Source organism: Hyperolius riggenbachi, chromosome 5, assembly GCF_040937935.1.
Source record: "Hyperolius riggenbachi isolate aHypRig1 chromosome 5, aHypRig1.pri, whole genome shotgun sequence".
NCBI lineage: Eukaryota > Metazoa > Chordata > Amphibia > Anura > Hyperoliidae > Hyperolius > Hyperolius riggenbachi.
In genome coordinates, this window is record NC_090650.1 from 90349407 (window position 1) to 90421495 (window position 72089).

The following is a 72089-nucleotide window of genomic DNA, read 5'->3' on the forward strand; positions in this document are numbered from 1 at the left end:
GGCTGTGAAGGTGCAAGGGAGAAAGTGGATGAAGACGATGCACCTGAAGGAGGAAGAGGAGAAGGAGTTTGGCTTGTCTTTTGAGGAGTGCTGCTTTTACTCAGGTGTTCTTGCCATAGCTGTTTGTGCCTTCTCTCCAGGTGCCTTCGTAAGGCACTTGTCCCTACGTGAGAGTTGGCCTTTCCACGGCTCAATTTTTGCTGGCAGAGACAACAGATGGCTTTGCTCCGATCTGAGACACACACGTGAAAAAATTTCCAAACCGCTGAGCCCCCCTGGGGTGATGGCGCTACGGTGGCATCAGCAGCAGCTGACGTTGAAGGGCATGTGTGCTCCCTGGCCATAGCTGGCGATACATGGCACCGGACACTGCCCCCAGCTGTTTCTGAGGACGAGCTCCCTCTGCTTCTATCATGGAGTCGTCTCCTCCTACTCCTCTCTGACTCCTCCTCTGAACTGTCCCCCTGGTCATCTCCTCTACCGGGAACATATGTGGTATCCGTATAATCGTCATCATAATCCTCCTGGCCAGCTGCGCTTTCCTCAGACACCTCCTCAAGTGCACCAACTTCAGGTGGTGCACCATCATCCCCATCCACACACGTTACGTCCATACTATCGCCACCTAACTCAGACGTATGAGGTGGTGTACCTGCGCCTTCTTGTTGTTGTTGCAGTAGTGGCTGGGAATCAGTGATTTCACCACCACCACCAAATAACTCCTGCGAAGTGTCAAATGCAGCGGATGTGGTGCTTGCTGTAGCGCTGGTGGCTGCGGGAGATGAGGTGTTCTGTGTTAAATACTCAATCACCTCCTCACGATTTTGGAAAGTGATGGCACGTGCCTTCTTCTGAGCACTGTATTTTGGGGCAGGTCCGCATGAAATCACAGCAACACCACCTCGCACAGCCACAGACCTGCCGGTGCCTGGTGGCCTTCCTCTGGGTCTGCCTCTACCTCTTCCTCTACCTGGTTTGTCCATTTTGTCCATCTCGGGGGTATGCTAGCTATATGCAGTGAGGTGGGTTCTCACTCAACACAAAAGGTAGTTAGATGCAGTGAGGTGGCCAGGTGGGTTCACACTCAACACAACAGGTAGTTAGATGCAGTGAGCTGGGTTCACTCAACAGTAAAGGTACTTAAGATGCAGTGAGGTGGGTTCTCACTCAACACAACAGGTAGTTAGATGCAGTGAGGTGGCCAGGTGGGTTCACACTCAACACAACAGGTAGTTAGATGCAGTGAGCTGGGTTCACTCAACAGTAAAGGTACTTAAGATGCAGTGAGGTGGGTTCTCACTCAACACAACAGGTAGTTAGATGCAGTGAGGTGGCCAGGTGGGTTCACACTCAACACAACAGGTAATTAGATGCAGTGAGCTGGGTTCACTCAACAGTAAAGGTACTTAAGATGCAGTGAGGTGGGTTCTCACTCAACACAACAGGTAGTTAGATGCAGTGAGGTGGCCAGGTGGGTTCACACTCAACACAACAGGTAATTAGATGCAGTGAGCTGGGTTCACTCAACACAAGGCTAGGTATATGCAGTGATGAGGTGGGTTAAGTAAACACAACAGGTACTTGGTAGTTAGATGCAGTGAGCTGGGTTCACTCAACAGTAAAGGTACTTAAGATGCAGTGAGGTGGGTTCTCACTCAACACAACAGGTAGTTAGATGCAGTGAGGTGGCCAGGTGGGTTCACAGTCAACACAACAGGTAGTTAGATGCAGTGAGCTGGGTTCACTCAACAGTAAAGGTACTTAAGATGCAGTGAGATGGGTTCTCACTCAACACAACAGGTAGTTAGATGCAGTGAGGTGGCCAGGTGGGTTCACACTCAACACAACAGGTAGTTAGATGCAGTGAGCTGGGTTCACTCAACACAACGCTAGGTATATGCAGTGATGATGTGGGTTAAGTAAACACAACAGGTACTGGGTAGTTAGATGCAGTGAGCTGGGTTCACTGAACAGTATACAGTAAAGGTACTTAAGATGCAGTGAGGTGGGTTCTCACTCAACACAACAGGTAGTTAGACTTAGATGCAGTGAGCTGGGTTCACTCAACACAACGCTAGGTATATGCAGTGATGAGGTGGGTTAAGTAAACACAACAGGTACTGGGTAGTTAGATGCAGTGAGCTGGGTTTACTCAACACAAAGCTAGGTATATGCAGTGATGAGGTGGGTTAAGTAAACACAACAGGTACTGGGGTATATGCAGTACTGGGTAGTAAAATGTGCAGCTCCCTGTCACACACACAGGCAGTCAGTCACTGAATGTGCTGGGCTGCTGGCAGTGGCACACACACTATCAATTAGCAAGGCTGTGCATGCAACAAAAGTGTCAGAAAAAAAAATGTACAGGTTGAGCTCTGAAAAGAGCTGTTGCTAGGTGCTTTAAAAGCAATAATAATCAGTCAGGAACAAGCAAAGCAGCCTAGAACCTAACTAATCTGTCCCTAAGAGAAAAAGTCTGCAGCAGCTGTCCCTTTCCTGTCTCTAGCAGGCACACGAGTGACTGTAATGGCCGCCGGAGGCTGCCTTATATAAGGGGGGGTGGGGCTCCAGGGCTTACTGTAGCCTGAATGGCTACAATGTGCCTGCTGACTGTGATGCAGAGGGTCAAAGTTGACCCTCATAGTGCATTATGGGGCGAATCGAACTTCCGGAAAAGTTCGCCTGGCGCAGGCGAACGCGAACCCCCAATGTTCGCCTGGAACCGTTCGCCGGCGAACCGTTCGGTACACCTCTACTGGTGGTGCCTAACCCTAAGACTCCCCCCTGGTGGTGCCTATGCCTAACCCTAAATCTCCCCTGGTGGTGCCTAACCCTAACCTTGACAGTGTTACATTAAATCCTTTTACCGTTTTGCAGTTAAATAATGTGTGCAGTTTGGCTTATGTAGGGCGCTATTGATAAATAACGTTGCTGTGCGCAATAACGTCTGCTGTTTGGCATATGAACGGCGCTATTGATAAATAACGTTACTGTGTGCTGTTTTTCTTCTTTTTTTCAATATGCGCCATTATTATGCAGTACTAACGATAAATTGCGATAAGAGTATCTTTTTAAAGCAGTAGGATCAGCCATACTATGCCAGGGGAAAAAAACACATATATAAGTAGATAAATATTTGATCTACTTACATAACACATGTATTATACTGTCCATGTTTTGATTTCAGTGAATGTTATATAGTAAATTACGAGAATTCTGTTCCTGGCGGGGTCTTTTGCCCACAGTTGCTAACTCGTGATGTCATTTCTGCCCTTTACTTTTTTTCTTGTCTCCTCCAATCGCTGGGTCGCCTCAGCCTTGCTTGTAAACACAAGTGAGTAGGGGATTAGGTTTCAGATAAGAAGCTGGCAGGGAAATAAAGGGAAGAGGAGGAATAGATTATAGATAAAAAGAACCCCCAGCATGCAATTCTTTGGTACGACTACTAAAGGGCCAGTGTTCCTTAAGGATAACTCCAAATCATAACAGCAGAAAAAGTTTTGAATGCATGCTTAGCATCTTTATCACTTAATACACTCAGACCAGTTGCTGTTGAAATTTGATTTTTTTATGGTGAAGATACCGCTTTAATGCGGCGCCATTTTTTAGCATAGGCGCTGTGCACCATTATTCACTGATCCGGCAGAAAATTAGCATGGGGCTGAACCAGAATTTTTCAGTTTCAAACGCTAATGACTGATTGGCTGTTGAATAACGTCCTCGGGTTATATGTTTTGAACGTCACTTCTCTATTTCTAGAAAAACAAAAGTTTGCTTTCCTAAAACAGAAAGAATTTGCGATAATTCAGGTTGGAGTGAGCTTGAGATGTCTCCCAGAGCTACGGTGACCAGACGTCCCGCATTTGGTGGGACACGTCCCGCTTTTGGGGTCCCCTGTCCCGGGCACCATTGTGTCCCGGGAAACGTCCCGCTTTTGCTCGCGGGACGTCCCAGCTGCAGGACTCTGGCCACCGTCGGAAGGACTCTGGTAGGCACGGCCACCCAGCTACATTTGCCTCGCCCCCAACTTGCTCATTGCCTACCCTCCAATCAGCGCTGATATCGGGCTGCATCAGCCCTGTCCCTCAGCGTGCTGTTCCTGCCTGTCAGCTCCGCCCCTAGAGCTCCTCTACTCGGAGCGGCCGCCTGGCCGCATCAGGCACGCCCCCAACCTGCGCACACCCACGGCAACCACATGGAGAGTGGAGACCAGGCAGCTAAACGAAGAGAAGAAGAAATGGGTGAGAGCGCCCTGTCAGTGTCTTCTCCGCTCCTGGTGTCACCCTCCCCCACCCAGTCCTTGTCACCCTTCTCCCCCAGTGTCACCCTCCCCCACCCAGTCCTTGTCACCCTCCTCCCCTAGTGTCACCCTCCCCCACCCAGTCCTTGTCACCCTTCTCCCCCAGTGTCACCCTCCCCCACCCAGTCCTTGTCACCCTCCTCACCTAGTGTCACCCTCCTCACCGAGTGTCACCCTCCCCCACCCAGTCATTGTCACCCTCACCCACACAGTCAGTGTCCGCCTAGCGTTTATTTTGTGCTGACATGTTGCGCACATTGCGTTTATTTTGTGCTGACATGTTTCTCCAATTGCTTTTATTTTGTGCTGACATGTTTGCCCGCATTGCGTTTATTTTGTGCTGACATGTTTGCCCGCAGTGCGTTTATTTTGTACTGACATGTTTGCCCCCATTGCGTTTATGTTGTACTGACATGTTTGCCCCCATTGCGTTTATGTTGTACTGACATGTTTGCCCCCATTGCGTTTATTTTGTACTGACATGTTTGCCCCCATTGCGTTTATTTTGTGCTGAAATGTTGCCCACAATGCGTTTATTTTGTGCTGAAATGTTGCCCACAAATGCGTTTATTTTGTGCTGACATGTTGCCCATTGCGTTTATTTTGTGGTGTCTGGGGTAACTGTTGCTGCATTTATTATTTAATGGTCATAGTTGGCTGTGTTTGCTGCTTTGGAGTTATGGTATACTATTAAATAGCATCACACAGTTTCTGCACACCCATGATGCGAATCCTCGTTTAACCACATCACAGCATAAACACTGCTTTCTTATGAATCGCTGTTGCACCAGTACGTTAGCTCCGCCGATAGAATGTTATGGCCACGCCCATTTACCGGCGCGGCAGGCACCACATTTTTCGGTGCGGCGCGATGCGCGTGCCGCACCACCCTATTTCCCCCCCCCCCCCGTCCCTGTCCCAGGTTGAGCCGACAAAAATCTGGTCACTCTACCCAGAGCAACACTGCTGAATATATGCAAATGAACCATTGTACCCTTAGAAGCTAAACACACCTCCAGAACCGCTGGAATGCAATGATGTGTCAGCTTGTTAATTTGTAATTTGTACAGAGCCATAATAATCCAACATGCATGCAGACTGTTTCGGATTGTTTGATCCTCATCAGTGCATGGCATGGATTAATTTGGCTCTATGGAGTAGGGCTTGTGAATTCGAGAGGCACAGACTAACCAGCATACTCATGGTGACCCAGAACTCATTGGAGTGTGTAAGGGACTACAATGGTCCTAAAAGACCCCTAAGATGTTAAGATAAACAAAAGTTTGCTTTCCTAAAACAGAAAGAATTTGCGATAATTAAGGTTGGAGTGAGCTTGAGATGTCTCCCAGAGCAACACTGCTGAATTTATGCAAATTAACCATTTCTAAATAGTGCTGTCGTGCTAAAAGTTTATACAATACTATGCAGGTCGGGCTCCAACAAAATGGCTGCCGCCCGTCTGGCTGCTAAGACAGAAAAGTTTCCCTCTAGCGTGCAGGACCAGACAGTGCATGACGTAATCACAGGCGGCCTTGTGTAGCTTTAGACATGTGGTTGGCACAGCATGGCTGATCCTGATAAATCTGCGGAATCCGCTCCGGTAGAAGAGGGGAAGCCGGCTGAGTCGCCTGCTACTGGGGTCAGGCCGGGGGACGGAGCGCTGTCCTGTGTGGAGCCGCCGTCGTTCTCTTCGGCCCGCAGCCTGGTGAGCAGCGCGCACTCCTGCCTGGTGGTGAACACACGGCGCAGGCACCTGGCTCTGCCTCCCAAATACCTGCACAGGAAGCGCAGCGGCATCCAGGAGCAGCTCAATGCGGAGCTCCTCAAGTACAACGTCAGGTCCGGACACGTTATCCCCTCTCTGTTCACAGCACATGATAAAGTTCTGCCTTAGTCCAGCTCTGTCTATAGAGCTTATCTGATTCTGTTTCTGTTCTTTCTCTAGGTTGGGAGGCGTTCCAGTCGCTTATGATAATATAAAGATAGTTGGTGAGTTTGGTGACATACATGATGATGTGGGATACATTCATCTCACTGTAGAAGCAGACTATGTCATATTCCTGCCACAACAGGGTCAAAAACTTGTGGTAAGTAATAACATGGTACACTTCACCTATAGGGATGAGACGTATTTTGGAAGATGTTATTGTAAAGGTGGCCACTAACTTGCCGAATGATCATTTACGAGCGATTCTTCTTATGAATGAGCGGAAATTATCATTTGGGTCTGCTAATGGACAAAAATCTCCTAACCAATTCAATAACACTAAGGGCCCTTTTCCACTAGCAATCGCTAGCATTTGCGCTAAACGCTAGCGATTGCTGAATCGCAAGTGCAGGAAACTTCCCGGCGATTGCGTTCACGATTTTGTTATGCAATGCACTGCATAGCAAAATCGCGGCAAATCCGCGGTGCGATTGCGTTTGAGTCAAAAACGAATCGCGGTAGTGTAAATTACCTACCGCTGTTCCTGTGTTAAAAAGCAAACCGTAGCGATTTCAAAATCACTAGCGGTTTGCGATTCAGCATCGCAAACACCGCTAGTGGAAAAGGGCCCTCAGTGCATGCCACCATACAGTTTTTCTTTGCAGCTGAAAAGGTCTGACCAGCGTGGCATACAAATTGTCATTTTGGCTCTGACAGCTGTGTGAGTTTTTAGCATGCTTTGACTCTGGTGCCCCACCCCCACCACCACAACCGCCTTGATGGAATCTTTGTGTTGCTCCCACATTGCTATGTCCCCCACTTTGTCCCATTACTGCATTTGTGCCCTCTGTCTCTAACAGCATCACCTCCAATCTCTACTTACCGGGGGTGTTTGAATGAATTAGTATGGCTTCAGAAAAGGATAGGGACCTGGATGGAAGCAGAGTGCCAGTGTGAAACTATTGCTGGAACTTTTGGGAGTCCTAGTGAACTTAAAGTGGATCCGAGATGGAAAACGAACTATAACAAGTAACTTGTGTATGTATCTTATCCAAAGTTTAGATAGTTTATACAGCAAATCTAGCTGCAAACAGCTTCAACAGAATATGATTATTTCTTCCTGTGATACAATGATAGTGCAATTACCAAAAAGAACAAAGCTAATCCAGGCCTCGCTTACCAGTAATCAAAACCTCCTTTATTGTGGACAGACGACCATAGAATTGTATCAAAATCACATTAAAACATTAAAACCGCTACAAAAAGCCCTAGGAATGTCACAGCACTTCCCCGCTACCCCACACGCTCCACTCATCCAAACATTAATTCCAGCCACTATAGAGTGTATATCTGCTTGCAGCTATATAGTGCGATATTTGGTAGTTCCTAAATTCCTGTAATAGCTATTACTTGGATGTCCTCCTGCAATCAATTTGTTTCTTCTATCCCAGTCTATTGCAACCAGTGCAGTCCATCTGATAGATCTCTATTGCTTCAAATATTCCAGTTTCAGCAAAGCACTGATTGCAAGCCAGTTCAATTCAGGTCCAAGCATCAGCAGTTCAATATTGCAAGCACATGCATCATCAGCCAAAGCAGCATCTTCACTTTGCAAAGCTTCAAGAATGCAATTGTAGTCAGCGGTGCACAAGGTGTAATATTGAATCAGAATCAGAATCGTTTATTTCGCCAAGCATGATTGCTCATGCCCGGAATTATTTTTGGCACATACATATAGCTCGGGAGAAAGACATATAAAGGGGACATATAATAGAGACATGGATCGATGTCAGCAACAGCAGAAGCAATCAATTGCATTACATTACATTATATAACATTCTAGTCCGTTAATTGACCCCGAGATGACCAGTGGTTAATCTTGTGGGCTGGGTGGTTCGGTCGACTGTTCGGCCATGGCCCGGCTTGTTCCACCGCTCGTTAGGGCTTGCACCGATGGAAGTATGTGGAGGGAGTTTAAGTAGCTGACCGCCGATGGGAAAAAAGAGTTCCTGTGTCTAACAGTCTTTGCGGGGATGGCTCGAAGTCTCCGGCCTAGCGGAAGCAAGCTGAAGTATCGGTGGCCTGGGTGTGAGGGGTCGTTAGCGATCCTCAGTGAACAAGTCTTATATGCGCAGGAATTGCCAGCACAATGTGGCAATGCTGCCTTTAAGAAAGGGTTCAAGAGATTTATTTAAGAGGCAAAAGATAGGCACCATCCACTGCAGTAGTCCATTCATTGTGCTTCGATACAACCAAATGATATGCCAAACACGACAGCCCAGTAAAGGGTGTTATGCAACCTTTATCATGCAGACGATACGGGTAAGGAGGTAGGTGTGGGGGCACAAGCAGACAGAATGGCTTGGTCACATTGTTGACCTGGCCAAGCATCTTTGAGAGATGCAAAATGGGAGTTGTTCCATCCCCTAGTGCCCCAGCACCCACCTTCACTTTCATGTCCTCTGCATTATACAGGTTGCAATGAACTTTACTGTACTTGCCATATTTGGCTGTCATTTGGGTGTCCCGACGCACAATAAATGGACTACTGCAGTGGATGGTGCTTATTCTTGTGCCTCTTGGATAAGACTCAACTATTTATGTATTTGTATTGCTGGATGTCCCGATTGTAATGCGTTTTGAACCTCTTATGTATCTGTTCCCTACTATTTGATTTTGCACTATGTATTGCACTACGGAAGATGTTGGTGCTATAAAAAATATTAATAGCAGGGTGATGCTGTGCAGGGCTGTGGAGTCTGTACCTGAAGTCGGGGTTGGAGTTGGTGGTTTCATAAACTGAGGAGTTGGAGTCGGATGGTTTTTGTACCGATTCACTCCACAGCCCTCCTGTGCCAGACTAGATACGGAAACAGCTCTCCCAGTGATCATCCCAAATGTGTCCACGTAATGTTTATATTACATGGGACCAGTGGTGATCAACATGTTGGACTTAGGGGAGGGTAGAGCATACCAGCTGTGCAGTCATGAATGGGAAGGTGGTGATCTAGGATAGCATTACATTATGGTGGCAACTAGGGATGATCAATGAGATGCAAATCATTTCTCCATTCAAATTTTATGTAAATGATATGCAGCTTGAACTTGGACCAATAAAAATTGTCAGCAAGTTATTCTGATTGGTCCAGTTTCTCTAGTGGCCACCTCCCCATCGCCAACACTGAACTAGGGAAAGGAGCCACAAAAAGCAAGTAAGCAGGGTGACTTTAGATCAGGCATGGGCAAACTTGGCCCTCCATCTGTTAAGGAACTACAAATCCCACAATGCATTTGCCTCTGAATCATGACTGTGGCTGTCAGACTCCTGCAATGCATTGTGGGACTTGTAGTTCCTCAACAGCTGGAGGGCCAAGTTTGCCCATGTCTACTTTAGGTACTCACAGGTGTCTAAAGGCCCTCAGGCCTCTTAGTCTTTTTTTTATGTGGTTCGAGAGCTTCAAATGTCTATCATTGGAAGCAGTAAAAGAAAGAAGGTTCTCCAGGGTCGCTATAGTTATGTTAAACCTTAAACAATTTGGCCCGTGACTTGGACTATGTTTTAGATGTTGGCCCCTTATGTGATTGAGTTTAACACCCTTGCTTTAAGTATACCTGTGAGGATTTAAGAGTCTGTCTGGAATTGAAATAAAGTCGATGCTGTAGGCTGTGATACTAACACCTTTCAGTTGTTTTGAATGGGCAGATTTTCACTGTGTGCGAAACTGCAGCCGCATAACATTATATAGGCCTGTACACACGCTTGACTAAAGTCGCTTGAGGCGGCCGATAACAACCGCCTCAGACGATAATCAAGCGTGTGTCCAGCAGCCTCCAACTTGCGAGTTGCCCGCCCAGCAGATCAACTCGCCCAACCAACAGCGAACTTCATTTGTACTGTATTTTTTTTATTTTTTTTGCAATAGTTGTTCTTTGAGTCCCACATTATGTATTATGCTTTCATCACTGGTTTTAGTCCTGTTTTATAAATCTGTACGTCACCTTGAGTATTTTTTATTTTGTGCTGTCCTCTTCCACATCACCTTATAGAATAAATAGTACTCTAATCCCTAACATAGTCATATGTCCAGCATAGTCTAAAGCCTTTTACACATGCCAGATGGTTCTCGCCCAAAGCAGGGCTGTGGAGTCGGTCCAAAAATCCACCGACTCCTCAGTTTAGGATTCCACCGACTCCGACTCCTCGACTCCGACTCCTCTAATTTGCATATTACAATTTTGTTGATTAAAAGTATGTAACATGAAATTCGTCTCTTAACTGCCAACGCTTAGGAATTTTACAAGACAACTGAAGTGAGAAGGATATGTAGACTACTATATTTATTCCCTTTAGACTAAAACTAGTCCTTGGTAAGAGTACTTGTAAAAGGTACAAACCAGAACAAAGAACATCTATCAGGCCCTAGGCAATGTAAGTCTGGGTACATGTAAGAATGATGTGCAGGTACTCTGCAGGGGAATGAGGAGATTGTAAACAGACAACGCCTCTGTGTTCAATGTGCACAGCATTCTCAGTGGATTCCCTGCAGCTCTGTGGGGAGTGCATATGTAGAGTATAGTACTACTGTGTAACAAAGTAAACCTGAGACAGATGAAATTAAAGTTTTATACATACCTGGGGCTTCCTCCAGCCGCCTTCAGGATAATCCGTCCCTCGTTATCCTCCTCCGCCACCTGGATCTTCTGCTATGAGTCCTGGTACTTGAGCCAGTCGGGCGTAGCGCGTATGCACACACTCCGCCACCAGGAGCATACTACACCTGTGCAGCACTATTGCGCAGGTGCAGAATGTTCCTGGCTGTGGGAGCGGCATGCGGCCGGACAGCGCTGACTGGCTGAAGTACCAGGACTCATAGCAGAAGATCCGGGTGGTGAAGGACAGCGAGGGACTGATTAGCCTGAAGGGGGCTGGAGGAAGCCCCAGGTATGTATAAAACTTTACTTTTCATCCGTCTCAGTTACCCTTTAATTTGTAGTCACCAAACCAAATTTTAACAACATATCAAATTATTTGATTTCATGAGCAAAGAGAGTGCATACATTTGCATAAATCAGCATCAATGCAGAATTATTTTCATCTCGTTGACCATCTCTATTAGTGACACGGCTACACATCAGGCTTTATTCTTACAGCATAGATGTTATTTAGTATATATGAGATTCCTGTGTACACATCATATATACAGTCACAATCAGATATGTATATCTGACCTTAAAAATACGGGGACTGCTTTATTGAAGCAGCACAAGTAACTAATTTTGATTGGTTTATTTCATTTTTGTGGACTAAGCACAGCTATTACTGTATATATACATTATTTTTAATGACTATTATCTGAGAAATAGAACATTTTATCATATTTTCTATTTTAATTACAGTTACAAATTCATTAGGAGTCGGAGTCGGTGCATTTTTTTTCCGACTCCAGGCACCCAAAATTGCCCGACTCCACGACTCCGATTCCACGACTCCGACTCCACAGCCCTGGCCCAAAGTGGCCACTTTGAGCCAAGGTCTAAGCAGAGTGGGTACTATAGGTTTCAGTGTTTGTCTCATCATGCTACATGTCACTTCAGGTACTATTTAAATTATGGCAAAGTAAATACTATGCATTACTCTGAAAATATCAAAGCAACATGTTTTTATTTTTTTAGGGTGTAGTCAACAAAGTGGCTCCAAGTCACATTGGCTGTCTGGTTCATGGCTGCTTCAATGCTTCTATACCGAAGCCCTTGAAAATGCCCATTGAAGCCTGGCAGCATGTTGGTGTGAAGGTCGGAGATCAGATGGAGTTTGAAGTATTCCGATTAGATTCAGATGCAGTTGGCGTCTTCTGTATTCGTGGAAGGCTGGAGAGGAAGTAAGTTGATTGTTACTACTAATTTGTACTTGCAAGCTTTTACGAAAACTTGAAGCATCATAATTTTAAAGCTTTCAAAGCTCAACTTTTATTTGATGGAAGCCTAGCTTCCCCGTCCTCTAGTATATTAAGATGAGATTAAATCTTTAACCTCCTTAGCGGTAACCATGAGTTAGGCTTAGGCCCGAAATCTGCAGTTTAGAACGGTAACCCCGAGCTTGACTAGTGGTAGCTGCTTATGCAGTATCTTTGTGCAGTGGGCGTTTGCAACTTGCCTCTCCCGGGATTCAGATGCTGGCAGCTATTCTTCTGGTCCTCGAAGGCTCTCGAGCTCTCTGGTGAGATCGCCGGCTGTCGACATAATGCCAGACGGCAACCTCACTATAGGGGTAGAGTGCCAGCGGTGGACGGAGAGAGAATTGCAGCGCAGATCTATCAAGCACCGCTTTGCAACACATTCAGCCACATTAATTTATTCTACTGTAAGTCTGGGAGATTTTAGTCTGGCCTCTTTTCCTTCAATTTTGGGAGTATAATGGTCACTCTTCATTGACCCGCTTAAAGGTTATTCTACAGAGGGCAGCAGTCATAACTGCAGTATGCTGGCAAGCATAGTTCACTCATGGTAGAGGTCATTTAGTTCACCTTTTTATTTCTATAGACTATTCCTACTCAAGTATCAACTGGATTGCTATTGTAATTTGCCTGGAGCAAGTCTTTTTATAAACATCTCCAACAAGTGAAGCCAAATGTACATGTCAGTGGAAAATTTAGTAAAGGTACATACACACGTCAGATTTTTCCAAACGACCGGTCGTTTGGAAAAATCCGACGTGTGTATGAACCTCATCAGTACAAAATATTCAAGTACAATCATCCAGTATAGTATTCAAGTATATCTCCAGGTGCAATCCAAAATCATGGCAAATGTTTAAATACACAACGCTAAAATCATGATCAGAGGAATAAACCACATCTTATAAATGCACATCAGCCACAGCCATATTAACCACTTGAGGACTGCAGTGTTAAACCCCCCTAAAGACCAGGTCATTTTTACAAAATAGGCCGCTGCAACTCAGCACACAAGGGATCCCCCCCCCCCCCCCCCTTTTCCACAACAGAGCTTTCTGTTGGTGGGGTCTGATCGGGGTGATCATTGTTTAATTATTTTTTATAAATATTTATTTAATTTTTTTCTTAACTTTCCTCCCTTTTTTATTTATTTTTATTTTTTCATGCATTATTTCCCCAGCCTTCCCTCGTCCCCCCCCCCCCCCCAACCCCACCAGCCAATCAGCGCATTCTGCTGTGATAGGCTTCAGCCTATCACAGTGGATCGCTTTTGTGCCTCTGGAGGGGACACCCGAGTGACACGGCTCTCCCCTGTGCTGCGCTGCCTTAGATCGCAGCACTGTACCTAGTACATAGACAACGGTTTTGCCATCTAACAGTCTCCTTGCGGCAATCGTCGCTGGGAGGCTGATGGCGGGGCAGAGCTCTGCCATTCAAGTGGAGATGCGCATGCGATCCACTGCAAACTTCGCCCCCAGGACTGCACGCCGATCGCCATTAGGCGGTCCTGGGGCTGCCGCCGCGTCCACACCACTTGGCGTGGAGCGGTCTTTAAGTGTTTAATGTCTAAATTAGGTATTGTTGTTGAGGAAGCGTCAACCCACACACCCCATATTTTCTCAAAAACCGTTGTCCCCTTGCTTGGTACGTCAATTTATATGGAGGCAGATTGGTGTTTTATCAGCCTTCCTTGTTTGGCTTTCCTCGTCGCCATGGCGACGAGCGGAGTGACGTCATGACGTCAGCCGCCTCCGATCCAGCCCTTAGCGCTGGCCGGAACTATTTGTTCCGGCTGCGCAGGGCTCGGGCGGCTGGGGGGACCCTCTTTCGCCGCTGCTCGCGGCGGATCGCCGCAGAGCGCCGGCGATCAGGCAGCACACGCGGCTGGCAAAGTGCCGGCTGCGTGTGCTGCTTTTTATTTGATCCAAATCGGCCCAACAGGGCCTGAGCGGCACCCTCTGGCGCTAATGGACGAGCTGAGCTCGTCCATACCGCTAAGGTGGTTAAGGACCAGAGCAGTTTTTGGTTTTGAGGTGTTCGCGCTATAGATAGCCAGACGGAGGTATTACCAGTATAGACAGATAGGCATTGGTGTTCCAAGTATAGATAGGTGTCTCCAGTATAGGTAGCAGCCATTACTCACCTTCCCAGATCCAGCAAGGAGCAGCTCTCCCCGCCTCCTTTCTTCCCGGCATCCAGCATCGCACTGCCGCTAAGTTCTGGGATGCGGCTTGATGACGTCATCAAGCTGGGACCCAACACTAGAGGCAGACCAAGGCTGGATGCTAGGCAGAGCGGAGGACGATCATCGGAGGAACATCAGGAGAGGTAAGTCCTCCTCTTCTGCCGCCTCTGATTCAGTGATCATGTGATCAGGAGCCAATCTCCATGGTTCCTGATCATTAAGGGGACATGTCAGCTGTCATGTGACAGCTGAATCTCCCCGTTCGGGTGCGAGCGAGAGCGGTGGGACTAAAAGGACATTACAGTTACGTCCAGTCAGCAGTAGACAGTCAAACAGAGGACATAACCGTAATGTCCTTGGTCCTTAAGTGGTTAAAATATCCCACTTGGCTGATTGTTGTGCTCTTCCTCTGCCTCTGAGGGCTAGTTTACACAGAATGTGCGACTGTGTCGCTGCTGCCCAGATGTTGGGCCATTCAATGTAATAGCAATGCACACTGCTGCATGTGTTTTTAGTGTACAGTGATGGATGCATTGCTATTCCATTGAAAAAGGCATGGACTCAAACACTGCGCATTCAGTGTGACCTACTTCCTGTATCCCTGACTGAGAACAGGTTTCTATAGGCAGGAGTTTTGCAGCACATCAGAAAATGCATGTGAAATTGCATACACTTTACCCCCAGCGGTGCGGATTTCTCCGTCCCTTTTTCCACCCTGTTAACACCAAGGGACGGAGAAATCCGCACCTGACGCCGCTCCCGCTCGTCCTCGCGCGCTCGTGCACGCCACCTCCAGCTCGCCCGGAGATCAATGAACGGGAAAAGCCGTTCTTGGTCTTTGATCCAAGCCCCCACAATGATCAGCTGCTTCTACGAGAAGCAGCGCGATCATTGTGGGAAAAAAAAGTTTCCCAGCCTCATAACACTTCCTGCAAGCGTCCTTCCGGACGCTTGCAGGACGCATAAACAAAAAGTTACTGTGGCCATCTTGTGGCCAAATAGTAAAACTACACCCTAAAGCATTTTTCATATACAAATACATTAGTTATATACTAAAAATTACCGTATTTTTCGGACCATAAGACGCACCTATATTTAGAGAACAAAAACGGGGAAAAAAATACTAAACATGGTGCATCCATGGTACAGGGGCATCTTGTGGATCTTCTCCCCTCCCCAATTATTATGTCCTCCTCGTACATCCTTTGTCCTTGTGCCCCCTTTGTATATTTAGTGTCACCCTTGTGTCATCCTGTGTCCCTTGTGTTCTCGTTTGTCCCCGTGTCCCTGTCCTCCTGTATCATGTCCCTGTGTTCTGTCCTGTTCCCCTGTACTCCTCTGTCTTGTCCTCTGTGTCCTGCTGCTGTCCCTCTATTCCGTGCCCATTTTTGTCCTCATCTCTCTTGCCACTTCCCTCATTCCTCCTCTATCTTGCCCTCCTGTGTCCTGTTACTGTGCTGTGCCGTTCCTCTGTCCTCTATGTGTCTGTTTCCTCGTATCCTCCTCTATCTTGTCCCATGTCCTGCTGATTTTCCATCCCTCTGTCCTCCTATCTTGTCCCCCGTGTCCCCGCAGCCCGTCCCTCTCTGACTCTGAATGTTGTGCAATGGGCTTACCGCTACAGGCTACAGATGATCAGCGGTAAGCCTCCGAGAAAAAGCCGCGGCAGCTGTTGGAATTTCCATCCTCTTCACTCGTGCTGGCAGTCCAAGTTTGTGGCTTACCGCTGCAGGCTACAGATCACAGCGGTAAGCCTTCGGGGAAAAGCCGCGTGGGTGTCCGTGCACGCTGCCTAATGTTTATCTAGCGTCACTTCCGCTTACATCACCAAGGTGGAAGTGACGCTAGATAAACATTAGGCAGCGTGCACGGACACCCACGCGGCTTTTCAACGAAGGCTTACCGCTGATCATCTGTAGCCTGTAGCGGTAAGCCACGATCTTGGACTGCCAGCACGAGTGAAGGGGATGGAAATTTCAACAGGTGCACGGACTTCCGCCGCGGCTTTTTCCAGGAGGATTACCGCTGATCATCTGTAGCGGTAAGCCCATTGCACAACAGAGGGACGGGCTGCGGGGACAAGATAGGAGGACAGAGGGATGGAAAAGCAGCAGGGACAGAATAGAGAAGGACAAGGGAGGCGGAATGCCTGGGACGCATTACCACGGGGATTCCCCGTGGATTGACACCTGGTGACGGCTAGCATTTGGACCATAAGACGCAGGCACTTTTTCCCCCTATGTTTGGGGAAGAAAAAGTGCGTCTTATGGTCCGAAAAATACGGTAACTTATTACCTCCCACACTCCCCAATTTTTTTTTAATTTTTTTTTTTGTAATTTAAAAAAAAATAAAAAAATTTACAATTAAAAATATACATAAATAGTTACCTTAGGGACTGAACTTTTTTAAATACTTATGTCAAGAGGGTATAACACTGTTACTTTATAAACTATGGACTTAATTAGGGATGGACGCAAAACTGAAAAAATGCACCTTTATTTCCACATAAAATATTGGTGCCAAACATTGTGATAGGGACATAATTGAAACAGTTTTATAACCGGGACAAATGGGCAAATACATTTCATGGGTTTTAATTACAGTAGCATGCATTATTTAAAAACTATAAAGGCCGAAAACTAAAAAAAAAAATTCCCACATTTTTTTCCTATTTTCCCATTAAAACACATTTAGAATAAAATAATTCTTGGCATAATGTCCCACCTAAAGAAAGCCTAATTGGTGGCGAAAAAAACAAGATATAGTTCATTTCATTGTGATGAGTAATGATAAAGTTATAGACAAATGAATGGAAGGAGCGGTGAAAGGTGAAAATTGCTCTGGTGCTCAAGGGGTAAAACCCCTCAGTTGTGAAGTGGTTAAATTGCATAGGTCTGATATTCGCAATGCACATTTCATGAGTATTTTTAAAGGACCACTGTCGCGAAAATCTTACATATATGCAAATAAGAAGTACATTTCTTCCAGAGTAAAGTGAGCCATAAATTACTTTTCTCCTATGTTGCTGTCACTTACAGTAAGTAGTAGAAATCTGACAGAACCGTCAGGTTTTGGACTAGCCCATCTCCTAATGGGAGATTCTCGGGGTTTTCGTTATTTTCTAAAGCACTTAGTCAATGGCAGTTTCTCCGTCCAACTGTCAAAAACATGTGCAGGGAGACTGGCCAGCATCTTTTTATAAAACTTTTTCAAGGAGTGTCTTTATACAGAGTAAAGGCCATGCTGAAAATCCCCTATGGAGAGATAGACTAGCCCAAAACCTGTCAGTTCTGTTAGATCTTTACTACTTACTGTAAGTGACAGCAACATAGGAGAAAAGTAATTTTTGGCTCATTTTACTTTTGAAGAAACATTTGTGTGTTTACATGTATCTTTAAATTTTTGCAATAGTGGTCCTGCAAATTTGTAAAGCTTTCTGCCCCCCCATATACTGCATGCATGTAGATCACACTAGATCTATTCTCTATGGAAACAATCTAATGATGCTTTTCTTTTACCTGTTTACTGTTGTTAAAAAGGCAGATTAGTAAATTGGTGAACACATGAAAGATGCAAATGCACTAAAACTGCAGAAACACATGCTTTTGCACATTGAAAAGTGTGCTTTCTGCCTGATTGCCAAATTGCATTGTTAGTGGCCACCTTTATACTCTGACTCAGCTGGGTGCATGCTTATGAAAGGTGTGTGACACTGATGCCAGTAGATCAGATGGAAGCCTCCCTAGTCCTCTGATTGGATTTCCTTTAAATCTATCTCTAGCATATACACAATACTTCCATGTTCCCTGAAATCTGTAACATGTAACATCTATGTCTTGTTAATACAGGGTAGAAGCTGAAGTTCTTGAACGGTTTGAGGCAGCTAAGGAACAAACCTCTGAAGTTTTTGATGATGCCCAGAATGACCCAGAAGTTGATGGAGAAACTACAACAAACAAGACCATCATGATCACTGAAGAAACCACTAAGCGGAAAACCAAAAAGCGTAACTTTCAAGAATCTCTTCCACCAGATGTGTCTGGAGAAGCTGAAGGTTGTGACGTGACCAGCACAAGTTTGGAGGAAACCCCAAAGAAAAAACTGAAGAAGAAAAAACAGGATATGGTTGATGCCTCGATTGAAAGTGCTTTAGTGGAGAATACCATCATGGACAGTTCTTGCCAATCCATAGGTAGCAGTTCGAGGAAAGCACGGAAGAAGAAGCACCATCAGGATAGTTTGCCTATTAGTGACACTGAGACTTATGCTGGGACTGCAGAAAGTAGTATATTAAGTCTCAATGACGATTTTGAGGCTTCTTCCGGTCAAGAAAAGATTAAAAAGTCAAAGCAAAAGAAACATAAAGATCATTCTGTTCTGCTCGATCACAGTTTGCAGAACGGAATATCAGAAGAGTCGGCCTTATTACAGAATGAAACTGTTGTAAAGATGAAGACACACAAGAAGAAACACAAACTGTCTTTGTCAGTTCAGGATCCCCATCTGGAAGCTAACAACGGGGCAGCACAGCTCACATCAGAGGGAAACCTTCCTAACTGCAGCGTACCCCAAGCAGAGTCCTCTAAGCAGAAGAAACATAAAAAGAAGAAGCATGATCATGTATTGCCTGGAAGTGGTGCTGCTGCTGCTCACCTGACTGAGGACATTACGCTGTCTATAGGCAGCCAAGACTTTGCAGAACCGAAAGCCAAAAAGAAACGGAAATAAGTTTTTCCCCAAAAATCGTATATTGCCTATTTTTCTAATGAAGATATATTTTGAGTGGTTTACAAGTGTGTAGTGTTATAACAACTTTTTAACAACAAATGAAAATTATTATGGCCAACTAAAATATTTTTTTTCTTACAAAAATGTGTCATTTGTTCTGTGATGTTGAATGGGTGAGACATGGTGAGTACTGGTTTCCATTCTCTGCAGCACAACGCATTGAATGAGACTTCCTTATAGCCTGAAATCTCCATTGCCGGGCAGATGAATCAGTGTGGGAAATTTGGGTGTGCACGACTGCTTGGAAACTTGGGCGCCACATAGACCTTAATAGTAATTATGGCACCATTGGATGCCAGAGGTGCCGGAGCTTCCAGCGGCATGAGAAGTTACTGGGTATGAGTTTGTAGGTATAACTTAGTGGCTGGTAGAGGTAGGTTAATGTAATGGTCCCCATACTTGGTACAATTTTAAAAAAAAATTTTTTCGATTAGATAAATTTGTTCGATTATCCCGTTAGATCGGAAAAATCGCATAGTTGTTTTCGAAATACCATACACGAACGTTCGATTAGGCTGAAAATCCGGGGAGAATGATCAATTATGCCGAAAAATCAAATTGAGGAATAAGATCGAGAGAAAAAAATAAAGTATTCGATCTAATGGTTTATTCGATCGGAAGTGACTTATTTTTTTCTTTTTCAACCGGAATATCTTTGTTTATGGGCTGAAGGAATTTTTACCTTAGAGCGATTTTTAAATGGCTCTAATAACTAAAAGAAAGAAGGCCAACATTGCATTTGCATTGTACCTGTGGACTCTCCTTGATGAGGACAAACTTACTTTACTTTGGTAAAAATCTTGTTATGAAGACAATGCTAATACGGTAAAGATTACCCTCTTTGAAACAGTTCTTACAATTAGGATCTAAAAGATCTTTTCATACAATTTAACATACATGATATAATTACAACACACAAACCTCAAATTTTTTCCAGCATGTCTGATCACATTTTTCTCGGAAGAAAAAAAAAACGGATAATCTTTTTTTTTTTTTTTTGTTTTGTTTCGTTCGATCTTTTAAATCAAATAAAATGGAAAATTGAATGTTTTTATTGTACCATGTATGGGCACCACAAGGCTCGGTCCGTCCACGCAAACGGAATGTTGCCAAGTTGCAGCATATGTTTTCAGTCCAGATCCAGCCCTGCGATTTTAAAAGCGCAGCGCAAGCGCAGCAGTGTGTACTGGCCCTTGATGGGAAGAAAAGGAGGTAAAATTAATTTGGGTGCTAAGTTGTATGACTTTGCAAGTTGCAAAGTGCTGAATTGTGAAAAAAAAATTGCCTGGTCACTAGAGGGGCCTCTGGTCCTCAAATGGTTACATTTAATTTCCCTTTCTACCCAGCTACAATTTTCCCACACTTCTTGGCAATTTTTGCATGCGTTTTTTTTTTTTTTTTTTTTTGCACATTTCAATTTGTGTTTGTGTGCAGATTTTCTCATGCAGGTGTTGAGAGCATAAGAACACAAATTTTAATGTAAATGCATGCTAAAAAAACAGAACCCTGCCTTAGAACTGCTATTTTTCATGCCGCCATGGAGGTTAAGTCAGTCAAAAATCTTTGTCACTGTAACACTGAAAACAATGTACGACTACACTTTTTAAGTGCACTGTTCCAGTACAAAACTACCGTACGTACATAAACTAAATAGGGAATAAAGAAGGGAAATAAAATCAATACAAAAAAAAAAAAACGTATTTCCACTTGTACATACATTCTATTACATTTGTCCCTTATCCAATATTAATCACTTCACCTTCCTGGTTTTTCCACCTTTTAGGATTCTTACGATTTTGACATATCAGCTGTGTCACTATTGACACAGCAATAACTTTTTATCAAAATAATACATATATTTTCAGGACAATCTATTCTAGGCTTTCTTTGGGTAATGTTTTTTTCCCCAAGTTTTGCTTAAAGGGAACCTTAACTGAGAGGGATATGGATGGTTCCTTTTAAACAATACCAGTTGCCTGGCAGTCCTGCTGATCTTTTTATCTGACTCACACACCTGAAACAAGCATGCAGCTAATTCAGTCTGACTTCAGTCAGAGCACCTGATCTGCATGCTTATTCGGGGGCTGTGGCTAAAAGTATTAGAGACACAGGATCAGCAGGAGAGTCAGGCAACTGGTATTATTTTAAGGTCTTTCACAGTGCGACGTTAATGTTTTAACGCAGGAGTCTCAAACTCCATTTACCTGAGGGGCCGCAGGAGGCAAAGTCAGGATGAGGGTGGGCCGCATAAGGAATTTCACTATCGTGGCGCATCGCTGCCTCTGCCCACCCCTCTCACTCTTCCTTCACAGAGAGGGGCGGGGAGAGGCGGCGATCCGTGCGGCGATTGACGTCAGGAGGGGCAGAGCTGAAGCTGAAAGCTCTGCCCCTTCCAGGCAATGCCGGCGGATTGCCCCCCGGGCGATTTGGGGGCTCTGCAGCCCTCGTTTAGCGGCGGGGATGCGGCGGATTACTTTGGAGCACTGAAGCGAACTATAAGGAAGGTTTTGCCGGCGAGGGCCACAAAATATTGTATCGCGGGCCGCAAATGGCCCGCGGGCCGCGAGTTTGAGACCCCTGTTTTAACGTGAACGAACGTACAGCAATTCAAAATCTGTGCAACATTCACAGTGCACACATTGCATTTGTGTGTAATGTGTAACATTAGAAAGTGCTGCATGCTGTGCGTTATACACGTTTTTAACTGCGTTGGACTGTTTGCACATGCTCAGTAATGACCTGGAAGCATACTTTTCATTGCCTGTATGCCCTACTGTATGTGACAACAGGGCATAGAGTTGCATTGTGACATTTTTTGGACGTTGCGTTGTTAGTTTGCGTCACATCAAACCGCAACGTCCCACTGTGAAAGTAGCCTTAACCTCCCTGGCGGTTTATTTATTTTGCCAGGGAGGCTGCAATGTGGTTTTTTTTAAATTAAAAAAAAAAATATTTCATGCAGCCAACTGAAAGTTGGCTGCATGAAAGCCCACTAGAGGGCGCTCCGGAAGCGTACTTTCGATCGCCTCCGGCAATCGAAAGTAACAAGATAGGCCGCTATCTTGTTTCGCTTTCCTCGTCGCCATGGCGACGAGCGGAGTGACGTCATCAGAGCCGCCCGATCCAGCCCCTAGCGCCGGCCGGAACTGTTTGTTCCGGCTGCGCTGGGCTCGGGCGGCTGGGGGGACCCTCTTTCGCCGCTGCACGCCGCGGAGCGGCGGCGATCGGGCAGCACACGCGGCTGGCAAAGTGCCGGCTGCGTGTGCTGCTTTTTTCAGAACGAAAATCGGCCCAGCAGGGCCTGAGCGGCGACCTCTGGCGGCATACCCCGAGCTCAGCTCGGGATTACCGCCAAGGAGGTTAAAGGAGAAATCCATATCCTTCTCAGTTTAGGTTCCCTTTAATTTCATAGGCATTTTATTGATGAAAATAAGGCATAGATGCAAAATTAAATGGACTCTGAGCAGTGCAGAAACTATGGAAAGATGCATACCATTTTGAAGCTCTTTCTCCTCTTTCCAACACATAAACCACCGCCCTACGCCTTTTAGTTTTCGATATTTTTGCAATCTAAATGTGTCGTTGGAAAGAGGAGAAAGAGAGCTTCAAAATGGTATGCATCTTTCCATAGTTTCTGCACTGCTCGGAGTCCTTTTAAAAAAATTGTTGTTTAAACTTTCATAATTTTTACATGACAAGTGCCACAAGTTTTAAAACACCATATGACCATGTGCCACAGTTTTCAAAATAAATCGTATGACTCGTCCCGGTTAAAATGCCATATATGATGTATTTTATCACTAGCTGGGCATGTAGCATATAATTATCGCCAGCCTGTGCGACTGTAACTATTGCATGCGATCACTAGGCTCACAGCTCGGGAACTCAACGCTGTATAGATGCATTACTAGGCAACAACTTAGCGATGCATGTATACAGCATTTGGCTTCCCGAGCTATGAGTCTAGTGATCGCATTCACTGTGGTGGCAGCCATTACTGGTGTCCATAAATCTTGAGGGATACATGAGGTGAGTGGTGCAGAAAAAGCATTACTTACCTGGAGCTTCTTCCAGCCCCTAGAAGCTTCCATGTTTCTCGCAGCAGCTCCGATGTGTTTCACTCTCTAGCTGTCTCCTCCATAATGATATGGCAGCCTCCGCCTTTACTGTAACTTTATTTGAATGCTGCTATGGCAGCAATCATTAACTATTGAATGTGTGCCCATGCAGAAGCAGTGGGGGCGTGCTCATGCATGCACAGTCGCGGCTGTAGTTTTTAGTTCTGGACGCTTCTTGGAGCGAGGAGAACACCAGTGGAGCTGTGGGCATGGCAGCTCACTCAGATTTACTGTTGCTCTCTTGAATCAGTGGGGTTCCGTCATTGGGCCAGTCAGTGCACTCGCTCAGCTGAACGAGTGCACTGATTGGCCCAATGACAGAGCTGTGGTCCCGCCTGTGAGACCATCAATGGCCATCGCCAGCAGCCTCCAGCAGTGCCGTTGATACCATTGGACAGATCATGAAGCCAGCGTCTACTCCTAAGAACAGTGCCTGCGGCTCAGCAGCTTCTAATTTGCAGCACTTGTAAGTCCGCTACTGTTTAATCCCATAGAGCCATTACAGTGCTGAATGCACCTATTAATAACAATAGGCAATGCAAATTTATAGCACATTTCCAGTGAAAGAGTTCTTGTTTCAGATATGCCAACGAAGGTGAGAAGATCCATAGGACGCCCTGCATGGACACACTGGGTTTACCGTATATTCCGGCGTATAAGACGACCCCCCAACTTTTCCAGTTAAAATATGGAGTTTGGGATATACTCGGCGTATAAGACTACCTCTCTTCCAACGCACACCAAATAAAAATAAAAATAAAAAAAATCATGTACTGTTGCTGTGTATGAACAGATACTGGTGCTGTACTGTATGTGTTACCCAGTATATAACAGTATATAGTCAATTGACTTGTTGCATTGGTCAAATCTCCTTAAGTAGACTGGTCAGCTCTCCTTGTCTACCCGTTTATCAGAGCAGTATGGAAGAATAGATTGCGCTCCCTCAGCAGGGAGATCTGAGAGGCGGTAACAGGATAGGGCGTATCACCTGGCATCAATGACACCCGGCGTATAAGACGACCCCCAACTTTTCAGAAGATTTTCAAGGGTTAAAAAGTAGTCTTATACGCAGGAATATACAGTAGTATTTTTTTCTGGTTTTGTCCTCTAAACTTAGGTGCATCTTATGGTTCGAAAAATGCGGTAATTTGGATGTGAGACTCGCATCATGGGATGAAAGGTTATTAACTTAGAACTATATTATAACACACTAGGTCACATTGACCACTTTGCAGCTTTTAGCACAGTAATGGCTGAGGGATAAAAACTGTTCCTCAGTCTATTCGTCTTGGTCTTTATGAGTGTTTGTTGTTTACAATATATACCCTGGATGTGAAGGTTCTTGTAAAATTTTCTTGATGTTCCTCACAGAGGAGCTATGTAGTTCTAGTGAAAGGAGTGGGCAGCCAACTATCCGCTGGGCAACCTTAATGATCCTCTGAGCTCCTTTTTATGTGCTATTGTGTAATTGGAGAACCACACACAGACAGTAGAACAGCAAACTCTACTGTGCAGCAACAAAAGGACACCAAACTGATCATGTTCTTCCTGAGCATCAATTATGCCTGGTACACACCATGCAATTTCCCGTCAGATAGGTTGAATCACTTATTTCCGACAGGTCCAATCTGATTTCCGATTGTTTTTCTGATTGATTTTTCCGATCACTTCTATAGAAAATTGATCAGAAAAATGATCCGAAATCAGATCGGACCTTTCGGAAATAATTGATTCGACTGTCAATGTGATGGAAAATGGCATTGTGTGTACTAGGCATTAACCTCCCGGACGTTCAATTGTGTCCGCGGGAGGGAAATTTTTGGTTTAAATTTGTTTTAAGTAGTGTAGCTAGCACTAGGCTAGTTACACATGTGATCCTGCGAGAACCGCAACTTCCCAGAACAGCTTCTGTCGTCGCTATGGCAATGATCGGACATGACGTCCCGATCCTCCCCATAGCGATGCCTGGAGGCTATTGGAGAGGCTGCGCCATCGTGGGTTACGGGGAAAGGTATGTATAAGGACGGCGATCGGGGGCAACATGTAGCTAGCCAAGTGCTAACTACATGATCTAAAACTATTTTTTTTTTTTAAAAAACACACCCGGGGCCATGCAATCCCCTGCGGCGGTATGGACGAATACCGTTCATGTGGTTAAAGGACACATGAGGTGAGAGGGATGTGGAGGCTGCATTATTTAATTCCTTTTTTTAAAGGACCACTATTGCAAGAATTTTTACGTTTTAAAATGCATGTAAATGCATAGAAATAAGTATGTTTCTTCCAGAGTAAAGTCAGCCATAAATTATTTTTCCTAAGTTGCTGTCGCTTCCAGTAGGTACTGTCTTTCCCTGAAAATAAGATAGTGTCTTATATTAATTTTTGCACCAAAAGATGTGCTAGGGCTTATTTTCAGGGGATGTCATATTTCTATGAACACACAAGTTCCTGTGCTGTGTGTCCTCCTGACTTCCCCACTGTGACACCTTTTCCTCTGCTGGATCCACCTCTTGTGTGCCACTTTTTTCCCCTTTGTAACGTTAGTTTCCCCTGGTGTCCCTCTCTGTACCCGTGTCCTCCTCTATCCCCTGTCCTCCTGTGTCTACTTGCCCGCAAGACTATGGGCTCCAGTACTAATACAAGTTTCCATATTTTTCCCCCTTACTGCCGCTAGGGCTTACTTTCAGGGTAGGGCTTATATTTTGAGTATGCTCAAAATTCCTACAAGGGCTTACTTTCAGGGGATGTCTTAATTTCGGGGAAAGAGGGTAGTATAAATCTGACAGAACTAACAGGTTTTGGACTAGTCCATCTCCTCATGGGTGAGTTTTTTTGTACTTTATTTTTTTTTTACAAAAGCACTCCATGGAAAAGTCTTTGCAAAGATGCTGGCGGCACCCTCCCCCCCCCCCCCCCCCCCCCATCTGCACACTATTTTGGCAGTTGGAACTGACATTCAACAAGTGCTTCTGAAAAGAAAACCCTGAGAATCCACCTGGAGATGGGCTAATCTAAACCTGTCAGATTTCTACTACCTACTGTAAGTGACAGCTACATAGGAGATAAGTAATTTTTAGCTCATTTTACTCTGGGAAAAAATGTATTTTTTAGTTGTATGTGTTTACATGTATTTTAAATTTTACATTTTTCATGATGGTGATCCTTTAACAATACAAATTGCTTGGCAGTCCTGCTGATCCTCTACCTTTAATACTTTTAGCCATAGTCCCTGAACAAGTATGCAGCTCACTGACAAAAATCTGACAATATTAGCCGCATGCTTGCTTCAGGTGAGTGATTCAGACACTTCTGCAGCCAAATATCAACAGGACTGCCAAATAACTGGTGTTGTTTAAGGCTGCTTTCACAGTAAGACGTTACAGGCGCACAGCAATGAAAAATCAATGGGCTGTTCACAGTGCCCACGTTGCGTTACATTGTAACGCAGCATGTTCAAACAAAGTGCAGCATGCTGTGCGTTATACGCGGCTAAGCCGCGTTAGACTGTTTGCACATGCTCAGTAATGTTGGAGGAGGGGGTCTCCCCTCCTCCTCCGCGGCCAGCCACATGGCTAATTAATATTCACTGCACTCAGTGACATGCAGTGTTTACTTCCTGGAGCGGCCGCCCTGTGCGGCGATTGGTCGACGAGACCACGCAATGCGGATCACGTGGTCTCCGCATCGCATGGCACAAAAAAGGCACACCAAGAGCTGCATAACGCGGCTCTTGGTAGCGTCCTCCTCCAACATCACCACGCGTTGTGTTAGGGGCACGTTATGCGACCTATAACGTCCCCTAAAATGCAACGTCCTGGTGGGAAAGAAGCCTAACAGGAAATAAAAATGGCAGCCTCCATACACCTTTGGCTTCAGGTTTCCTTTAAAAAGTAGATAATGGGGGGTCAGTCTTAGGCTTAGACAGTGGTAAGTTAGTGTTAGGGGGTAGACAGAGGTAGGGTTAGTGTCTTTTCTTTCCTTTTGCTTTTAAAAGGTCTATTTATAAAGCTGTGAAATGTAAGTTTGCGTCTTTAATCCTGAAAATGCATTCAGCCTATTTATAAACGTGATGGTCGCTACTGCAGTGCCACATTGCATTTTACTTCCCCTCAGATTTGCCACCTTTTAAGTGGCAGTCTACAGTTGTACTCATAAGTTTGCACACCCTGGACATTTTTTTTTATTTCTTAACCATTTTTCATAAAATATGAATAGCAAAACTTTTTCACTCATGGTTAGTGGTTGGTTGAAGCGATTTATTTGTTTACTTCTTAAAGAGACTCTGAAGTCTCAAAAAAAGCTTATTTTAATTTAATAAAAGTGTTTAACCTAATAGCCCTAACTAAACCGCCGAATTCGCACCGCTCTAATCTAACTAAATCCCCCCGCTTCTGTGAGAGGTCGGGCTATGAGCTGCAGCCCTGCCTCACACGCGTCTATCAGCGGCGCATCGCCGCCTCTCCCCCGCCCCTCTCAGTCTTCCTTTGCTGAGAGGGGCGGAGGAGAGGCGGAGATCCGCTGCTGACAGACGCGTGTGAGGCAGGGCTGCAGCTCATAGCCCTGCCTCACACGGAAGCACTTAGTGCAGCAAAATCCACAACCAAGAAAGTTGTGGATTTTGCAGGGGAGAGGGAGGGGGGATTTAGATAGCTTACAGCCACGAGGGATGCAGCGGTTTAGTTAGCGCTATTAGGTTAAACACATTTATTAAATAAAAATATGTTTTTTTAGACACTTTAGTGTCTCTTTAAAGTGAACCAGAGACGAAGCACCCTTGTGTATTTTACCATAGAAATCAGTGGGAACATTAGAGAAAACATTTACCATGCTCTCTGTTCCATCCTCACTGCTAAAAGTGTCTGTTATCTAGCTGAGATAAGAATCCCGGACTGAGCATCGATTCTGGCTTTGCTATAATGACTCAGCTATAATGATTCCTGAGCAAAGCCAGCAGGGGGCAGGCTTGGACTTGAAGACAGCAAAGAACACAGTCTCAGCTATAATTATTCTGTAGCAAAGCCAGACCGACTGCTTAGTCGGGATTCTTATCTTAGAGGTGATAACAGGCAAATTAAACAGAGAACAATGTAACAAAGAGCAGATTAGGTGTTTACTGTCATGTTCCCACTGATTTATAAGGTAAAATACATGAGGTTGCTTCATCTCTGGTTCTCTTTAAAGTGTACCAGAGACGGTGTGTAACAAAGATATTTTACTTACCCAGTGCTTCCTCCAGCCCCATAAGCACGTCTGAGTCCCTTGCTGTCCTCTTAGTTCAGTCATTCAGCCGCAATCCGCCCCGGTAACTGGCTCAGTCGCGTCACTCGGGGTCTTCTGCGCATGCAGATACTTTGTGGCATTTACATTGCAATAGCTTTCTAATAGCAAACTGACCATGCAGCCATCTTTCTTCAAGTTCCTCCTGATTGTGCACCTTGAAACTGCCACACCACATTTTTCCAGAGTCCTGAATTTCACCTGAAGTTATTTGTGTGTCTTTCCTGGCATCCTGAACAATTTTTGACAATTGTGGCTGAAAATTTAGTTGGTCTACCTGACCCCATGGTTTGCTTTCAACAGAGCCCATAATTTTACACTTAGGGCTAGTTCACACCAAGAGTGCTTTTGAGCACTTTTCAAAGTGCCAGCGCTTTGAAAAGCGCTTGGCTGCTGTAACCCAATGAGGGTTTTCCCACAGCAGGGTTGTGATTTTTTTTTTATTGCAAATGCGCTGTATGTAGATTCTTTGGAGCGATTCAGCGTGAATAATTGTGCAAAAATGCTAATTCGTTCAAAAATTGCTCTGAAAATCATTGTCCAAAATCGCTAAGTGATAGCGATTGCAATTGTGGTGTGAACCAGGTCTGAATTAGTTTGAACTGTCCAATTTATTTTTTTTTAGCATAGTTTGGGCACCCTTTAGCTTTAAAGTACACCTAATGCAGCAGGAAAAACAAAAAAAACACAAAAAAACCTTGTACTTAAAAAGGGGGAAGCCTCCTGCATCCTCCTCGGCGCGTGGTAACGGTGGAAGCTGGGAGGATGTGGTAAACCTTTGCAGGATGAAGATTACGATTTATGCCTCGGGTACACTTTAAAGAGTACATGAACCGGAGAAGGAAAACATTAAATAAATCGTGCACCATGTGCTACAAACAATCTTGAAAATATGTGTGCAGTTTCCGTGCTCCAGGGACCCCTGTTCTGCCTTGGTGGGATTTGAGTGGTTCATGATCAAGATGTATAAATATGCATACAGAATTTGCATATTCCTACATCATCAACACTGCATTATCTGCATCTCACTGACCATCTTTACTACACACAATCTAATCAAACTTTGGGAAAATGGTGTCATTGCCTACATATAACCACTTGGTGGCACTGTTGTGCTGTAATAGAAAGTGTCATCTCAACTTTTACTAGAATGCAAAAGTGTGCCTGACTAAAGGGGGATGGGAGAAGGTGAACGATTTGTTAACCAGACATTTTCATTTTATTTTTAATTACAGCAGTAATATGGCAAAGTGATGCTCATATCCAATGCCACAAAACTCATGTGCTGGGCTAGATAGTAATGATGGAACTTTGCAAGCTTTGTTTTTGTTTCTTTATGGAGATCTTACAAACAGTAGATTATGCAAAAGGTTTTTCTTTAGAGCACTTACATAATACCATAAAATCCTGATATCTGGAGCACCCTTTATTCCCATGGACAGAGGAAGCATTCCTTTGCATGCCAAAGTATTTAGAGGAATCTTTAAAGCCCACATTATAGCACATACAGTGATATATGTTACATTGAATCTACAGTAGAGTCTCTGTTATTCAGAACCCATGCGGATGGGCCGATGCCGGATAAGTGTGCTATATGGGGCAGTACTGCGCGGCGCACAGAAGTGCATGCAGTAGCTAGACCATGGCTTATAATGACTGTGTTTTAACATTTAATGCAGAGGTTGTGCTATGTGTATTCAGTGGGGTACAATACTGTATTAGCTAAGCCTATTTTCTTAGGTAAAACTGTAGGGAAAAAAATGCTCCTGCGAGCTACTTTTTGTCACTTTAAGGCTCTCTCATTCTTACTTTGCCTCCACAGATTATCTAGAGGCCTCACCAGTCCTTTTTCAGAGACTTTATTTATCTGAGAGCCAAGTTTGTTCACTACTAAGGAATACTCAGACAGCTCATGATGACCCAGAACCACCTGGAAGGTATAAAAGGCTTAAAGAGACACTGAAGCAAACTAATTTTGCCCATTTTACATTATAATTCGTTTCAGTGCTCTCATGACAAGTAAACTGCCGCGTCCCCGCCACGTCCCCGCCGCAAAACAAGGGCTGCAGAGCCCCCAAATCCCTCTGCAAATATCCACGACGTGGATTTTGCTGCTCTGGGAGGCAGAGCTATGAACTGTAGCTCTGCCTCTCTTGCCGTCAATCGCTGCACGGTTCGCCGCCTCTCCCCGCCCCTCTCTGTAAAGGAAGAGTGAGAGGGGCGGGGAGAGGCGTCAGTCTGCCGCGATTGACTTCCAGGAAATGCCGGCTAGATTGTCCCCCGGGGATTTGGGGGCTCTGCAGCCCTCGTTTTGCGGCAGGGACGCGGCAGTTTACTTGTCATGAGAGCACTGAAGCGAATTATAAGGTAAAATGGGCAAAGGTGGGCAAAATGGGCAAAGTTCGCTTCAGTGTCTCTTTAACCAGCTGAGCGGTCTGGACGAGCTCAGCTCGTCCAACACCGCCAGCGGCTGCCGCTCAGGCCCTGCTGGGCCGATTTTAATGAAATAAAAAGCAGCACACGCAGCCGGCACTTTGCCAGCCGCGTGTGCTGCCTGATCGCCGCCGCTCTGCGGCGATTCGCCGCGAGCAGCGGCGAAAGAGGGTCCCCCCAGCCGCCTGAGCCCAGCGTAGCCGGAACAAAAAGTTCCGGCCAGCGCTAAGGGCTGGATCGGAGGCGGCTGACGTCAGGACGTCGGCTGACGTCGATGACGTCACTCCGCTCGTCGCTATGGCGACGATATAAGCAAAACAAGGAAGGCCGCTCATTGCGGCCTTCCTTGTTTATTCTGGGCGCCGGAGGCGATCGGAAGATCGCCTCCGGAGCGCCCTCTAGTGGGCTTTCATGCAGCCAACTTTCAGTTGGCTGCATGAAATAGTTTTTTTTTATTTAAAAAAAACCCTCCCGCAGCCACCCTGGCGATTTAATCAGAACTTTAAAAGTTTCCATTTATTTCAACATCATTAAAAATGAAAAACTTGGCACACTGTTTAAAAATATATACTTATCAGGCACATCAGAAGATCTAGAGGTGCAGAGGATGAGTCGACGGCCGTTTCGCCCCCACTTAGGGCTTTCTCGAGACCGAACACCCCCTTCCCGTGGAGAGTCAGGCTATGTACTGATGCGCCAGCCCAATTGCCCCCAGGTGCGAAATTGCGACACCCGCCCCCAAAATGTCTGCCATCCAATCCACGTGTCCCCATCCCTTCAAACACTATGGACTCACCTGTCTTGTATTAACAAAGGTGGCCTGGCCAATCAAAGTCGGGAGCGCGACGCCGCCAGCTCCAGTTCGCCTTGTAGCAGCTGCTTCCGTGTCAAGCCGGAAAACCCGGCAGCCCCCAGCGCTGGTGCGCATTGCGCTCCAGCAGCGTGTCTCACAGACTCATACGTGTAGACGTACACTGAGTTGCCTCAGGATGTGTGGGAAGGGATACACTGCTGCCATCTAGTGGTGGATTTTAGAAAAACCACCCATAGATAGAAAAAGGCTTGCAAAAATAAAGGGGAATATGTGGCTTCTTTGGGACGGCATCAAAACATCTGGGGGAATATATGGCAATGATAGAGCTGGCGCCACCCACACAGCCCCCCTCCCCACAAGAGACATACATATACCAAAAACATTGGAACAACCCACAGTTTTTTTCACTGAATTGCTGTTAAAAACAATCATAGTCATCAAGAAATCATTTGGTGAAACTCAACAGCTGAATAATTCATTAAGCACCTCATAACAATAAATCTATCAATCTGTAAGTAATATATCAGGTAGCCTCAAACCGTGACCAGTCTGGGAGTCTTCCCCCATCCAACTTATGTCACTTCTTATCATTGCACTACCCATTGCTTACTGCCATCACGGAAAAGGAGAGAGAGGAGGATGTGTAACAACAGTGTGGGAAAAAATTAGTGGATTCGACTGCTGTAGACTCAAAATAGGTAGACAACTCGGGTCAGATCGTACCGTACCCTTAGATCCACCATTATCATTGTACTACCTGCAATCAATTTACCACAAAAGTTCATAACATATATTCACCCTAATACACCAACATTTCCCTGCAAATGGTTGTTGTCAAAGTGAGACCTATTAGAATGGTCAAACCACTCGAGGTCTCAATTATCATTATACAACCTACCCCTAATTACAAAAACACTGCCATATCCAATTTGTCATTGAAGCCCATCGGCCCCTCTGTTTGCAATCTCATAATCCATCTACTTTCAATTTGGAGGAGCTGACGTTCCAAATCAACAAGTCAAAAAGGAAAAAAATGATAAATTTCTGAGGGATAAAATGGATTACCAGTTGAAACGGGCTTTTGATTGGCGGAATGTGGATGACTCAGGGTATCGCCCGAGAGGAGGTAAATGGCATAACCCGAGAGTCCCACCTAGACGTCCCCCGAGGGAATACCCTAAAAATCCTAAAAACCCAAGGAATCCAAAAAACCCGGTGAATCCCAAAAAAAACCCCAAGGGGTCCATTCCGGAGTCAGGAGATAGTTCTCCACAGTCGGCTTGGTTTGGAAGCCCCAACACGAGTCCTGACGATCGCTCTTGCTCAGAGGAGGAATTCCCTTTGGAAGACGCAGACCCAGTAGGCGCAGTAGGAGGCGCAGAAGGCCCAACAGGCAAAGGAAGTGGCAGGGGAATCTTGAAAAAGAACCAAATAACCTGGGATCAGAAGGAATTGAGACGATCACAGAGACGACACAACAGAGTTTAGATATAATCAATCTTTCTAAACTGTCGTTGAGCGAATCGTGTGTGTCCCTGCTTAGGAAAGGACTCAACTTCTGTCCGACAGTAGATTTTGATGAAGTGGAATTTGAGGTGGAGTTGTTCAAAAATGTTCGTAAAATAGCATGTTATAGATACTTTGAATCACAAAAAAAGTTGGGACTATGTGGGGAGGGGGGCTGTGTGGGTGGCGCCAGCTCTATCATTGCCATATATTCCCCCAGATGTTTTGATGCCGTCCCAAAGAAGCCACATATTCCCCTTTATTTTTGCAAGCCTTTTTCTATCTATGGGTGGTTTTTCTAAAATCCACCACTAGATGGCAGCAGTGTATCCCTTCCCACACATCCTGAGGCAACTCAGTGTACGTCTACACGTATGAGTCTGTGAGACACGCTGCTGGAGCGCAATGCGCACCAGCGCTGGGGGCTGCCGGGTTTTCCGGCTTGACACGGAAGCAGCTGCTACAAGGCGAACTGGAGCTGGCGGCGTCGCGCTCCCGACTTTGATTGGCCAGGCCACCTTTGTTAATACAAGACAGGTGAGTCCATAGTGTTTGAAGGGATGGGGACACGTGGATTGGATGGCAGACATTTTGGGGGCGGGTGTCGCAATTTCGCACCTGGGGGCAATTGGGCTGGCGCATCAGTACATAGCCTGACTCTCCACGGGAAGGGGGTGTTCGGTCTCGAGAAAGCCCTAAGTGGGGGCAAAACGGCCGTCGACTCATCCTCTGCACCTCTAGATCTTCTGATGTGCCTGATAAGTATATATTTTTAAACAGTGTGCCAAGTTTTTCATTTTTAATGATGTTGAAATAAATGGAAACTTTTAAAGTGATGGTGAGCTGCTCCTGGAATCTGTACCCCTCTCTTCCAAAACAATGAATAATCTATGCAATTATATCCGGTTGATGCACCACCAATGTTGAAGTTATTACAAGTTTATCCTAATTTGAGTGCACTCGCCACATTTGGTCTCTATTCAAAATAGATTTAATCAGAACGCCAGGGTGGTTAAAGAGACCAAAAAGCCCTGTGCGCTTATGAGGACCAATAAGAGCAAAACAAGTTAAATGTATATTAGATGTTTTAGCCGCGGGCTCACTATACACCAGCTGTTCTGGATTTGCATATTTGGGAGTGTTGCATCATGGGAAACCACAGTTACTCACTTACAGCTAAATTATTGCAAATACCTTTTGTTTTAAAAAGGCAGAATTACATTTAGCATTGCAGTTTAATAGAGGTTTTTTTTGGTCTTTTTTAAGAACTGTATACCTTACAGGTGGTTCTGGGTCACCATGAGCTGTCTCAGTGTTCCTTGTGAAAGTCATACTCAGAGACAAGAAAAGGCTGTCTTGTGTCATAGCTCCCAACTGTCCCTCTTTTAGAGGGACAGTCCCTCTTTGGGAGACCTGTCCCTCTGTCCCTCTTTTCTCCTCTTTTAGGACTTTGTCCCCCTTTCTATGTAAATATATCTATTTCTTTGCTAAAAAATGTGTTTGACTCTAAATTTTATTTCCATCCTTTAAATGTATATATTACTAATTTTAAAATGTTAATATGAAAGAAAATGAACCAGGATAGAAAGGACAAGTGTGGTTTGAATTATAAAACAACATTTTTCTTATGAAATCTTTATGGTATGCGTGACTAGGGATGTGACGAGGGCGTGATCAGGGGGGTGGCTTAAGTGTCCCTCTTTCTCATCTCAAAAAGTTGGGAGGTATGCTTGTGAGGTTACCGTTATCCTCTGACAATCCTACCTTTTCACAGCCTCCTACATGCCCCTTGCCCTTCTCCTTTTATGTCCATTTTGCTCACTGCCATGCTTCCTCCTATTCCCTGCACATGCTCAGGCCCGTTTCTAGGGCCGTGCGGCCCGTGCCGCCGCCCTGGGCGCCGAAGGACTGTGGGCGCTGTAATGGAGGGGGGAGCCGCAGCCGCGAGGAGGGCAGCCCGACCTCTCCCTCCCTTCCTCTCCGCGTGCCGCCCTCTGTGCTCCCCCCTCCGAATGTAACTGCAGGGAAGCGCTGTGTAGGGAGGGCAACTCACCTCCCTGGTTCCAATCGCCGCCTGTCTCCATCTTCTCGTCATAGCCGCTCATACACACGCTGCTTCCTGTTTACCCGGAAGCAGCGTGTGTATGAGCAGCTATGAGGAGAAGACAGGAGAGGAGACAGGTGGCGATTGGAACCAGGGAGGTGAGTTGCCCTCCCTACACAACGCTTCCCTGCAGTTACATTCGGAGGGAGAAGCACAGAGGGCGGCGCGCGGAAAGGAAGGGAGGGAGAGGTCGGGCTGCCCTCCCCGCGGCTGCGGCTCCCCCCTCCATTATGGGGGGGGCAGCTACCTAATCTAACCTATACTGGGGGGGCACCTACCTAATCTAACCTATACTGGGGGGGCACCTACCTAATCTAACCTATACTGGGGGGGCACCTACCTAATCTAGCCACACTGGGGGGGGGGGCACCTACCTAATCTAACCTATACTGGGGGGCACCTACCTAATCTAACCTTTACTGGGGGGGCACCTACCTAATCTAACCTATACTGGGGGGCACCTCCCTAATCTAACCACACTGGGGGGGCACCTACCTAATCTAACCTATACTGGGGGCACCTAGCTAATCTAACCTATACTGGGGGCACCTACCTAATCTAACCTATACTGGGGGGCACCTACCTAATCTAACCTATACTGGGGGCAGCTACCTATCTAACCTATACTGGGGGGCACCTACCTAATCTAACCTATACTGGGGGCACCTACCTAATCTAGCCACACTGGAGGGGGCACCTACCTAATCTAACCTATACTGGGGGGCACCTACCTAATCTAACCACACTGGGGGGCACCTACCTAATCTAACCACACTGGGGGGCACCTACCTAATCTAACCTATACTGGAGGGCCCCTACCTATCTAACCTGTATTCGGGGCACCTACCTACCTAGCTTATACTGGTGGCAACTATACTGGCTACCTATATTGGAGGCACCTACCTAACTAACCTAGGCTGGGGGCAACTATTCTGACTCCCTACATTAGAGGCACCCACCTAGCTAACCTGTACTGGGGGCACCTGCCTATCTAACCTATACCGGGGGCACCTGCCTATCTAACCTATACTGGGGGCAACTATACCGGCTACCTATACTGGAGGCACCTACCTGGCTAACCTATACTGGGGGCAACTATACTGGGGCACCTATGCCTGGCTACCTATACTATGCCTAGCTACCTATACTGGGGGGACCTATAGCTGGCTACCTATACTGAGTGCAACTAGACCTGGCTAACCTACACTGCGGACATGTATACCTGGCTTCGCGGGGGGGGGGGGGGGGAGCGCAATTTTAATCCTCGCCCTGGGTGCATTTTAGCCTAGAAACTGCCCTGCACATGTTCAGTAAAGCCTTTCGCTTGTGCATTCGGGGACAAAAGCTTTCTTGGGACTGGTGCCATTTTAAAGATGTACGAGGCATTTGTTCACCAGACTTCATGCAGAGGGAAAGAGATGGTGGAAAGAATCAGCAGAAGGTCAGTAATCTATTCATACCATTGCCACAGTCAGGTCAGGTGTGCTTTAGGGTATTTTTAGGGCAGTTATTGAGCTGTGGCTGCACACGTCTGCATGAGATCACTGCGATTTGCTTATTCCAAATTATGCCCTGTTTGATTAAAGGGACACTTAAGTCAAACAAAAAAAAATGAGTTTTACTCACCTAGGGCTTCCAATAGCCCCCTGCAGCTGTCCGGTGCCCTCGCCGTCTCCCTCCGATCCACCTGGCCCCGCCGGCGCCACTTCCTGTTTCGGTGACAGGAGCTGACAGGCTAGGGACGCGAGTGATTCTTCGCGTTCCCAGACACATTAGCACCCTCTATGCTGCTATATGGTATATGATATATGCTATAGCAGCATAGATGGCGCTATTGTGGCCAGGAACGCGAAGAATCACTCACGTCCCCAGCCTGTCAGCTCCTGTCACCGAAACAGGAAGTGGCTGCCGGCGGGGCCAGGTGGATCGGAGGGAGACGGCGAGGGCACCGGACAGCTGCAGGGGGCTATTGGAAGCCCCAGGTGAGTAAAACTCATTTTTTTTGTTTGACTTAAGTGTCCCTTTAACCACTTGAGGACCGCCCCCAGCCGATGGGCGGCGGCAAAGTCCGGGCCCAAACGACCGCAATACGCCCATCGGCGGGGGGCGGCTGCGTGGGTGGCTATGCGGCGATCGCGTCATTCGTGACGCGATCAGCCGCCGGGGACTGGCTCCGCCCACCGCTCGTAGTAACCCGCCGGCCGTTCGGAAGCGCCGGCGGGTTACTAGCACCCGGATCGCCGCATGGAAATAGTATAATAGGCTTTGTAATGTATACAAAGCCTATTATACTGGCTGCCTCCTGCCCTGGTGGTCCCAGTGTCCGAGGGACCACCAGGGCAGGCTGCAGCCACCCTAGTCTGCACCCAAGCACACTGATTTCCCCCCCCCTGCCCCCTGATCGCCCACAGCACCCCTCAGACCCCCCCCCTGCCCACCCCCCAGACCACTGTTTGCCCCTAGTCACCCCCCTAATCACCCATCAATCACTCCCTGTCACTATCTGTCAACGCTATTTTTTTTTTATCCCCCCCCCTGCCCACTGCCCCCTCCTGATCACCCCCCCCACCCCTCAGATTCTCCCCAGACCCCCCCCCAGACCCCTCCTCCCGTGTACTGTATGCATCTATCCCCCCTGATCACCTGTCAATCACCCGTCAATCACCCGTCAATCACCAGTCAATCACCCCCTGTCTCTGCTACCCATCAATCAGCCCCTAACCTGCCCCTTGCGGGCAATCTGATCACCCACCCACACCAATAGATCGCCCGCAGATCCGACATCAGATCACCTCCCAAATCCATTGTTTACATCTATTCTCTCCTCTAAACACCCACTAATTACCCATCAATCACCTATCAATCACCCCCTATCACCACCTGTCACTGTTACCCATCAGATTAGACCCTAATCTACCCCTTGCGGGCACCCAATCACCCGCCCACACGCTCAGATTGCCCTCAGACCCCCCTTTATCAATTCGCCAGTGCAATATTTACATCTGTTATTCCCTGTAATAACCCACTGATCACCTGTCAATCACCTATCAATCACCCCCTGTCACTGCCACCCATCAATCACCCCCTGTCACTGCCACCCATCAATCAGCCCCTAACCTGCCCCTTGCGGGCAATCTGATCACCCACCCACACCAATAGATCGCCCGCAGATCCGACATCAGATCACCTCCCAAATCCATTGTTTACATCTATTCTCTCCTCTAAACACCCACTAATTACCCATCAACCACCTATCAATCACCACCTGTCACTGTTACCCATCAGATTAGACCCTAATCTACCCCTTGCGGGCACCCAATCACCCGCCCACACGCTCAGATTGCCCTCAGACCCCCCTTTATCAATTCGCCAGTGCAATATTTACATCTGTTATTCCCTGTAATAACCCACTGATCTCCTGTCAATCACCTATCAATCACCCCCTGTCACTGCCACCCATCAATCACCCACTGTCACTGCCACCCATCAATCAGCCCCTAACCTGCCCCTTGCGGGCAATCTGATCACCCACCCACACCAATAGATCGCCCGCAGATCCGACATCAGATCACCTCCCAAATCCATTGTTTACATCTATTCTCTCCTCTAAACACCCACTAATTACCCATCAATCACCTATCAATTACCCCCTATCACCACCTGTCACTGTTACCCATCAGATTAGACCCTAATCTACCCCTTGCGGGCACCCAATCACCCGCCCACACGCTCAGATTGCCCTCAGACCCCCCTTTATCAATTCGCCAGTGCAATATTTACATCTGTTATTCCCTGTAATAACCCACTGATCACCTGTCAATCACCTATCAATCACCCCCTGTCACTGCCACCCATCAATCACCCCCTGTCACTGCCACCCATCAATCAGCCCCTAACCTGCCCCTTGCGGGCAATCTGATCACCCACCCACACCAATAGATCGCCCGCAGATCCGACATCAGATCACCTCCCAAGTGCAGTGTTTACATCTCTTCTCTCCTCTAAACACCCACTAATTACCCATCAATCACCCCCTATCACCACCTGTCACGGTTACCCATCAGATTAGACCCTAATCTGCCCCTTGCGGGCACCCAATCACCCGCCCACACCTCAGAACGTCCTCAGACCCCAGCCCTGATCACCTCGCTAGTGCATTGCTTGCATCTATTTCCCCCCTCTAATCACACCTTGAGACACCCATCAATCACCTCCTGTCACCCCCTAGCACACCTACCCATCAGATCAGGCCCTAATTTGCCCCGTGTGGGCTCCTGATCACTCGGCCAAACCCTCAGGTCCCCCTCAGACCCCCTTCCGATCACCTCCCCAGTGCATTGATTGCATCTATTTTCCCCTCTAACCGCCCCCTGAGACACCCATCAATCACCTCCTGTCACCCCCTAGCACTCCTATCCATCAGATCAGGCCCAAAACATCCTGTCATCTAAGAGGCCACCCTGCTTATGACCGGTTCCACAAAATTTGCCCCCTCATAGACCACCTGTCATCAAAATTTGCAGATGCTTATACCCCTGATCAGTCATTTTGAGAAATTTGGTTTCCAGACTACTCACAGTTTTGGGCCCGTAAAATGCCAGGGCAGTATAGGAACCCCACAAGTGACCCCATTTTAGAAAGAAGACACCCCAAGGTATTCTGTTAGGTGTATGATGAGTTCATAGAAGATTTTATTTTTTGTCACAAGTTAGCGGGAATTGATATGTATTGTTTTTTTTTTCACAAAGTGTCATTTTCCGCTAACTTGTGACAAAAAAAAAATCTTCTATGAACTCACCATACTCCTAACAGAATACCTTGGGGTGTCTTCTTTCTAAAATGGGGTCACTTGTGGGGTTCCTATACTGCCCTGGCATTTAAGGGGCCCTAAACCGTGAGCAGTAGTCTAGAATCCAAAGGCCTCAAAATGACCTGTGAATAGGACGTTAGGCCCCTTAGCGCACCTAGGTTGCAAAAAAGTGTCACACATGTGGTATCGCCGTACTCAGAAGAAGTAGTATATTGTGTTTTGGGGTGTATTTTTACACATACCCATGCTGGGTGGGAGAAATCTCTCTGTAAAAGGACAATTGTGTGTAAAAAAAAATCAAACAATTGTCATTTACAGAGATATTTCTCCCACCCAGCATGGGTATGTGTAAAAATACACCCCAAAACACATTATACTACTTCTCCTGAGTACGGCGGTACCACATGTGTGGCACTTTTTTGCACCCTAAGTGCGCTAAGAGGCCCAAAGTCCAATGAGTACCTTTAGGATTTCACAGGTCATTTTGCGACATTTGGTTTCAAGACTACTCCCTCACGGTTTAGGGCCCCTAAAATGCCAGGGCAGTATAGGAACCCCACAAATGACCCCATTTTAGAAAGAAGACACCCCAAGGTATTCCGTTAGGAGTATGGTGAGTTCATAGAAGATTTTATTTTTTGTCATAAGTTAGCGGAAAATGACACTTTGTGAAAAAAAACAATTAAAATCAATTTCCGCTAACTTGTGACAAAAAAAAAAAATCTTCTATGAACTCACCATCCTCCTAACGGAATACCTTGGGGTGTCTTCTTTCTAAAATGGGGTAATTTGTGGGGTTCCTATACTGTCCTGGCATTTTAGGGGCCCTAAACGGCGAGGAGTAGTCTTGAAACGAAATTTCTCAAAATGACCTGTGAAATCCTAAAGGTACTCATTGAACTTTGGGCCCCTTAGCGCAGTTAGGGTGCAAAAAAGTGCCACACATGTGGTATCGCCGTACTCAGGAGAAGTAGTATAATGTGTTTTGGGGTGTATTTTTCCACATACCCATGCTGAGTGGCAGAAATATCTCTATAAATAGACAATTGTGTGTAAAAAAAATAAAACAATTGTCATTTATGGAGATATTTCTCCCACCCAGCATGGGTATGTGTAAAAATACACCCCAAAACACATTATACTACTTCTCCTGAGTACGGCAATACCACATGTGTGGCACTTTTTTGCAGCCTAACTGCGCTAAGGGGCCAAAAGTCCAATGAGCATCTTTAGGCTTTACAGGGGTGCTTACAATTAGGCACCCCCCAAAATGCCAGGACAGTGAACACACCCCACAAATGACCCCATTTTGGAAAGTAGACACTTCAAGGTATTCAGAGAGGAGCATAGTGAGTCCGTGGCAGATTTCATTTTTTTTTGTTGCAAGTTAGAAGAAATGGAAACTTTTTTTTTTCTTTTTTTTGTCAGAAAGTGTCATTTTCCGCTAACTTGTGACAAAAAATAAAATCTTCTATGAACTCACCATGCCTCTCACTGAATACTTTGGGATGTCTTCTTTCCAAAATGGGGTCATTTGGGGGGTATTTGTACTATCCTGGAATTTTAGCCCCTCATGAAACCTGACAGGTGCGCAGAAAAGTCAGAGATGCTTGAAAATGGGAAAATTCACTTTTGGCACCATAGTTTGTAAACGCTATAACTTTTACCCAAACCAATAAATATACACTGAATGGGGTTTTTTTATCAAAAACATGTTTGTCCACATTTTTCGCGCTGCATGTATACAGAAATTTTACTTTATTTGAAAAATGTCAGCACAGAAAGTTAAAAAAATCATTTTTTTGCCAAAATTCATGTCTTTTTTGATGAATATAATAAAAAGTAAAACTCGCAGGAGCAATCAAATAGCATCAAAAGAAAGCTGTATTAGTGACAAGAAAAGGAGGTAAAATTCATTTAGGTGGTAGGTTGTATGACCGAGCATTAAACCGTGAAAGCTGCAGTGGTCTGAATGGAGAAAAAGGCTCTGGTCCTTAAGGGGCGAAAAGACTGTGGTCCTGAAGTGGTTAAATCTAATTAATGTATTTGGCTGGGTGCACACATAACAGAGCGTGAAAGGGCGCGTTTTCTGTCATGTGCGGTTTTTTTGTGAGTGTGAACTGAAAATTAAAAGTCAAAATAAACATACACAAGTCATACTTACCTCCTGCGTAGTCTACTTCTCAATCTATTTCACCTCTCCTGCGTCCTGCTTGTCCACTGTGATCAAGAGAATTATCCATCCTCCATTTTGGAAATGGCCATTACCCCATAACAGCTTTCTGGTCAGCACACTGTTAAACTGTAACATCGCCCACTTGAGCCATAGGGAAACATGGACATTACCTGGCACATCAGTTGTTCTCTCAGCTATAACTGACAGCAACTGATATATAACTGACAGCAAACCAATATATTTCAGTTCTGACAAAATGTTGTCAGAACTGGAAGGGATCATTGTCAGAAGCAAATTGTGAGCTTCTGAGAGAGACTGATGGCAAGGTAACTATGCAATGTTCATTTGAGGTTACCTCATGTGTTTATTTTAAATGATTTTACTCAGCTCAAGTTCCCTTTAAAGGGGCACTATGGCAAACAATAGTAAAATGTAAAATATGTGTAAATATAAACAAATAAGAAGTACGTTTTTTTCCAGAGTAAAATGAGCCATAAATAACTTTTCTCCTATGTTGCTGTCACTTACAGTACAGGGGCAAACCCAGGATTTTCATGTCCTGAAAGGTCTCCCTTAGCCGCGCACAATACAGTATAATAATATGGTAGGACATCATGCTGGATACACATAATGCAATTTCCCGTCCGACTGACAGGATCTGACAATCATTTCCTAAATGTTCCATCAGTTCCCGATCGACAACGGGATTGATCAGGAGCAGTTTGGATGCAGATAATAATGAGGACATCTGACATCTGTAATGAATGGGAAAGTGAAGCATTCACACAGCAGGGTACAGGGCTGTGCTTATACCTGACTCTAAGTTCCCCAGAGCTGCTCCATGCTTTGTACACACGCTGCTGCTCCATACAAAGTCAACTGTAGCTGGGAAAGAAAGGGGGCAGTGCTGTGAGCTGCAGGATGCCTGTAGATATTCTGCTGTCTCACCTTGTGCATGTCCCCAGACACTGCACTGCCCTGGTCTGAGGGGGATTCTGGGCAGCTGTGTTTGCCTACAGAAGCGACATATTTTTGGACTAGTCCATTCTCTTCATTCTCAGGGATTAATTTATTTTTAAATACACTTAGTGAATGGCAGTTGCTCTGTCCAACTGCCAAAAAACTGTAGGGAGCAGGGAAGCTGACCAGCATCATTGTTTAAATCCTTTTTAGGGAATAGCGTTCTAAAGAATAAAAGCCTTGCTGAGAATCCCATATGAAGAGATGGACTAGTCCAAAACCTGTCGCTTCTGTCAGATTTCTACTACATACTGTAAATGACACGTTGTAAAAAAGATTTCAGTTAAAATGCGTTAAGTGTGAACTGTGCCATAGGAAAACATGGGCATTACTTTGAAAATCAGTTGTCCTTTCAGTTATAATTGAGAGCAAATGATTAAGTGTAAAAGGGGCCTATGGCATCATTTGGGGGGTTGGTCTGGTTTAGGCATTGATGCAGGGAGGGTTCAAGTGAGAATGGGGTAAGGTTAGGTAATAGTGAAAAAAACAGTAGAAATTACCGATATTTTAAAGTCATTATTACATAGGGCCTATTAGTAGAATATTGGTAATTTTACCGATACTCTACTAGTGGCTATCGCAGATGCCCAAATTTCCAGAGCAGCTCCTCTCTTTACAGCCAACACACCACCATATCCCCCACTCTCTGTAAAATGTATAAGCTAAAGGTTCACTATACATCAGCTGTTCAGTATGGGTGCTGGCTTTCAGGAGCATAAAGAGATAGTTTGCATATTCAGTGGTGATGCATCATGGGAAACTATACTTCCTCATATAAAGCTGAATTACTGCAAATAATTTCTGTTTTAAGAAGGTAAAATTATATTTACCTTCCTTTCCACTATGGGTTTTTTGAATGGATATAGTTTTGATGTCTCTGTGGGGTTTTAGCAGGAAGACATAGCGCTACCTACTCCAGTAGGTGGCCATAAACATACAATGCTGATTTTACACATATTTTAACAACATGGGCTTCTTTTCTTTGTGTAGTACCAAGTAAGCAACTGTCTACAATAATGCAAATCTGAGAGACACAATTAAGGCCCTGTTCACATCTAAAATCGCAAAACGCAGGCGATTACCGCAAGCGTTTTGTGGAAGCGGTTTTAGAGCAATCGTGATTAGCGTGCTATGTATGCTAATTGCGATTTCTAAATGCTAATCATGAATCGCCGGCAAACCGCTGCATGTAACACATTTGCGGTTTAGGCCCGGTTCACATTAGCGTTCCAGGTCCGGCTTCTCCGGACCCGGAAGGCTCCGTACACAGCGGATTGTGAATGGATACATTGTTAATCAATGTATCCATTCACACTCGTGCGACCGTCCGGATCCGATCCGGGAACGCAGCTCTGGGACGATCCGGCTTTTTTTTCCAACATGCTCTATTTTTCAGTCCGTCCCGGTGCGGCTACGGACCCGGGCCGGATCCTGACCCGAACATGCGGCCATGCTGTGCAATGAGAAACAGATGTTTCTCATCACACTGGCAATAGGACCGGATGCTTCCAGCACCGATCCTATGCCACTTGGGGGGCCTGGACTACACGCCGGTATCCCCCATGCTTGCGGTGCCTTTCTGGCACTGCAATGTATCTAGTTCCGGCTACTTTATTGTAGCCGGAAGTGATACATTCCGGATCCGCAACTGGTGGCAAATTGTGGCCACCGCAGAGACCCGTACGGTCTCTTTGCGGCCCCCGGACACTTGCGGACTCGAACCGCAAGTGTGAATGGGGCCTAACGCTAATCGTAAACGCAGCAGTGAGAACACTGCCATGTGTTACATGCTGTAGCGGTTTTTACAAAACCGCTAGCGGTTTGCCTTGAGCTAGGGATGGTCGGAATGCCAATTTCCGATTCCGCGATAAATCCGCATTTCGCCATTGTCAATTACCGATTCCACTTTCCGGTACCAATTTCCGCATTCCAATGTGGAATTTCTGCCGGAAATCGCAGAAATTCCACTTGACTTTAACATCGATTTTCTCAAAAAATGTAAGGTCTTTTTGAAAACTTTTTTTTGCATCTTGTTCAGAAGATTCTGTTTAATAAACCCTGAAAATGTGGCATTTCTAGGACTTACGGGGGCTTTGCTATTAACCGCTAAAGTCTGCGGATTTTTACAATGTAAAATGCAGAAAATAGGCAGATGCAGATTTTCTGCATTTTACACTACAGTAAAAATCTGCCGACTTCAGCGGTTGATAGCAAAAAGACCTTATAGTTTTTGAGAAAATTGATGTTAAAGTCGGGTAGAATTTCCGCGATTTCCGGCGGAAATTTCCGCGATTTCCGGTGGAAATCCGCCTACCGCACTTGCATTACCAATTTCCGCATTCCGATGCGGAAATGCAATTTCCGATCGGAATTTCGGAAATTGCATTTCCGTGTAATCCGAATGAGCATCCCTACCTTGACCGCTCAATCGATCGAACCGCAAATCGATTTGCACGATTCCCGCTCAAATGAGAACAGGCCCTTAAGCTACGTACAAAACTGGATGGAACTCACCTGAGGCAGCAGTCTGGGGTCATCTTGGCTGAGAATCCAGCATGTGAACAAGTGTTCCTTGAGCTTGTTTTAACCTCAATGGCGGTTCATTTCTTTCTGGAGTTATGGGTCTAAAAGCGGTTTATTTTTTTCAAGAGTTTTAGGCCTCCAATTCTTAACTCACCAAAATAAGTCATAATAAAGGTCTTGTAGATATCCCGCGTATAATACAAGACTACAACCAAAATTGTTGAAGTAATTAACCACTTGAGGACGACAGGCTTACACCCCCCCCCCCCCCCCCCCCCCAGTGACCAGGCGATTTTGTACAATTCAGCACACTGCAGCTTTAACAGTGTGCTGCATGGCCATACAACGTAGCACATTAAGGAATCTTGCCACCAACAGAGCTTTCTGTTGGTGGCATCTGATTGCTGCTGCCATGTGTTTATTTTTTATTTATTTATTAATTTAAATGTACTTTTTAAATAAAAATAATTTTTTCCCCTCCTACAATCGCTCCCTCCCCTCCGAGAGCCAATCAGTATGATTGTCTCTAATAGGCATCAGCCTATGAGAGCGATCAGTTTTTGAGCCACTCGAGGGGACAACTCAGTGACAGAGCTGTCCCCCGTACAGCACTGTAGGAGATCGCAGCACTGTACAAGCAAATAACGGCTCCTTTTTTCTGTTTTACAGCCTGTCAGCCACGATTATGGCTGGCAGGCTGAACACGGAGCTCCGCATCTCAGCAGGGGACTATCGCGCAGAGGTCGGCGCAGGCGGCAGGCAGAGAGTAGTCAAAATCCAGGCAGAGGTCCGTGCAGGCGGCAGCCAGAGAGTAGTCAAAATCCAGGCAAAAATCGGTAACGGTAAAGCTATGTACCCATGTTGCGATTTTACCGACAATTTTGTCAACAACCAATAATTTTCTAAGCGCCAAGCGATCGTTTCCATAAAATTGAGATGTGTGTACAGGTGCAAGACCACGCAAACATTGCTTAGCGTCACAACGCAGTGATGGCCGTCACAGCGTATCAGATTAAAATCTATGACGACTCCTGTGCAAAGTACCACAAACGCTTTAGGTCTCAATCGCTCCCGACATGTAATGTCGAGTGGCGTCATGCCACCTGCAGGAAGAGGAGTTGCTGACAACCGTTGTCAAGGGGACGTCACAGGACACGTCGGGTGGTGAGTACGGAGAGTAAGGCAGATCAGTAGAAGCATTTAGCACAGAAGCAGTTGGGAAACCAAATGGCTATATTGTTAACACCCTGTGCTTTCAAATAATCTTATCTGCCATCTCTGCCATGCCAGTCATGTGACACGGGAGAGATCAAATTACAATTTGGGATTAGACACAAAATGAGGGGGGATTACACAGACTAAACTCTCTCTAAATATACAGGCTGCATTTCTCTGTTTACCTTCTGTCCTGTGAAAGATCACGTCCAGATGAGGTATTAGACAGGCTCTCTCTATATACATACAGGGTGCATTTCTTGTTTTCCTTCTGTCCTTTGCAGTTCCAGTCCACTTTAATTTTGGCGCCGCCCCCGATGATGTCACGAGCACGCGTATCGCTGTACCACCGCTGATTGGCCACCGGGATCCAGGAAGAAGAGAGGAGAAGGGGATCCCTGTGGTCTGCAGCAGAGCCGCAGAGCCCTGGAGTCCCGCTGGGCACCCGGGACCCGGGTAAGCTTCAGGAGCAGTGATTTTAGCTAGCCCGAGCATAGCTCAGGCTTACCGCTCCCCGCTTCTAATTCTTAGCCTGAGCTAAGCTCGGGATTACCGCCTGGGGGTTAAAGCAGGCCAGAATTCAGAACTTCCTCTCTGCCAGGGACATTTCTAGCCTTCTTTGTCACTCCAGGCAAGCAGTCCTTTGTCACCCCCTAAACTCCCCCCCCCCCCCCCACCCCTCGAAAAAAAACACCACACACTAGAGAATATAAACCATGTGCCGTATAGGGTGGATGCATAATACAGGGAGTCCCTGAGAGACAAACAACCCACCCATCCTGTCACATTTCGCTGCACACCCCTTCCCTGCACTAACCTGGCTTAGTGTGTAAATGCAGAGTATAGTGCAGCAGAAGCTGTGCTCTCACCTCTCCTCTGGAGTCCAGTGATGTGCTTTCACCTGTCCGCTCACCCTAGTGCCCAGCATGTAGTGTGATTACAAACTACATGAGGAAACAGGATGGTTGCACTGGCACAGTGCTGCCCTCCAGAGCGGAGCTTAGAGCACAGCTTCTGCTGCATTATACTTTGCCCTTACAAACTGGACTGGGGGAGCGCAGGAGGGGGACAGGAACAGATAGTGGGACAAGGGGACAGAGGGAGGCTCAAAGGAGGGCAGCAGGAGGCACAGTGGGACAGAGTGAGGCACAAAGGGATTCACACAGAGCCGGATGATCCACAAGGCAACTTAGGCAGATGCCTAGGGCCTGGAGGAAATCTAGGGGCCTGATTTATGCTAACCCCCAACAAATCTTTTCAAAAAAACTAGGTGGCCATCAAGCATGGGCTCAAAGTTGTTGCATTTTCTTAAAGTGATATGGCAGTGTAATAAAATGCATTCAAAAAAGTGCGGCAGACACACGATCATGATCATATAAAAAACTGTGGCTATTTCAAAATAAAGTGCACGTTCTATTATAGCGGAACCTTTTAAATACACACATAAATCGGGAAGACTAGCAAACAGCGGGGACACCTAAGACCCCTGTCACACTAGAGTGTTTTATCATTGCATTACATTACCCGTTTTTATCGCAGGGTAACACCAAAGCAATGAAAGTCTATGGAACATTTCATACCTGATGAAGTGCAATGTGCGGGAAGTATCGCATCTTACACATGCATCAGCGCTTTATTGGTTAACATCTGCGGCAACGTGCGTTGACCGAAAGTCATGTAAGTCAATCGTGAAGCAGATATTTTACATTTTCCATGCTCGCGTTGTAGTGCACATCCGTGGTAGTAAGTTTTGTCAATCCTCTTGCTTGCAATGCGTGTTTCCGCCACAGGAAGTGAGCCCTAGAGAGCCTAATTTAAGATTTGATTTGCTGACAAGAATTACATGAAGACTCATTACCGCACTTTACGGCAGAATAGAGACACCGAGAGCCCAATATAGTGTACTGTAGTATGTACTGGTATGTGGATATGACAAGTATCTATTTATACTTACAAACATGGGTTACCGTCCAGGTAACCACTATATCACCTGTTGAGCCATCATCCGCGACTTCTCTCTTTGGTAGCCCATCTATTGCTGGACGATGGGCACCAGAGGTCACAGCTCACCCTGGCTTACAGCTAGGACCCCCTCCTTTAGGCCTCTTTCCCACCAGGACGTTGCGTTTTAGGGGACATTATGGTCGCATATAACGTGCCCCTAACGCAACGCCTGATGGTGTTGGAGGTGGACGCCAGAGTGAGCCGCGTTGTGCGGCTGTTGGTGCACCTTTTTTGTCTCATACCTTGCGGGGACCACGTGATCGGAACACTCCACATCACGTGGTCCCGCCAGCCCATCAGAGGCCGCTCCAGGAAGAAAACACAGCAGACGTGATGGGAAGTCCGGCTCTTTTCAATGAATCGATTCATTGAAAAGAGCCAGACTTATTATTATTACTATTTATTGTATTTATAAAGCGCCAACATATTACGCAGCGCTGCACAATAGATAAATGGGTTAACATACAAGGTAGAACATACGGAAACTCACAACAAAACAAGATCATGCAAATGATTTGGTACAGTACAGTGTCATATGTCAAAATAGAGACTGTTCTAGTCCACAAGGGGTGATTGACAGTAAATTTGCATAATCAAGCTGGAAACACTAGGGAGGAGGGGCCTGCCAGTGGCTTACAATCTAAAGGGTGGGGGTGGAGACAATAGGTGCATCTTTTGAGAGGGTGTCTAACAGAACATATTATGGTACTGGTGTATGGGGGTATGCTAGCATGAAGAGGTGAGTCTTGAGAGCTTGTTTGAAGGTTTTAAAGGTGGGGGAGAGTCTGACGGCTGGTGGGAGTGAGTTCCAGAGAGTAGGGGCAGCCCTGGTGAAGTCCTGCAATCGTGCATGTGACTTCCTATATCTACTGTTCAGAATCTATTCAGAGCAGCAGGACTGAACTAAGTGATGGGAAATCCGGCTCTTTTCAATGAATCGATTCTGAACAGTAGAGATAGGAAGTCCGGCTCTTTTCAATGAATCGATTCGATCGAGCCGAACTTCCCATCACTACACGGCAGTGCAGTGAATATTAATTAACCATGTGGCTAATAATAGCGGACTCTCCCCTCCTCCTCAAAAAAAAACAAAACAAAAAAAAACAAAATACAATACTGAGCATGTGCAAACAGTCTAACGTAGAACGCACAGCATGCTGCACTTTTAAATAACGTGCAGCGTTACAATGTAACGCAACGTGGGCACTGTGAACAGACCATTGATTTTTCCTTACTGTGAGTTGGGCTGTGTTACAGGATGCTCTAATGTGCGCCTGTAACGTCTTACTGTGAAAGCAGCCTTATTGTCTCATAGCATGCCCCAGATAGTTGAGTACAGTCCTCTGGGGCATACTCTCTGCAAAATTCAGCACCCTTCATTCCAATTGTTGACGAATGTTCTCTATGTTACGGTACTACCATTATATGACTCATGTTAATCTTTACATGATATGTGGTTAAACTATTGGCTTTCTCCTAATGTACCATTGCATATTTTCTATGTTAAAACTTTTTACAAAACTTCAATAAAAAATTTTGAAAAAAAAAGTGATTCCCAAGCAGGCCGTAAAATGTAATGGCCAGCGTGGTGGTGCATGTTTTACGGCATCCCGATCAAATAGCTTTGGTCCCTGCCTCATTCATTGAAAAGCTCTCCCAGGAAAGGATCTCTACAAAGATGTCGGCCAGCCTCCGCACTCACTTGCACACTATTCTTGCAGTTGGACTGAGCAACTCCCATTCCTGAGAATCCCCCATGAAGAGATGGACTAGCGCAAAACAGATTGTTACAACTTACTGTGTCACTCGTTGTATGTATGTACTAGGGGCAGTTTGTAACGATCGGTGTAACACAGAGAGGGTCTGATTACCGGTGAACTGCAGTATCACCGAGAATACAGAATATACCCGATTATTGGTGATCTGCAGGATCACCGATAATCAGATATATCTACTACCCTCTGGACACCAAGATAACAAGTGAGTGTTTAGATGCAACAGTATACTTTGCGTACTTCTCCAGAAGTAGGTTCCTTCCTCTAGCCTAGACTCTCCAGGAGGGAGTAGCTAGGCTGAGGGGAGGAAGGACAGAGCGTGAGTGACACCCAGAGAAGGGGTGACACTAACAGGTCTGGGAACTGCCTCTAACAGTAAGGCCAGTTCTCGAGGTCGGGCAAGCCAGGTCGTTAACACACAGACAGATAAGGTACAGATTCAGAAGGCCAATACAGAGTCCAGGAACGAGCAGAGATTGGCAACAGGGTAACAGAAATAGCAAGGTACAGAATCAGAGTTCAGAGGAGTGGTCGGACAGGCAGAAGGTCATAACAAATAATACAGTTCAATATTCCTATTGCTAAGGTGTGAGCTCCTTGATGTCAACACCTTTGGAAACTATGCTAGAACACAGATACAGACAAGGTCTGAGTGCTACCACGTAGTGATCGCAACGGCAGACAACCAGAGAATGACCAGCACCCAGTATATATAGGAAAGCGCTCCCCAGCGCCTCCCCTAAGTGCTGGACCAATGGCAGGTGGTGAAAATGTTAGCTGACCCGCCTGGTCAGCTGACCCTTTTCTGGCTGTCATATAAGCTCTGCCTCTCAGCGCGCGCGCGCGTCCTTCTGAACCTGTGTGGACTAGCAGTTCCAGCCACACCAGACATGTCTTGTACTGTGACCTCTGACTCAAGCGCGGAAACCGCCGCCCCGCTCTCTACGCGAGCGGCAGTTTCCCTGCGTCCACCCGCAATGTCAGCTGCTATGTCATGCGTACAATCCGCCGCCTCCAACGCGGACTCCACCGCTCTGCCCATGCGGCATGCGGCGGTTTCTTCGCGTTGTGCCGCCATGTTAGACGCGGAAACAGCCGCCTTACTCTGAGCCCTTGCGGCGGCTTTTCCGCGTTTACTCACACAGTTCTTCCAAGAAATAATGTGAATCACATGTTTCAGGGCGGCAACAATTAAAAGGTGGCAAGAGGCGGCTCTCCTCCCTAAATGTCCCCTCCTCGCATTTCCTGTCTCCCTCTCCCTAGATGCACGGCGCCACTTTACTCACCTGCCCACAGTGTTTATTTATTTTTTAGTTATTGTATTTATAAAGTGCCAACATATTACGCAGTGCTGATGTGCCTCTCCTCCAGCGATGGGATCTCCATCCACATGTCCAGAGTTCTGTATCCATGGGTACAGCTGTGCCTTATGTGACCTTTTACTCGCTGCCGGGTCACATGAGGCACCGTTGTAGTCAGAGAGGAAGCAGAACTCCAGCGATGGGATCTCCATCCACATGTCCAGAGTTCTGTATCCATGGGTACAGCTGTGCCTCATGTGACCTTTTACTCACTGCCGGGTCACATAAGGCACCGTTGTAGTCAGAGAGGAAACAGAACTTCACCTGTGACCAGGGCCGGATTTGTATTCTTCACTGCCCAAGGCCACTGTCACCAGCCACCCCCCTTCAGTATAGGTAGCCAGATGACCCCTCCCCCCTTCCCTCTAGTATAGGTAACTTGTTGACCCCCCCCTCCAGTATAAACCAGATATCTCCTCCCCCCTTTCCCTCCACTATAGGTAGCCAGATGACTCCCTTAATCCCTCCTTTTCCCGCTTCCCACCTTTCAGTATAGGTAGCCAGCTCGCCTTCACACCGCAGCAGCCATCAGTGTCACTCAATTCTCAGCTCGTCTCCAGTGAAGCTTCCTCTTCCCCTCTGTCTCCAATTCTGCCCAAGTCCATAGCTGCCCGCCACAATGCAAACGTGCACAGAGAGCAAGGTGGCCGCTGCACAGGCCGTTGGCAGCAGAGTACCATGGTCAGGCGCCTGATCTCCCTGCTTTGCAGCATTTGCAAGCTTTCAAATGCTGCATAAGTTCAGCCTGCTGCTTTGGTGCTCTTGCTCCTGTGGTGCTAAAGCCGTTCCTGCGTGTGACTGGTGATCCTATTGCTAATCTGCTGAGAGTGGGTGAGTGATGCGGCGTCAGTGCACAAAATACCGAGCATCCTGGGGATCAAATGTTGCGGTCCAGCTGGGAGGAGATGCTGTCTTGGAGGAAGCAGAAGGAGGTAAGCCTAGTGCCAGTGCCTGCAATGCACCACCCGGTGTGCCTCTCCTCTCCAGTCCAGCTTTGTACACACATATCAGGGGCGTCCTGACAATGTATTGCTTCAGGCGGCAAAAAGTCTAGAACCGGCCCTGGTATGTACAGCATGTATTTTACATTTGTTTGTGATAGTGGTGCATTAACCTTCCCGTATGTGACCAGAAGGAGTGGAAGAGTCATGTTAGTCTAATCGAACAGGATATTGTATTTTACCAAGTGTCTACTTTCCCTGCTGAAATAATTACAGTATTTCTAGGCCTACAGAAGAGTGAACTCACCAAGACACACTCAGCAGTAAATCTCAGGCCATAAAGGTGGCGGAGATGACATCACTATGACTAATTTATATGTTGTCTATCTAATTAATCTCCTCATTTGTCTTCACTTTTTTTTCCCTTTTGCCCTGGCAAAAAAAGTTCCCCTCTGCTCACTTCTTATTCAAATAGAACATATTTCTTTGCAGGGCTTGGCTGCTGCATTTCCCTCAGGATGTTCTTCAAGCCCCAGTCAGTCAGAAAACATTGAAGTATTAAGATGTGTCTAATAAAACCGAGTTGTGTCCAAGCGGTGTGAAGGGCTTAGCACCAGGAGAGGCTCATGGCATTCAGTGAGCAATGCGTAGAATGCGCCTCTCTGCAGCTGGATGGGAAAACTCAAAAGCCGTACTGGATACCACCACCCAAGCTTTAGCACATACAATAGAGACTGCACCTCTGTTTTAATCGACCTTAAAAACGTTCTACCATCTTGATCATGTCAGCAGCACCTTAGGCTGTAAGCACTTTGGAAACGGGACACTTATTCTGCACAGGCTTGCTGTTATTAATTAATGTTTTTTTCTGTTACTATTTCGTTTTTTGTTTTTTTTTTCTAAAGCTGTCTACAAATTTATTCTGAAGAGAATCGTGAGATCTGTGCCACGAACAGAGCCGGCCAGCATTGCATGTGATATAGGCATTTGTTCCACATTTCTAACACATCATCTGAGCTTTCTAAAGGGGTAAAGTTTGTCTTTGTTAGTTAGCAGGGCAGTCAATAAATTCACAGCCTAGCGTACCTGCTGTAAAGGAACATAATGTCTGGACGATATTCATAAAGCGTTCCATGGCGCTCGATTATCAAAGTCCATTTCGGTAGAGTTATATGAAAACATAATTGGCCTCAATTCACTATGCTTATCCCCTGTCTTTAATAACATTTCTAGAGTTATCACCATGGTGATAAGGCATGTAGTATTCAGGAAACATTTTACCTCAGGCAAACCTAAAGTTAACTCTTCTCTCTTTAAAATAACTCCAGAATTCTAAAGTTAAAGACAGGATGTTAATTAACTGCATGTGAAAATAACTTCAGAGGAGGTAACTTAAGGAATGAAGAGACAAGATAACTCTCTCACTCTGTGGAGGTAAGTTTTCTCTTGCCTTATTAAGTCCTGCATAATCTTAGTGAATTGAGGCCTATGTGTATGGCTCTGAATCCAAATGCTTTACTGCTTTTGTCTCCAATCTGTTTTTTTTTTTATTATTATGCACCAAGATATTGCACAGCTCTTTACAGAGTACAAAGGGTTTTTTGCATCAGATGCTGTCCCCAAGGCTGGATTTGTACTTTTTCTGCTCCTAGGCCAAGTATGTTGTGTCTGCCCTTTCTTGTGCCGCAGTGCTCCTCCCACTCCATGTGCAAACCCCTCTTCCATGTGTTTCAACCATGTACAGCCACTTCTTTCTTTCAGGAACAGCTCCCTTGAGCAATGTGAGGAGGTGTGTAGTCCAGAGGAGTCCCAAGACTTCCTACGGATACAGGAACAACACAGAGAGAGACCAGGAGCCCTTTATGGTGTAGTATATTAATGTCAAGTTCTGGATAAATACAAGGTGATGAGGTACTCACAAAGGTGGGTTGCAAGACCAGCAACCACAGTATAAAAACAAGTGAGGAAATCCTGTCCCCACTCCAGCTCTTTGTCTTCAAATTTATGGGTCGCACTCCAGAAAGAACAATTGTTTGGGTACACAAAACAAACACTTGACAGCAACCTCTAATAGCTAGGGGGCTGTATACAATATCACTGGGAGGGAGAAGGCGCCCCAAAAAATAACAATAGGTGTAACAAATATAAAATGGCTTACCACTAAGAAGAAGGGGCAACTCCAATATAGGAAAGAAATTTTAATAATCAGACATGCTGGGAAAAGTTCTACACAACCCCCAGGAGCTATTTGATTAGTTCTGACAGTTGATTTGCTTTGGAGGAACTTTAGATACTTATAATAAATCATTTGATAAATCTAACTCACACTTCTTAAAAAAAAAGTTCCTCACAGAACCTTGAATATCATTTTAACTTACATCTGTTCAATGACCTGCAGCTACACAAGATTGCCTCACTTCCGGTTTCTTATTGCTTTCTGTGAAGCTGTATGCTTTGCAACTGGTAGCATTGATAGGATGGTGGATGATGAATTTGCAGGAGGCATTTCCACCAGAGAAGGTTTAGTTATGTAAGCACTAGCAGCAATGGAAGTCTGTTGCAGTTCAAAAACTGCTGCAGTTCAAAAAGTCATATGACATCACTTCCTCCTGTAAGCAGCAAACAAACAGGCTAAGAGATGCCCGAAGGGTGTTGAAAAGTGAAAGTGTTTGTTATCTCCTCATAAAAAACACAGTTGGTAGGATTAAATAATGTTTATTTATATACAATGTGTGTTTTGCAGGTCACTGCCAGCTTCATCAGGTGCAAAGCTGTGTGTTGAACTTAGTAAGTGTTTCCTGCATATATGGATACAGAACCCTCAAAGAAATGAGTCTGATAATCAAATGAATAACCAGATTCAAAATAAATGTATAAATGTATTCAGCTTTTATTGAACAACAAAACAACATACGCAATTAAAAACCATAAAACCCCCATATACCTAACGATATGTAGGTCACCTGGTATCACACTATTAATATATGGATACTAGTTAACCTCTTGAGGACCATGGTGTTAAACCCCCCTAATGACCAGGCTTATTTAAGCTTAATTGGCCACTGCAGCTTTAAGGCCAAGCTGCATGGCCGTAAAACTCTGCACACAAGTGATCCCCCCCCTTTTCTCCTCACCAACAGAGCTCTCTGTTGGTGAGGTCTGATCGCCCCACCCTGTGTTTATTTTTTTTTTTTTATAAATATTTATTTGGTTTTTTTTTTAAATATGTTTTGCTATTTTCTTTTTCTTTTTATTTCTAAATCCCCTCCCTCCCCCCAGCCGGCCAATCACGGCGATCGGCTGTCATAGGTTTCTGCCTATGAGAGCCGATCGCTCTCTTGTCCCCCAGGGGGGCAGCCGTGTCACACGGCTGTCCCCAGTACAGCGCTGCTGCTGATCGCAGCGCTGTACATGTAAATATACGGCGATCGCCGCTCGGAGACTGAAGGCGGAGCTCCTAAGCAGGAGATGCGCGCAGCCTGCGCGCGATCTCCTGCAAACTGCTGCCCCAGGACTTTACGCCAATTGGCGTCAGCTGGTCCTGGGGCTGCCGCCGCGGCCACGCCCGTTGGTGTGACGCGGTCGCCGTCGGCAAGCGGTTAATGCAGAGGCTTTTTATGGTTTTTAATTGTGTATGTTGTTTTGTTGTTCAATACAAGCTAATTACATTTATACATTTATTTTGAATCTGGTTATTCATTTGATTATCAGAATCATTTCTTTGAGGGTTCTGTAGCTATATATTCTAGAAATGTTTTTCTTAGCCCTGCAGTGGTGATACTGAATAGATTATATTGCTCATATGTGTATGAGGAACTTAGTAAGTGTTGTCTATCAATACATGTTGGGAATAAATAAACATTTGTTTTTTTATCCCAACTGGATTTTAGGGATGGTCAGAATTGCCAATTTCGATTCCGTGGAAAATCCGCTTTCCACCATTGCCGATTACCACTACCAATTCCGCTTTCTGCTAGCGATTTCTGCATTCCGATGCAGCTTTTCGTGGAAATTTCCGCCAACTTTAACATCGATTTTCTCAAAAACTACAAGGTCTTTTTGAAAAAAAAAGTTTCCTCTTGTCCCCACTTTTCTGCTTAATATACACTGAACATTTTGGGGCTTTGCTATTAACCTCTAAAGTTGGCGGCATACCGCATATCGGTAATGCGGATTTTCCGCTTTTTACATTACAGTCATTGGCTGCCCACTTTAGCGGTTGATAGCAAAGCCCCCGTAGGTGCTACAAACACCAAATTTTCAGGGTATGTTAAGCAGAAGAGTGGGAACGAGAGGAAAAAAAACTTTGTAGTTTTTGAGAAAATCAATGTTAAAGTCAGTGGAAATTTCCCCGAAAAATTCGCCTACCGCATTTGTATTACCGATTTCTGAATTCCGTTCGGAATGTGGAAATTGCATTTCCGTGGAATCCGAACGAGCATCCCTACTGGGTTTTTGTTTTTTTAGAAGGTAACTACCCCTTCACTTTCCAGCCGCCTTGGCATCATCCTCTGTGCAAAGAGGGCAATAAAGGAAAATGAAGGAACCCTTGAGAATCCCTCATGAGAAGATGGATTAGTCCAGAGTCCAGCAAAAGGGTCAGAGCCATTAGATGTACATATTGTAGCTAATTTAAATTTTACATTTTTCACTATAGTAGTCCTTTTATACTACAAATGTTATTATTACTCTGTACAAAACCTAGGGACACTTTTTTGAGTACCCATTTAAAGGACTAACTTAGTGATTATTTTTAGTGTTGGTGTTCGAATTCAGGGAACACCCGGATGCTCACAACATCAAATGTTCAACACTGAACAAGTGGACAGGTTCAGGAGGAGTTCACTGACTTGCATGTTAAGTTGCGTTTAACGTGACTCCGATGCTTCCTACTTCCAAACCAGAAGTTAAAGCAGAAGGGTCAGCCATACTATGCCAGGAAAAAAAACACATATACCGTATTAGTAGATAAATACTTGATCTACTTACATAACAGATGTATTGTTCTGTCCACGTTTTGATTTTAGTTAATCCTATATTGTAAATGAAGAGGATTCTGTTCCTGACAGGCTCCATGTCTGTTTCCCATAGTCCGAAGCTAAATCCTGATGTAATTTCTACCCTTAGTTCTCCTTCAATCTGCTGTGTAATTCTGGCATGCTTTCTAGCCAGTGTCAGCACAGAGTCAGATTTCAGCCTCAGCCTGTCACACTGCAGTGTGCTCAGCCCAATCAGAGAGGAGCAGGAATGTGGGAGGGGAGATGATAAGCTTCCCTCTCTCTCTGGCATCGGCGAGAGAATAAAGCTTGGTATACTGTCTGAGATAAGATAATTACAGCAGAAAGATTTCTGAATAGATTGGAGAGCTTACACTGTAGGGTGATATTCTTGGCAGCATTGTAAACACAGTGCAGTGTTTAACCACTCCAGGACCACAGGCTTACACCCCCTAGTGACCAGGCTATTTTTTTTTACAAATGAAGTGCTCTGCAGCTTTAACCATGAATCCCTCCCCCTTTTCTGCCCACCAACAGAGCTTTCTGTTGGTGGGCTCTGATCGCTGTTGCTGCAGGCAGTGTTTTATTTATTAATTTATTTATGTTTCCCCCCGCCAGCCAATGACAGCGATCGGCTCTCATAGGCATCAGCCTATGAGAGCCGATAGCTCTGTGAGCCTCTCCAGGGGACAACCGAGTGACACGGCTGTCTCCAGTACAGCGCTGCCATAGATCGCAGCGCTGTACAATGTAAATAGACAACGGTTTCTCCATCTAACAGTTTCCTAACGACGATCGCTGCTGGTAGACAAGCGGGGATGTGCATCTATCGGCTCGCGCAATCCCCTGCAAAACCCCGCCCCAGGACTTGACGCCTTTCGGCTTTAGGTGGTCCAGGGGCTGCCATCTTTTTTTGATTTGTGGCTGACAATCCCGCTTTAAGTGAACACCTGTCTGCTTGTTCAGTTCTGAACAGTGGTAATCGGAATATCCTGGTGGTCCCTGAATTCACTATGCCGAATTCACACACCAACACTGATTATTTTTTGTAATGCTATACGGATATTTACCACATTTAACAAATCATTTTGTAAACTATTTACATATTCAGTCTCTCTCTTTACATGTTTATTTCCATTTATAATTACTCCTATTAAAAAATGGTTGACCACCCCTTTGAATTCTAAGTGGTCTTCCTAACAGGGAATATGGACTTGAAGTATTTTTGAGCTCAAGGAATTTTCTGCAGAGGTGTCTGGATCATGTTCCTTCCCAAGATCCATTTGTCACCAAAGAGGTTAGAATGGTTGCTGGGAATGATGGAGACGTGAGGAATAGAGTAACCAATCCATACATTTTACTTGGCAGCCTTTCAAATTCCTGTTCATTGCCGTTCAATTAATTTGATTGGGCCAGCTCAATGTCACTTAGAGTACAAGGTATAGTAGAGCACCAGCTTCAATCAGTGGAGACCCAAGGGTGATAGAGTTATGCATCACTGAACGTTCCTAAGATTTCATGTGAACTTCAGCTATTATTAAGCCTCGTAGTTCCTTAGAAACCCTCATCGAGGCATGGGCAACAGTCTTTGATCTTCTGAAAAACGCTCTACAAATTTCCTGTGGTTCTGGGGAGATTCTGGAATTCCTCTGTTGAACATTCCACAGAAAGCAAACACTAAAATTAAATTATTTTTGACATGCCATTTAAAATTGTGAAGAAAGTCGGTGGTAGAAGAAAGCAGACTTTCCAGTGTTTACACTCCGGTTATGTTTTAGAGTCCCTTCAGATCTTCAATTAGTTGACTTGATTATTATAAATATTTTTAATTTCTTCTCTATATTTTTCGTCTTTGGCTGTAAATATACACTAATTTGTGCAATTGAATTACCCAGCTTCGGAGACCCTCTGTTTACAAAGTTGGTTATTCTAGTATTTTACTCTGTTTGAAAATGTGTAAGTTAATAGTCGGTTTAGGACCATGGGTTGTTATTTAGACTATGTACAGAATAGAAATTCATTGTAACAGCGCATCTTCCACAGCTGGCTCCTGTTTACTGTCTAAAAACTAACCTCAGTTAAAAACCAAACTGCTTTTTTAGTTATCAATACAGTCGGGAATGGTTGTTACTAGAGATGATCTTAATAGCTAGGTTTGAACCTCAATCATCTCCTAGGATAAAGGAAAAAAGTTGTTTTTGTAATTTTTGGTTTTTAGTAAATACCTTAACCAGGTACTCAAAAACCAACACAGTCTACACTGATTTCTGGTGCTAGGTCCCTATAAAAGCTGACTTTAAAGATGCTTTTAAAAGCACTTGAGTTTTTGTTAAACTTCACTGTTAAAGGGAATCTGAAGTGAAAATAAACTTATGAGATAATGAATGGTGTGTGTAGTACAGCTAAGAAACAGAACATTAGTAGCAAAGGTATGAGTCTCATATTGTTTCCAGTGCAAGAAGAGTTAAGAAACTTCAGTTGTTATCTATGCAAAAGAGCTTCTCTGAGCTGTCCGACCAAGCTTGGGTTGAAGACAGCCCTGTTTTCTGAAGCACTTGTACATCAAAGAAACAGTAAAAGACAACTTCAGATAATGTTTTACTGCAGGGAAGTAATTGTGAATATTAGAGAATGATGCAATGTTATAAAAGAAAACCTATATAACTAAAAATAAAAATATGAGACTCTTTTCGTTGCTCCTAATGTTCTATTAATTATTTGTACTACAGATACAGTTAATTATATTATTTATTTTTTTCACTTCAGTGTCACTTTAAAGGACCACTATTGCGAAAAAATGTAAAATACCTGTGTACACATGCTTAGAAGGTGTGCATTTCTCCCAGATTAAAATGCACTATAAATTTATTTTCTCCCATGTTCCTGATGCTCACAATAGGCAGTAAAAATCGGATAGATCTGACATGTTTTGGATTTTTCGCTATTTCTTTATTTCCAAACAGCAGCTGCTCAATCCAACTGACAAAGTAGTGTGTGAATGATTAGTTAGGCTAGCCGGCATCATTCTATATTATTATTATTTTGTATTTATATAGCGCCAACATCTTACGTAGTGCTGTACATAATACAACACAAATAGTGGAGAACATATACTGTATACATGAGAGGGTCAAATCTCTGTACAATAAGTACATCCAGCAATACAAATAGAAATACAGATGTTGCTGATGAGGGGTTTGAGACATCACCAATACTGGTGCATGTTCATATGAGAAATTACATCAGAATAAGAAACACTAGGAGGAGGTCCCTTAAAACCTAGAGAGGGTAGTGGGCTGGAGACATTTGGAAAGGAGACATGGGGGTTAGCAAATGAGGCAGTAAACCTCAAATGCTACCTATAGAAAATTATAGGCTTGCCTGAACAGTTCTGTATATCTTGGCTGAGGGATAAGTAGTATATGTAAGGATCTGTAGATCATTTCCTGGGATTGCTTTTGTAAAGAATAAAGGAGATACCAAGAATCCCCCATGAGGAGATGGGCTAGCCTAAAACCTGTCAAATGTGTCAGATTTTTACTGCCTACTGTAAGTGACAGCAACATAGGAGAAGAGTAATTCATAGTGCATTTTAATCAGAGAGAAAGATATTTCTTATAGTAGGTGTACATATCTATTCAAAATTTTACAATTTAGTCATCCTTTAATCCTCTTCGGCTGGGCTCACACTTGCGGAGGAAAAACCTGATCCTGTAAAAACTGATCCATTTTCAGTTTCAGATGGATCAGTTTGTTACGTTGGGCATCAGTTTTTCATGTGCATTTATAGTTCTGTTTCATATCGCCACCTGTTCGGTATACCTATCAGTATGCAGGACCCAAACCTGTGTTCTATTTGTCAGAACTATAGCGGATCTGCTAAGAATGGATTAATGTGAAAAGATCCTATTGCTCTGCACCATGCTACACACCATGCAATTTCACGTCAGATAGAAGGATCAAATCGATTATTTCTGACAGTTCCGATCTGATTTCTGATCATTTTTCTGAATGATTTTCTGTAGAAGTGATAGGAAAATCATTCCGAAAAACGATTGGAAATCAGATTGGACGTGTTGGAAATAATCGTCTCGACCCGTCTATCTGACGGGAAATTGTATGGTGTGTACCAGCCAGGCATTAGACCTCATATGATCTAGTTAACACTAGGGCACTGCAATTAGAACAATCCTCTTTAGGGCCTTTTTCCACTAACAATTGCAAAAGAAAATCACAAACGCAAGCAATTGCGATTTTTCATAAATTTTGTTTTGCAATTTCGCATTTAACATCATAGTAGAATTGCTTCAAAATCGCTCCAAAAAGTGGTTGTAATTTAGCAAAAATCTAATTGCGATAGTGAAAAATATTTTTCGCGATTCCTATGTTTAATTAGCAACCCTAGTGATTTAAAAATCGCTATCGTTTTGCGATTTTAAGTGAATCGCCTGCAGAGGAAAAGGGCCCTCAGACTGTTCTCCTCCATCAGTGATAATGAATTGAATTGATGCGTTTGGTTCGGGTGATAATATGGCTTCTGCAATCAGTGGGATTTGTTCTAAGTATAGTACAGCAACGCAGTCATTTTGCCTCGATGAATCACAGTACTAAATCATCACCAGTCCTGTGTGGCAATTCATGCTGTGGCAATGTGTATTTAAACAACTTAATGATTAATTTCCTCAGGAGGTATGAGCATAACAACTTCACACCTCCACTGTTTACCCGCCTCTAATACTGGCTCTAGCACTATTGTGCAATCCCCTCAAGAAACCCCTTTCAAGCACTATTAAATGAACATACTCCTGTCAAATACTAGAAGTCATTAAATGTCTGAAGGGTTTATTTATGGCAGATGTTATTCATTCATGGATGGGAATTGAAGGGCGCTATACAGAATCTCTACACATCCTTCGAATGGAAAGCGATTAGCTTATAATGAACATTGTAATCTGTGCTAACTGTTGATAAATTATGTGTAATATGTCATCTCAAATCAGTGATTGGCTGTGTCCTACTCCTGCCCTTTGAAAGACTTCTGAAGAAGAGTAGCCATAATATGACATTTAAGCACACAAAAATATTATTGCACAAACTTTTACTCATTGCATAATTGTGCCCCTTAAGGTACATACACACGTCTGATTTTTCCAAACGACCGGTCGTTCGGACGTCAAATGGGGCGTGTGTACAAACGATCGTTCGGCTAATAAGGCTGGTTTTGACGGATCCGCTCGGCTTATCAGCCGAACAACCGTTTGTACACACGCCCGAATTGACGTCCAAACGACCGGTCGTTTAGAAAAATCTGACGTGTGTATGTACCTTTACCTACTGTATAGTTTATACAGGGCATTCCTCAATCCAAATAATTTTTTTTGTAACTCAATTTTTATTGAGAGGATCACAGTACAAGATAATAATTACAATGACAAATCGGATAACAAAAATAAATGAGAGGAACAACTTATGGAAATAACAGTTAGAGCTTGTGGGTATAAAACAGAAATTGTTTCAATGAAATAGAGAACATAAGTGGTTCCTCTTTTTTTTTAAAGTAAGAATACAATTGAGTGTATAACATAATAATAATGATAATACTACCATAACTCTTCCTAAGCTACTATATTCCCCTTACAACACTTATGAATCAATTACCCTGTAGCCAAAGTTCCATAGCAAACCAACCCATCGAGTTCAGGCTAGAGATGGCCCGAACGGTTTGTGGCGAACTTCCGTAGTTCGCGTTCGCGGAGAACCGCAAACTTTTCCGGACGTTCGATTAACCCCCATAGTGCATCATTAGGGTCAACTTTGACCCTCTACATCACAGTCAGCAGGCACATTGTAGCCAATCAGGCTTCACTCCCTCCTGGAGCCCCCCCCCCCCCCATAAAAGGCAGGCAGCATCAGGAATTGGATTCACTTGTGTGCCTGCAGTAATTAGAGAAGGGAGAGCTGCTGTGCAGAAACCTATAGGGAAAACTTAGTTAGGCTCTTGTAGGCTTCTTAGCTTGCTCCTTACTGATTCTTATTGCTAAAAAAAGCACCCCTCAACCGCTCTTTTGAGAGCTAATCTTGTTCTTGTGATCTATTTTTGTGTGTGTGGCCCACTTGCATTATATACAGCCCTGTCAGTCAGTCGCAGCTGGCCTTTGGCCCCTTGATGGTAATTACTACTGTGCCAGGTGCAGATTTGTAATACCCATCACTGCATATAACTACCTGTTGTTCACAGTGCACCCACCTACCAATGTGAGCGCACGCAGTGTCACTGTGCCTGTCCGGTACCTGTCTGTGTGTGACAGGTGCACATTATAATAGCCGTCACTGCATATACCTACCTGTTGTTCACAGTGCACCTACCTACCTACGTGAGTGCACACAGTGTCACTGTGCCTGTCCGTTACCTGTCTGTGTGTGACTGGTGCACATTATAATACTCATCACTGCATATACCTACCTGTTGTTCCCTTCAGTGCACCCACCTACCTACGTGAGCGCACGCAGTGTCACTGTCCCTGTCCGGTACCTGTGTGTTTGTGACAGGTGCACATTTGTAATACCAGTCATTGCATAACTGTTCACAGTACCTGTGTGACGGTAATATACCACTCCGAGCATACCTGTTAACTGCACCTGTGTGACAGCTGCACATTGTATTGTAATACCAGTCACTGCATACCTTTTCACTGCATCTGTGACTGCACATTGTATTATACCTGGCACTCAGTGCATACCTTTCACTTGAATGGATAGCAGACTTGCTCTTCATAACAGATTCTCGTTAAAGGTAGTAAAGTCGATTAGTGTTATATACAGCAGGGACTCGAAAATCCTCCTGTATTGTTATTTTTTGTCACTACCTCGGGACTTGCATGCCAGGCCTGCTGCCTTCCTTGGATGTGTGGTGGTAGCCGTTTCTCAGGCTCCAACTCCGGACCGGAATCGAACCCTGACTCCCCGGCCATGCGCTTTCTTTAACAATGGTAGAGAAAGAACCATCGACAGTATGAGCAGTGATGGACTACTGGGTGCGCAGGCTTGACCTGTGGCCAGAGCTGTCACAATTTGCCATCCAACTTCTGTCTTGCCCTGCTTCAAGCGTCCTGTCAGGAAGGATCTTCAGCGCAGCTGGAGGTATTGTCACTGAGAAGAGAAGTCGCCTAAGTCACAAAAGTGTTCATTACCTCACCTTTATCAAAATGAATGAGGCATGGATCCTGGAGGGCTACTGCCTGCCCGAAGACTAAGTCAGTCCCCAGACACAGCATCTCTGCCTGCCAGTGTTGATCGGATACCTCATTATCCTATTCGAGTTTGGTCGAATTCGGATAGTAAACTATCCAAATTCACTCGAAGTTCAATATTCGAGTTAATCGAATATCCGATTCGACCTCGGATATCCGACGTCACTATCTGAGTCTGTATTCGAGTAAAATATTCGAGCTGGCCTTAAATAGCTTTTAAAACTTGTATTGGAGGTCAATGATGCATGAAACCACCTTTTTTTATGAAGAAAAACATCAAGTGATTATGTGGTGATGTAGTAGTTATAAAAAAATATCAAAAAAGTAAATTAACTTCATGAAAAGTGTTTGCATGAGAAGGTGTGTCCAAAATGGTTTTAAGTTGGAAGTCTTCTTCTTCTTCTTCCTCTTCATCTTCTTCTTCATCTTCTTCTTCATCTTCTTCTTCTTCATCATCTTCTTCTTCTTCATCTTCTTCATCATCTTCATCTTCTTCATCTTCTTCTTCTTCATCATCTTCTTCTTCATCTTCTTCTTCATCTTCTTCTTCATCTTCTTCATCTTCATCTTCTTCTTCCAAATCTTCTTCTTCTATATCTTCTTCTTCTATATCTTCCTCTTCTGACGTACATAAATCGCAGCCATGGCCGTTAGCAACGTCTGAATCTCACGAAATGTCTCATGCAGGTAGAAGACATATTGTTAGACTTGGACTCCAAAGATGGGTTCCATACATCTCTTCAAACCAGAGTTACAGGGGTGCAAAAGTAATAAAATCCCCCATAGGCTTTCATTGGCTCCCTATTTCACTTTCCAAAATCTTACATCTTTTCAAAGAACAATTGCTCAGCAGTGGCAAATTTTCTAGCATTGTAGGAACTGTTAGGGGGATCATAACTGGTGAGTTTCGGGCCCCTAGGCCAAAGAGGTCATAGCCTAGGGTCACAAAAACCTGTTCATTTGGGCAATTTCAATGGTGGCGATTCTGACGTACATAAATCGCAGCCATGGCCGTTAGCAACGTCTGAATCTCACGAAATGTCTCATGCAGGTAGAAGACATATTGTTAGACTTGGACTCCAAAGATGGGTTCCATACATCTCTGCAAACCAGAGTTACAGGGGTGCAAAAGTAGTAAAATCCCCCATAGGCTTTTATTGGCTCCCTATTTCACTATCCAAAATCTCACATTTTTTCAAAGGGTGATGGCGCAGCAGTTGCACATTTTCTACCATTGTAGGGACTCTTAGGGGGATCATGACTGGTGAGTTTTGCCACCACTGAGCCATTGCCCTTTGAAATGTTGTGAGATTTTGGAACATGAAATAGGAGACCCAATGAAAGCCTATGGGGGATTTTACCACTTTTGCACCCCTGTCGGCCACTAGCCAATCGGAAGAGGCAGAGAGGAGAGGGGCAGCGCAGCAGGAATGGAGGACGCCGCAACGTCATAGCTGGGGGCGGTGCTGGGCACAAGGTGTCAGCACACGCTGCCCGCCGCCCCCTTTGCTCGCCGGAGTCTTCCTCTATGCCGCGCATCTGCACTGACTCTAGCCAGCGCGGCCGAAGGAGGGGAGACCAGGAGGAGCCCCAGACACCGCCGCTGGAACTGGAGGGAGGTGAGTGGCACCTACACCTAACTACTCTACTATACCTGGTTAACTATACTGAAGGTCCCTACACCTAACTACACTATACCTGGCTAACAATACTGAAGCCACCTACACCTAACTACTCTATACCTGGCTAACTATACTGAAGGCACCCACACCTAACTACACTATACCTGGCTAATTATACTGAAGGCACCCACACCTAACTACACTATACCTGGCTAACTATACTGAAGGCCCCTATACCTATCTACCTATACTGAAGGCACGTATACCTAGCTACCTAAATGTTGGTAGATCTCCTGGGCTTGGCAAATTTTAAACTAGCACGAGAGCCGAAAAAGTGTGGGCACCCCGGCCCTAGGCTATGACCTCTTTGGCCTAGGGGCCCGAAACTCACCAGTCATGATCCCCCTAAGAGTCCCTACAATGCTAGAAAATTTGCCACTGCTGAGCCATAGCCCTTTGAAAAGATTTGAGATTTTTGAAAGTGAAATAGAGAGCCTAATGGAAGCCTATGGCAGAATTCAGCACTTTTGCACCCCTATAATTCTGGTTGGTTATCATCATCACCCGCTGACTTTAGCAGTTAATAGCAAAGGCCCCTTACATCCTAGCAACACCAAATTTGTAGGATATGTTAAAAAGATAGCAGGAAACAATATTTAACGGACTTCCTAGGCCACAAATGTGAAAAAAGTTAAATACCTTTTCATAATCCAGATCCATGGAGGACGCCATCCGCGCCCTCCCGTTCATTCCCCCATGGCTCCCGCAGTAATACCGGCCCCGGTCGGGCCCCGACCCCTCCAAATGGGGGTCGGGGCCCGACCCGGGTTCTCATTCCCTCCTCAATATGGCCGCCACAAATTGCCACTGCTGTGCAGTCTGCATAGGCGTGATTGCGGCTGCGCAGCTCCAGGCCCTCCTCCCGCCGCGTCATCAATATGCGTGCATACATCGGACGCATCGGGAGGAAGTGCTAGAGCTCCGCAGCCGCAATCGCGTCTATGCGGACTGCGCAGCCTCGGCAATCTGTGGCGGCCATATTGAGGGGGGAATGAGTTGAGAACCCGACCCATTCAGAGGGTCGACCAGGGCCATTATTAGTGCTGGAGCCATGGCGGAATTAACGGGAGAGTGCGGATGGCGTCCTCAATGGATATGGATTATGAAAAGGTATTTAACTTTTTTTCACATTTGTGGCCTTGGAAGTCCTTTTAAAAATGTTTTTATTTTTTTTATTTGCTGTGTGTGGGAAATCTGAAAAAAAAAATGGCGTGGGGTCCCCCCTCCCGAGCCTCTGTAACCCCTTGTCCCCCATGAAGGCTGGGATAGCCAGAATGCGGAGCCCCGGCCGACTGGGGCTTCGCACCCTGAGCTATACCAGCCCGCATGGTCCATGGTATGGGGGCTCCGGGGGGGTAGGGGCGGCCAAGCCTTCCCCTCCCCTCCCCCCGGAGCCCTTGTCCAATCCATGGACAAGGGTCTCTTCCCCACCTCCGGTGCCCCAGGAGGAGGTGGGGGCGACGACTCCCTGGGGGGGTTCATGGTGGCATCTGGGAGTCCCGTTTAAGAAGGGGACCCCAGATGCCCACCCCCCTCCCAGGAGAAATGAGTATAGGGGTACAAAGTACCCCTTACCCATTTCCACAAAGGGTTACATGAAATAAAAACACAACCACGAGAAAAGTATTTTATTATTCTAAATTAACCATAAATACTTACCTGTACCTTTAAAAAAGTTTTCCCATGCCAATATCCACGGTAAATGATCCAACGAACTGTATCCTCTTATGTTGCGATCTTCAATTAAGTTGATTGAAGATCTCCGACGCCTCCCACGTAGCAGAGAATGCGTCCTTTTGGACGCATAGCTGCCGGCTCCTGCTGTCTCTCCCCACCTCCTCACCTGTCACTCTCACCTAGCCTGGCACCCATGGGTGCACTGGGTGCCAGGCTAGGTGAGGGTGACAGGTGCAGGCAGGTGGGGAGAGACAGCAGCGGAGCCGGCAGCTTCACGTCCTGCTCAGGACGCATTCTCTGCTATACTAACGGTTCTTGAATCATCCGGTTCTTTTTCATGAATCGGTTCTTTTTTTATGAATCGGCTCATTTTACTTTGAAACTTTAAAATTGATTTTCTCAAAAAGTATAAGGTCTTTTTGAAAAAATGTTTTTCCTCTTGTTCCCACTATTCCACTTAACATTCCCAACAATTTTGGTGTTTCTACTATGTAAGGGGACTTTGCTATTAACCGTTAATGTCGGCGGCCATTAAAGTCTATGGGCTAACCGAACTTTGAAAAAAAGTTCCCGGTTCTCTGCGAACGCGAACCACCAAAGTTTGCCTGGAACCGTTCGCCGGCGAACCGTTCGCTACATCTCTACCAGTGACAGTCTCCCTCCCTAGTCCCTAATCACACAAACTAAACTGCCTAAAATACAATGTATCTACAATACAAAGCAATACAGGTGAATATCAAGTGTTGGAGTGTAAAAACGCTTGGTGTATTGAACAATAAATGCACTACTTGCACAGACAAAAAGCACTGGAGCAGTCTCTCAGTACAGTCAGTCAGTAAGTCACAAGCAGGACGAGTGAGGCAACATGGCGCCCGCTATTTATAGAGGGGAGCTTGGCCAGGCTCCCCCTCTGTGATTGGCTGCAGTCAGAGGGCTGGGAGCCCTCTGATTCACTTGTGAGGACACGAGGTGATGTCACCCGCTGATGACGCTATCCGAGCTCCGTATTCGAGCTCGGATAGCTCGGATATCTCCGGATAGCTGATTGCTATCCGAATGCGCTCGGATAGCACAGCCCGGACAGCTAATACTATTCGAGCTCGAATAATGAAAAAAGAGCTAGGATATCCGAGTATCTCGGATATATACTAGCTCGGATGAGCATCACTACTGCCTGCACACCGTGTGACTGGTTGCCTGCCCCAAGACTAATTTGCTCCCCACACAGCATCTCTGCCTGCAGGCCTCTTGACTGCCTTCTCAGCCACCACCAACAGGGTCCAGGACTCCAGGCGGATTCCTGAATCTTTAAGGCCGCTGCTAGCAGCGGCCGCTATAATAACTTTTCTGGTGCGTGTACAGGCCTGCCTAATTTTTCTGGCTGCACTGCAGCTGCAACAACAAAACAAAAGGCATGTACATGTGCCAATTCCCCTTTGTGATCATTACCTTGCCACGGTGAAGGGGCTTGCGTATCACAATGAAGTGCCGTCTATATGACTATCTCGGGGGGAGGGGGGGGAGAGCACACCCAAGATAATAAGGTCGTTGCTTCATTGTGGACAGACCAAATTCGATCAGCTGGACTGTCACTGTTGTTCTATCATTGAGCTACCACAGCCCGGCGACTATTTGAGTTTGAAAACCACCACGGCCTGCAGTCTCGCCATGGTGCGCACCAGTCCAGCACGGCCGTCAATACACAAACAGCTGTTTGCGGTGCATTACACAGTGAGTTTGGTGTGTCAGTGTGAAGCAGTACTCTAATTACACTCCCTGATTGATGTGTACACATGCAAGATGTTTCAATGCACTTTAGGCCTCCAATTTAGCATGCAATGTTATTTCTGCCCTTAAAACGCTGCTTTGCGTCAAATCCAGATTTTTTCCCGGGACTTTTGGCGTCTATCCCAGTCATCCATGCAAAAACTAAGATGCTAGACCCCTTGAAACATCTTTCCATCACTTTTGTGGCCAGCATAAATGTTTCTAGTTTTCAAAGTTCGCCTCCCCATTGAAGTCTATCGCAAAAGTTCGCAAGTTCGCAAATGTTTGCGGAGGTTCGCGAACCTAAAATCGGAGGTTTGGGCCATCTCTAGTTTAGGCTTCAGCAGGTGTTTCATAATTAATATCCCAGAAGTCCCAGACCTTAAGAAATTGCCCTGAGGTCTCATTAACCAAAAAGGACAAATATTCCATGAGTCAAATCCAATGTATATGATGTGTGACCTCTTCCAAACTGGGAGGTTCCCTGCCCTTCCACTTAGTTGATATTTGCATTCGTGCTGCCATTAAAATGTTAACATTTTACGCGTGTAGGTTCTAAGGCCCATGGATCAAGATGACAAATACTTATTTTTTGTGTTTTAATACCTGAATTCCCTATAAACTAAACAAGCCTTGCTTACAGCTCCGTCAGCACCTAGGCATTCAGAGTCCCATGTAGCAAGTGCTCATGGGAGCTCAGTCTGGGCAGGAGGAGGCTTTTCCCGAAGGAAGAGGAGGAGGCGATACCAGCCAGAGATTTCAGAGGCAAGAGGGCAGAGAGGGGAGGAGAGAGGAGTGGCGTTTTCACAGGCTGAGGGGAGGAGATATCATAAGATCATGTGTTATTTGCAAACTTTTAACCATCTCCAGACTGATGTAGTTGAAATCTACATCCTGCTGGTGGCTAGGGATGGTCTGAAATGCCAATTTCCGATTCCGTGGAAAATCCGCTTTCCGCCAATGCCGATTACCGCTACCGATTACGCTTTCCAATACCGATTTCCGCATTCCGATTTTCGTGAAAATTTCTGTCAACTTTAACATCGATTTTCTCAAAAACTACAAGGTCTTTTTTTCCGTCTTGTTCCCACTCTTCAGGTTAACCTACCCTGAAAATTTGGTGTTTCTAGCACCTATGAGGCTTTGCTATTAACCTCTAAAGTCGGCAGCCATTAATAAAAAGAAAGGAGACTCAGAGCTGACTGAGATAAGAATCATTACAGCAGGCACATTTATGATTATATTGGAATGCATGCAATGCAGACTGCATTTAGACTACATAATAAACACAGAGCAGTGGGTAAATGGAATCTGATTTTGTGGCTGACAATCCCGCTTTAAGGGGTCAGAGTCGTCCTATCCTAAAAGAGTTAAACCAATCAAATGCATCTCAAGAAATACCTAATTTAGGAGCATTTGTGTTGTCAAAACTGATGATTTCAAGCAATAATCATTTTGTCAGCCAAACATCATACTGGATGAAC

The 72089-nt window shown here is 45.3% G+C and overlaps 1 protein-coding gene across 1 annotated transcript; it reads left to right on the top strand.

Moving 5' to 3' along the window:
• The first annotated feature begins 5819 nt into the window (after nucleotides 1–5819).
• POLR1F (RNA polymerase I subunit F) lies at nucleotides 5820–19208 on the top strand. Its single transcript, XM_068238640.1, has 4 exons — nucleotides 5820–6139; nucleotides 6246–6387; nucleotides 11901–12106; nucleotides 18216–19208. Exons 1-4 carry the CDS (start codon nucleotides 5865–5867, stop codon nucleotides 19093–19095), a joined length of 1503 nt encoding a protein of 500 aa, XP_068094741.1. The 5' UTR covers nucleotides 5820–5864; the 3' UTR covers nucleotides 19096–19208.
• Nucleotides 19209–72089: the final 52881 nt, after the last annotated feature.

Excerpts from the sequence above, each read along its gene's own strand:
- POLR1F (XM_068238640.1), top strand. The coding sequence starts at position 5,865 with ATGGCTGATCCTGATAAATCTGCGGAATCCGCTCCGGTAGAAGAGGGG. Across the intron at positions 6,140-6,245 it reads CTCCTCAAGTACAACGTCAG|GTTGGGAGGCGTTCCAGTCG; the intron begins GTCCGGACACGT and ends TTCTTTCTCTAG. Across the intron at positions 6,388-11,900 it reads AACAGGGTCAAAAACTTGTG|GGTGTAGTCAACAAAGTGGC; the intron begins GTAAGTAATAAC and ends TTATTTTTTTAG.